Source organism: Barbus barbus (genome assembly GCF_936440315.1).
Source record: "Barbus barbus genome assembly, chromosome: 13".
NCBI classification, from domain to species: domain Eukaryota; kingdom Metazoa; phylum Chordata; class Actinopteri; order Cypriniformes; family Cyprinidae; genus Barbus; species Barbus barbus.
In genome coordinates, this window is record NC_136741.1 from 23,819,890 (window position 1) to 23,891,978 (window position 72,089).

At 35.9% G+C, this 72,089-nt stretch overlaps 1 protein-coding gene across 7 annotated transcripts; it reads left to right on the forward strand.

The window, feature by feature from the left end:
* Positions 1–7,274: 7,274 nt before the first annotated feature.
* On the forward strand, positions 7,275–56,584 carry rad18 (RAD18 E3 ubiquitin protein ligase). 7 transcript variants are annotated; one of them, XR_013784995.1, is made up of 13 exons: positions 7,275–7,455; positions 7,798–7,876; positions 7,997–8,058; positions 9,213–9,283; positions 16,699–17,039; positions 17,389–17,488; positions 23,063–23,244; positions 24,006–24,076; positions 24,287–24,347; positions 30,043–30,124; positions 35,197–35,335; positions 43,096–43,142; positions 52,773–53,022. XR_013784995.1 is itself a non-coding variant. In XM_079431958.1 (13 exons), the coding sequence occupies exons 1-12, from the start codon at positions 7,405–7,407 to the stop codon at positions 43,118–43,120; spliced, it is 1,305 nt and encodes a 434-aa protein (XP_079288084.1). In that variant the 5' UTR covers positions 7,275–7,404; the 3' UTR covers positions 43,121–43,142; positions 54,831–56,584. The 7 variants fall into 7 exon arrangements, 5 of the variants coding, with proteins under 5 accessions (XP_079288084.1, XP_079288083.1, XP_079288086.1 ...); XR_013784996.1 differs by having other exon boundaries at positions 30,002–30,158; positions 52,773–53,019; XM_079431958.1 differs by lacking the exon at positions 52,773–53,022 and adding an exon at positions 54,831–56,584 and having other exon boundaries at positions 30,002–30,124.
* The last annotated feature ends 15,505 nt before the right edge of the window (positions 56,585–72,089 follow it).

Below are 72,089 nucleotides of genomic sequence, written 5' to 3' on the forward strand. Positions count from 1 at the left end.
GACAAATTAGATGTAACTTAAGGAAGCATAGTTAAAACCATTTATATGCCTTCATATTTAATGTGCCTGAGCCATAGCGTTAGAGATGGACATCAGTGTCATATAGTCCACAAGAGAAAATAATAGTTGAATTTATAAAAAATAACCCCGTTCAAAAGCTTACATACACTTGATTCTTAATACTGTGTTGTTACCTGAACGATCCAAAGCTGTGGGGTTTTTTTGTTTAGTTGTTCATGAGTCCCTTGTTTGTCCTGAACAGTTAAATTGCCTGCTGTTCTTCAGAAAAATCCTTCAGGTCCCCCAAATTCTTTAGTTTTCCAGCATTTTTGTGTATTTGAACACTTTCCAACAATGACTGTATGATTTTGAGATCCTGAGATCCATCTTTCCACACTGAGGACAACTGAGGGACTCGTTTGCAACTATTACAGAAGGTTCAAACGCTCACTGATGCAAAGATCAATCTCAAAATCATACAGTCATTGTTGGAAAGGGTTCAAATACACAAAAATGCTGGAAAACCAAAGAATTTGTGGGACCTGAAGGATTTTTCTGAAGAACAGCAGGCAATTTAACTGTTCAGGACAAACAAGGGACTCATGAACAACAACAAAAAACTACAACAAAAAACACAGCTTTGGATCGTTCAGGTAACAACACAGTATTAAGAATCAAGTGTATGCAAACTTTTGAACGGGGTCATATTTATAAATTCAACTATTATTTTCTCTTGTGGACTATATGTAAAAATCATTTATGTGAAATATCTTATTCAGGTCAGTATTAAATAAACAATAACATGCATTTTGCATGATCCCTCTTATTTTGGTAAAATAATTAACATTTAGATACAGATTTTGAAAGGTGTATGTAAAGTTTTGACTTCAACTGTATTTTATCTCCTGTAGTGATCTTAAAACTGCTGTAATGCATGGTGCAGTTGTCAAAGACTAATGGTAGTGGAAATGGTTAATCAGATAAAGTAATATTTTTCAGTTTTGTATTTGTCCTTGTGTGTTCTTGACATAATGATTCTTTTACAACTGGCTCTTAATTCGGCAGGACTTTAATTGTTATCCTGTCAGGTTTGATCAGACCAGTGAGTGTGATCAAAACTGACAGGGTTCAAGTCCTATGTTTAGAAAGGGAAACAGAAATTAAACTGAGCATAGTGGAAAGCAGAGTTCACCAAAGTTTCTGTCTCACTTACACTAAATGAGTCTGTGTTGCATGTAAAAAAGAGAGTGAGATTAAGCATGTATATGTATAATAAGGAAGTAATCTGTGCATTAGCTGCACTGCAACCATTGAACAGGAAAAACAAATATACTTCAAAACTGTTTTCTTGCATTTATTTGCTTCTACTCAAATTTAAATGATAAAATTAAAATTGTGCCTGAAGCCTGTCATTCCAGAATTTTTCATTTCTTTTTTTGCAGGCCAATTATATAATGTATTTACTTTTTGCTTAAGGCCATTGTCCTTCTGGAAAATTAATCTTAAGTGATATCTCTGGCTGACTGAAACAGATTCTCCTCAAGGATTTGGATTTGGCTTTATCCATATTCCTCTTATTTCCATCTAATTTTCCAGTTTCTTAAAGCAAGTCTAAGACACAGGCGTAATGCTGCCACAACCGTTCTTGATAGATGATAGGGGAGGTGTTACTTTGTCAACACAGTGCTTAGCATTCAGGCCAAAGAGCACAAATTTAGTTTCATCACCTTCAAATGCTTCACATGGCTTCTAGATCACTGCAGCACTGACTTAATGTAGGCGTTTCTCAAAACTGGCTTTCTTTCAGCCACTTTCCCAGAGAGGTCAAGCAAATGAGTGTGGTGAAAAGATCGTTGATGTACAGTTTTTGCCATTTAATCCAAGAAGTGTTTTGCTGGCCTTTGGTCACCACTCTTACAACTATCCTGCCAGTTTGGTTGTCCAATTTGATGGAACAGCCTGACTGAAGGCTGGGTTATGTCATAAATTTACATTTTATTACATGGACTTAACAATGCTCCAAAAAAAGCATGATGGTTTTTTTGAGCATTGTCCAGATTTATTTGAAAGTTCCAAGGACAGCTCACTAGAGCAGATGCATTTACTCGGTCACGCGAGCACTAAACAGCGCTGTGAGATCCAGTGTGAAGCGCTTGAATTCAGAGAAGAACACTAATGACTCTGTGATAGTTTAACGTTTAAAGCCAAACAGGAGAAACATTGTGTGCAATGAGACAGTCAGAAGGCTTTTCAATCTACACATCGCCATTAGGCTATACCATGGATTTACTGTAGTAATAACACTCACTGCCCCATGGTATTGAGGCAGAAATCACATTTTATTACAGGAGTAATGGTATATAATTATAGTGTATGTATTTGTGATTAAGCTATAGCATGTGTGCATTTACACCATCCCAAGAGGTTTATCATGATTTAAATGTATGCTACTATGGGAGACCAATGCTTAATAAAAAAACCGAAAAAAAACTGAGGTTAATATAAAATATAAAACTGAGGTTGCTACAATTTTTACAGATGTTACTGATTTTAAAAATGAACAAAAATTTACCTTGCATTCTAACTCAAGCTACTATAATGTGCATTTCTAAGAGACAAAAAAGTGATATTATTATTATTATTAATATTATCGGACAACCCAAAGCTGTTTCTTGATTTGAAACAATATCACTCATTAGAACATGAGAAACTAAGAAATTAATTTTTTCTAGTTAGATATTTATTTTGTTAAGGAAAATTTATGGTCTGGTTTCTACAACTTTGTCTAACTGGCTTTAAACTTGAAAGAAACAAAGATTGACATTTATCGTGATAATTATCGATATCGTTTGATATGGAAATAATTACCTTGACAATTTTTTTGATATCGTGATCATATCGCCCAGCCCTATACATAACCAGCCAGTGTTCAAAACTATTGCCTTACTTTAGCCCGATTCACAACGGTTAGCGTATAATAATGTTTTCTAATCTGAGGTAGGGTTTTGTGGGAAATTCGATCATGGCACTGCGTCATTACCTCACGTCTGTAAACATAAAGAAGTTGTCCCGGCTACTAGGCTATCGCATGTAAGGATCCTGCAGATGGCGGATCGTTTGCCTTTTCTCACAGTAGTTAGAATAATTAAATGTATCATTTTGATGGCAGATTGTAATCCAGAAAGGTTTATGTGTTTATGAAACACATGTGAATGTAATTAAATTATATTCCAGTTTTAAATGTGCTTCTGATTACAGATAGCCTGTGATTACACAAGATTTGTATTTTAAAGAAAACCAGTTCGAAGGGAGCATAGTTTGATTTTTGGTTAAAATAATTTCTTAATTTGAAATTCGAATGGCATGACAATTAGATTAGACTGTACTATACTATACACTATACTTATACTTATAGTCACGCAATGCTTAATAATTTGAGAAAGTATAACAATAATAATAATTTGCATGGTTTGATGTGACATGAGCTAACCGATCGTTAGATTTAATCATCATTGGTAGCGCAATTTATTGTAATGCTTTTTTCCTCAGTTGGTCAGAACAAACGTGGCAGACTTATTACTTACTTGTTCAGATGACAATATACGGTGAAAATTCTTATTTGGGTCATATATTCCAAGATGTAGGCTAGAATCTGTGATCGTGAAGTACAGTAAACATCCACACCGGTGCGTGACTGATTGCCACACATTCACCTCAAAACATTAGGCTTATTCGACTTCATGTGGCGCCGCAAAGATCGGCAGCCGTCTGACAAAAGCAATGCATTCTGGTTAGAACATTTGTCTGACTTTAGGTGCGTTCGACTTCATGCAGCACTTAGCAGACCGATCGGCGGTTAGAAATTTAGTCCGACTTGAACCGGCGCCGACCACACGTCACTGTCACGTGTGGCATCAAAGTACCGCGATAGCGTTTCGAGAGCAGCCGGCTGACTCAGCCGGCGCAATTTCTCCAGAGCGACTGCGGGAGCGCTGATGACGACACAGCTGTTTCACGATTGGCCAAATTCACCACATGACAACAAGGACGTGTATTTCGGGTTTATTCTGACAACTTCAGTCCCACTAATGCTCATATACGGACTTTCAAAAAAATAAAAATAAATTAACTTTTCATGTCATCTTCATCTCGTAAATCATGTTTATTAAAAGATTACAATTATTTTTACTGCAATCACTTTTTTGTTAATTTGTTTATATAGGTTTTGTGCATAGGTTTATTTTGGACCTTTTTCATACAGACCCTTTACAGTATTAAGCTGCATAACCTATTTAGATAATTTTTTTATGGAATAAATCAAGTGTCAATCTTACAGACTTTTAATATAATGTGGTCATCATGGATTCTGATTGATACTAATTGTCTAGTTGCTGGGTTCATCCATCTTCACTTGCATGTGATTACTACCAACAACTCTGGCTGGATGCCAACTTAATACAACATTCAGATCACTTTCATAAGATGGTATAAATCATAATAGAAAGGCAAATAAATTGGGCTTATCCGTAGGCCTGTTCATGGTGTTCACGTATGTTCATGGTGTTTTGTCCTAATTCTTTTATCTGTAATGAAAACCACATTTAGTACATACAATTATTATCTTCATAGATTATTTTTATTAAGTTGCAGTAGCAAAAACACACATAATGAATCATACTGCACAAGTCAAATTTTCAATATGTTCTATTTATTTACTTAAAACTCGTTTCTGTCGTGATGACACCCTTTCAAAATATTACATACATCTTAAAGGTTTATTAAAACATAAACCAACATAGTAATAAAAAAAGAATCACTTCTAATGAAAATTGTTAAGTGTAATTGCATTGATTGGTTAGTATTAGAAATAACGAGTCACACTGGTGTTGGGTATGGTCCCATGTCCCTTTGGATATATAAAAATAATACTTATTACATTGAACCTTTACTCACTTTCGTTGCTCATTGTGCTCAATTTCATACAACAATAACGGCATTTCTATAGCTTCCAGTTAGTCTGCAATAAAGCAAGCAAACGCCACGTGATCTGCCATGACTGAGGTAGATGCAGCAAACTACGAGAGCCCCGTAGTGTCCGACTTGACGACTCCGTTTTCAACTCCGCCCCTGACTGCAAGCGGCTACTCTCGTTGACCACCGTCTGTAGCCGTGCTTCAAGTCGAACGCACCTTTTGATTGGCGCAGCTGCCACCATATGATCACATGTGCCATTAAAGTACCGAGAGAGCAAAACGAGACCAGCTGCCAAGGTCAGGCGCTGAAGCCTTGATGACGACACACTTTATTCTCATTGGTTAGATTCTGTGATGACAAGCACGAGTTTATTCTAACGATATTCCAATAATGCTCACAAATCTGTGTTTTTATAACGATATTCCAACAATGTATGTCACACATCCAAATCTAAAGTATACACTGGTGGACACACTCTGACGACCTGAGTACCCCATGATTTAATGATATCCACCTTGAGGACAAAATGGGCTTATTATTTTCTAAAAGGTTTTCATGTATCTTGGCAGTTAAGACTGCAGTCACACTTTGCTATCCATTACATTTTGCCCGTGTTCTGTGATCCACAAAAAGAGGCACCATTAGACATCTGAGAATATTGCCTTTCATGTTTAAGTGATTTGGAATGTGTAGCTGTATACTTACACTTGTCAGTCAGCCTCGTTTGTAATCATATTCATGCAAAATAAGCACCTGAACAGTGCAATTGAACCTCAAGGTAGCGTCAACATGTATTTTCATTTTCCATACTCTTGCACTTACTGTAGATTTGATGAGGATATATCGCTATCCAAGTAAACTCAGTGTGTAGCAAAAAGTGTTTGTTAGTGCATACTGTACGAAAACTTCTTAATTTTGTTATTAAGTAAAGAACAATATTCAGTTTAACAAATCAATGGGATCCTGTCCTTCTCATAAGTCTAAATATCACCCTAGTTTTCAGTCAAGTGACCGTCTCGAAGACCTGAAGGGCAAAATATCCATAGAACTGCTGCACAAGCAGCCCTTTAAAGATGAAAAACTATTTTTCATCTGTTTCCCAGCCACAAATATTTAGATCACCTCTCAAAAGAATAAAACAAAGGTATTTCCAGGTGGGCGTTCCAATAAGGATGTGACGTCACGTGAAGTGAGCGGTCATGCCCTCAAGTTTCTTTGCAATATTATTACTCTACAAATTCCCATTCACACGGAATGTCTTTATTTGGTATGTACTCTAACCTTTCAGCAAACATACACAGAACAGATTTACTTTATAAGCACTGCTTGTATTCACAGATACTTTTTATTTTCTTTATCCTTGACGTTCAGAGAAACAAGATAGAGGAACGATGTGTGTTATTCCAGAGTGTTTGAGGTGCATATTCATTCAGTCTCATACTTTCTTACACCTGGCTATGATCACTTATTCAGTTTAGTGGCACTCTGTGGGCTGTGGAGCATCACCTTCACTGTCACATGCCAAAATATTTATAATAGTGCAATTGTATTACTAAGTAAACATAGCATTATTAATCATCAATTATAAGGATTAATATTAGGATTAGAATATGGCCTTTTGACTTCTTCCAGTATTCCATAACATTAGCCATAATTCATTCTCTACTATTCTGTGAAATAAATCCACTTATTAAAGGATCATGATCAGGCCTGCATTACTAAACCACATCTAATTATTTATTACATTAATTATGACTGTATTTTTCTCTAAATGTTACAAATACAATTAGTTTGTATTTATATTAACATATAACATTTAGGAATTATTTGTTGTGAAATATTGGAATTTAAAAGCAATCATATAAGATGTATCATATTATATTTTAATTGAAGGATTCTACACTTTATTACGTTAATCTTTATTATTTTATTAAAATCTAACCTTAGCAATTATGCTTTCCTTAGTAAAATCATCATGGAAATCAATCTCAAAAAAAACATAATCATTAGGCTACCGCAGTTGTTTCTACAATAACACTCGTTAATGATGCTTGATGCTTTTTAAACAAACTAACAAACAAATGTCAAATTCTCTGAAAGATTCTTACAGTGTTTTGAAACTTCTAGCCTATAATAATTTATTTTGAATTTACAAAAGTAAAAAAAAAAATGTTTTGTATAACGCTACGATTTTGGCAGAAACTATGGTTACCCATGTTTTTTATTTTATTATAAACATTATATAAAAAGTCCCATGGTATTTTTTTTTTTGTAAATATTGTGTCATGCTCTTGTTACGTGTTTCAACCGGAAGTGACGCTATTGTAGGAAGTGTTTAGCAATGCGCGGGAGTGGATTGTTTCTAGAGTTCATATTAATTTTCATCTTTCATCTAAATCAAGATAATAGTAGCACAGGGATTTGCACAGAATGGCTCAGCTAAACGAAGTGGACTTACCGCCGAACCTGTCATGTCTGAAAGTACGTTCAGTTATTCAACTGCAAAGATTATCTTCTACCATTGTGTTATTTGCCGCTCACGTGTTGAAGTTTATATCTCGATTTCTAACGCATCTCACAATTTTTTGTTTTTTTAAGTTAAACGTCTTACTTCAGTTGTTGTTTTACTGAAATAAAACCCCAAATCTGTTCACGATGTCATTATGTTCTTGTTTTATGTCCACTGCTTTCCTGATATTGATCAGAATGAACTGCGTTGCAAGGGTTTATACAGTGTCACAGTGCCATATATATAATAGTCATAAATCTGGATATTCCCAGGTTCGTTGACATCAGATCTTGTTTATTTTTTGTCTGTGTCAGAGCATAGACACCCTCCTCCGTTGTCCCATCTGCTTTGAGTTTCTCAACATCACCATGATGACCCAGTGTTCTCATAACTGTAAGTATACTTCTGCAGTTCAGTTTCTAAACGTTTGATATGTATGATGTATTTACTGCCATAATTGCTTTCAGCAAAATACTAAGTCATTGCTTCTTTTTCTTTTTGCTGTTCCAACAGTTTGTTCTCTGTGCATACGGAAGTTTCTGATCTATAAGTTGTTGTGTCCTGTTTGTAACTTGGTGAGTCTCATGTCAAAATAATCTAAACATGACTGTCAAACCTTCCTGTCATACTCCAGTTAATCCTCCACTGGATTAGCCACAGGATGTTTACATTGAAATCTCTCTCTCCATATATATATATATATATATATATATATATATATATATATATATATATATATATATATATATATATATATATATATATATACAGTGAGGTCAATAAGTATTTGTTCACCCTGTGATTTTGTAAGTTCTCTTACTTAGAAATCATGGAGGGGTCTACAATTTTCAGCATAGGTGCATTTCCACTGTGAGAGACAGAATCTAAAAAAAAAAATCCGGAAATCACATTGTATGATTTTTTTAACAATTTATTTGTGAATTACTTTGTCAAATAAGTATTTGATCACTTGAGTCAAAATTTTTTAATATTTGGTACAGAAGCCTTTGTTAACAATTACAGAGGTCAAACGGTTCCTGTAGTTCTTCACCAGGTTTGCACACACTACAGGGTGATCAAATACTTATTGACCTCACTGTATATATATATATATGAAGGAATGAACAAAAACAGTACAATTGGTAATGTTGTGAAATATTATTACAATTTAATATTTTTTATTTTTTAATATATTTTAAGAGATAAACAGTGTTGCATGATCCTTAATTTTTTTTAATTGCTTAATAGTGCTCAATAATTTTTTTTTATCAATGTGTAATCATTTTATGCTGCTTAATATTTTTATGCAGAAAATAAAAAGTGAATACTCTTATTATAATACAGCCAGCATGCACCAAATTGATCAAACGTGACAGTAAATATATTTATAATGTTACAAAAAAATATATTTTAAGTAAATTGTTTAATGAGCTTGTTCTCTCAACATTAATGAAAAGATCCATTGTTAATCTTTAAGCACTAATAATAATTGCAAATCAGCGTATTAGAATTTAGAATATTTGTTTTTATTTTTTATTACTGTATTTTTGATCAAATTCATTTAGCCTTGGGAAGCATAAGAGAGCTCTTTCAGAAACATTTTAAAATCTTAATTATTATTAACTCCTGTCTTCTACATATAAACATTGCTGACTGTTATTGCAGTTTAATGAAGTCATTAGTTTGAGGGTTTAGGACACTTTCCATTAATCTTAATTTCTCTTTGCAGCCATCAACAGAACAGGACCTAAGGAACAACAGATTATTAGATGACTTAGTTCAGAGCTTCCAAGCAGCAAGGTAAAGTTTTTTTTTTTTCTGTTTTAAATATAACCATTTATTTCATACATTTATAAGGATGTGTTATACAGCATGTGTTCTGCAGATTCTGCAGCTTTGCATATTGCATTGTTTTGGGGAAAATATGGAATGCTGCAGAAGTTTTAAACATGGTAAAATATGTTTATACTGTAATCCAGTCACTTTGTGAATGAATAGTGATTAATTTCTGCAGGACTAAAGAGCTTTCTGAGGAGTTCTATGGCTGCAAATTAGGTGTGGGTCTGAATAGCAGTCTTATAGAAAGTCATTGGGGGTTAATTAGTGGGTAGTGATAAAATTGAACAGGAAAAATGTATTAATTCTAATTTAATGGAAAATACAGGTGAAGGTAGTTAGTTTTTGATAATGGGCAGAGTGAGAGGTCAAGTCATATTCAGCCAAAGGATTTTATCTCAAAAAGTAAAGGTTGAATCTGCTGCTTCTCTCGTTCTGCATACATGTGAAAAGCCTTGGTGGATACGACTAAATATACTATTTTTATAAAACTCATATAAATGTTGGTTATCTGATTAATACTGTTCTCATTTTTGTCTGTCTTTCTAACATTAAGATTCAGCTACAAAGTCCCAGACATTCTGATTGTCAATGAATGTTTTATCACAGGGTTTTGTTGGAGTTGACATCAAACATGTTTTTCGTGTGAATAATGTATCAACTTATGCTTCAGTTCTATTATGTGCATTTTTAAGCTATTGCTCTTTCAATGCTACATTTGTTCTTGTTCAGAGAGTGTGCAGCTGCAGTCCTGAAGAAGGCAGGTAGACGATAAACAACCATCCGATTGCACAGCGTTACTTTAAATCTGTTAACTTTAAAGTTTAAGATTGTTCTAACTTGCCTGAAGGTATCAGAAAATCAGCTAATTTATTAGAATTTTAAGAGATACAGTTGTTTCTTATTGTTCAACATCTCATGACAAACTGGAACATGTAACGTCCTAGCCTGCCATGAGATTGTGGATTTGCTTTAACAATCAAGTAGGATTTTATTTTCAATATTCGGGTCTATACCTTTGGCATACTTCACCTGCTGCAGGACTCAAGGAGCTGTTCTGCCTTGCTTCTCTTCAAGCAGTCTTAAGTTCTCAGACTGTAGACATACAGTTATATAAAGTCTTTAACTTAAAGTAATCAAGGAATGTTTTTTTTAAAAACATTATTTTACCTACTATCTTCCAACTTCTCCCCACACGTGTACCTCACATTGAATGTAAAAGTGCAAAGTAGTGAACAGCTAGAGCACTCAGTAGATTTTATTTGCGATATTGTTTTTTAATTCAGTCTCTCGAGGTGCCATCAATCTCCTCTGTATTGTGTGCCTGTGAGTGTTCCTAATATAGTTGGTTGGTAGAGTTTCAGATGGCCATCGGGATGAAGAGAGAGGTGCCTTATGGGACAGTGTTTTAATTTCCTGTTTTCCCTCAGTGATGATGTCAAAGGCATGTGTCATCTTTTAGGACAGGACATTGGGGACAGTTATAAAGGCCTTTAATATAGATATATGCTTTTATTTTTATTTGCATTTCTTTGGCTATTGTATCTTGGATAGAATATTGTTTGTGAATTGTGATTTATTACATTCATATATAGTATGTATATTTTAAGAATAAATGGAACAGTCATAGTTCAGGAGAACTGATATTTTGAATCTCATACTGTCTTGCACCAGCTGGGAAACTGTCACTGAGTGGAATGGGAATGCTAATGAATAGGTTTCTCCCGATATTATAGAGCTGCTTTGTCTCAATGAATGCAATTAGCCTTGTCTTTCCAGGTCTGATTATCGACGACTCTGAGCTACTGCTGTTGCAAGCTCACTGTCCTTCTCTTGCTGTTGGAAGAACAAAGAGCTTCCAAAGAGATCCAAGGTTTCTGAAATTTCAAACTTGGAAAGCCTGGTTTTTTTTTTATGTCTTTTGTAGGCTTTAAGATGTTGACCACAGTATTTTTTGCAGCTATAGCCTGCTTGAAAGCTACAGAAATTCATTTTTTTTTAAACTCCTAAATCGTATAATTGGTTTTAAGCTTAGAATGATATACTTTTCAATCATGGCTATTATTTCGTGAGGGGTTTTTTATGGTCTTGGCTGGGTAGATAGTTAAGCCTGTAGTTATAAGACTGCAGTTGATTTTTAAAAGCATTACTGAAGAAAGGCCCAAAAAATTAGAACAGTTTGTTATTCATTAGTTAAAGGCAGGGCTCTACAGTGCGTTTGCGACTGAAAACTACTGCGTGCGACTATGAAAAAATATTTAGGTGCACCGAGTGCGACTGACCCGATCAGCGTATTTGTGTTTGCTCTGAGTGAGCTCTAAAGGTTTCTAACGTACTTGCGTGTTTTTGCAGCGTTGAGTAATGTATCACAGACATATTCTCTCATTATAACAAAAAGAGTGTAAAATAAGAGATTGTAAGGAGCTTCGTTGATTATAATGGAGTTTTGTGAGATCGCGAACTAAGATGAGTGACAGCTTTTAATCAGAATCAGAATCAGAAAGAGCTTTATTGCCAAGTGTGTTTGCACACACAAGGAATTTGTCTTGGTGTTATGAGCTTCCAGTACAGAAAGTACAAACATAGTGCAGACAACATATAATTAAGTTGATAAAGAACACTAATGAAGAGAATATACAATAATTAAGAATAACAATAGTAATAAAAATAAAAATATACAGAAAAGAGACATGACCATAGACAGAACTGTGAATGTGCATGTGTCCTATGTACAGATGAAGGTTTGATGGGTTATTTACAGATGTACAGTACCGGGGTGTGTTATGTGTTGTTCAGGTGGGATACGGCCTGGGGGAAAAAGCTGTTCTTGTGTCTGGCTGTTCTGGTGCTCAGTGATCTGTAGCGCCGGCCAGAGGGCAACAGTACAAAGAGAGAGTGAGCTGGGTGTGAGGGGTCCAGAGTGACTTTCTTAGCCCTTTTCCTCACTCTGGAGGTGTAAAGTTCTTGGAGGCTGGGCAGAGGGGCACCGATAATCCTCTCAGCAGTCCTAACTGTCCGTTGTAGTCTTCTGATGTCTGTTTTGGTAGCTGAACCAAACCAAACAGTTATAGAAGAACATAGGACAGACTCGATGATTGCAGAGTAGAACTGTTTCAGCAGCTCCTGAGGCAGGTTGAACTTCCTTAGCTGGCGGAGGAAATACAGCCTCTGCTGGGCCTTTTTCGCAATAGAGTCAATGTGATTGTCCCACTTCAGGTCCTGGGAGATGGTGGTGCCCAGGAATCTGAATGACTCTACTGAAGTCACAGTGCTGTTCATGATGGTGAGTGGGGGGAGAGCAGGGGGGTTTCTCCTGAAGTCCACTATCATCTCCACAGTTTTGAGCGTGTTCAGCTCCAGGTTGTTAAGGTTGTTTTAATGATTATTAAGGGAGTTTGCAAATGTGATATTGATTTAATACAACAGTTCATTAAACAAGAAATTAATATTAAGTGACTTATATTGTCTGACTACAACACTATTGCCTTATTTTGCTCTATTTCAGCAACGAAAATAGTTTCAAACAAAGTCTCAGCCAAGCCGCTGCGCATCTCCATTCAAACACAGCGGTGCTTTGTTTATGAATGAACTGCGTTTTTAAACTAATCTAGTGAGTCAATGATTCAATGACACATAAAGACAGTCACGTTCTTCATTCCTCAATGAATCAGTTAAATGAATGATTCAGTGATAAAATCAGTGACATACCGCCACCTACTGGCAGTTTTAGTTTAATTTTTAACGTATCTTTTCAGTTATTTAAATCATTTAATATTTCTACATTCAAAATTATATATTTAAAACATTAACCTCAACATGAATTTATGAATTTAATTGCACTTATGCAACCTCTGAGCCTCATTAAACATCTGAAAATACACCTACAAGCCACTTGTGTGTTCTTCTGTGCCACCTCTGTAGTACAAATTTATTTCTTAAATACTGTTTCTTGAATATTTCTTGAAATTCTTAAATAATTTAATTTCATTGGTATCTTATTCTACTTCTTATTCTACTTGCTTTTATTCTGTTGTTTTAATTAGAAATGATAAAAAAGCTTATAAATATATATATATATATATATATATATATATATATATATATATATATATATATATATATATATATATATATATATATATATATAATTTATTTTTTTTTTTTTTAATTTGAAATAAGATACTTTTACATACTTTTAATAAAGTTAGAAAAATGCCATTACAAAGGTAAAAACAAAATTCCCTGTAAATCACTTTGAGTCAAATATCACCTCGTAATGGGAAGGCTCATTTTTGATCAGAATTTTTGATTATTGACTTGAAGGTGCTCCTAAATGTTTTAAATTATGAGCACAAGTGCTCCTAAAAAGAAAAGTAAGCGTAGAGCCCTGGTTAAAGGGATCATATAATTTTTCCTAATAATGATTTATTTTATTTTTGCATGAGGCCTGCTTATAATGTTAGTCAAGGCTTTTTCCTCCAAGCAGTCATGATTTAGTTAGTATATAATCATGACAATTCTACCCTCTGTCTGACCCTTTAAAGGGCATGTTTTATTTTTTACTTTTTTGCTGCTTTGTCTTTAAGACTTTTACATAAAGGCCCTTAATATGGGTGTTTGTGATATTTCTAGTAGATTTCAATTCAGTATGAACAAGTTCATTGCACATTATGATTGCATCTGTAGTTGTTTTCAAAAAATTGACTGGCCATTCTTTCTGCTACCAATAAAGTTTAGTACTTTCCGCTCCTTTAAACACTTTAGACTGCTCTGTTCTTGATTCACAATCTTTCTTGATATTTTCATTTACTCTCTACTGACTCTTGCAAATAACCTGCAAACACACATTTGTTTATTAATTTCAGACTCCAGAGTTATGTTGGGATGTAGATCAACCAAGTGACTTTTTAACAAGTCGTGGTGCTATTCTGTAAATAGAGCTTTGTGAGCACACAGATCTTCAACAGATCACTGGAGCTGTGTGAAGTCCCCTCATGCTTCAAATGCTCCACCATCATCCCCATCCCAAAGAAACCCAAGATTACAGGACTTAATGACTACAGACCTGTGGCTCTAAAGTCTGTGGTCATGAAGTCATTTGAAAAACTGGTTTTGGCTTATCTGAAGGACATCACTGTTCCCTTACTGGACCCCCTGCAGTTTGCCTACAGAGCAAACAGGTCTGTGGATGATGCTGTCAACATGGGACTGCATTACACACTGCAACACCTGGACAGACCAGGGACTTATGTGAGGATCCTTTTTGTGGACTTCATTTGGGAAAATTCTCATCCAGCACCTGCACCATCAGCACTGGAGCTCCTCAGGGCTGCGCTCTCTCCCCACTGTTCTTGTCCCTCTACACCAACGACTGCACCTCTAAAGACCCCTCTGTCAAGCTCCTGAAGTTTGCAGACGACACCACACTGATCGGCCTCATTCAGGACGGTGATGAGTCTGCTTACAGACAGGAGGTTAAGGAGCTGGCTGTCTGGTGCAGTCTTAACAACCTGGAGCTCAACACGCTCAAAACTGTGGAGATGATCGTGGACTTCAGGAGAAACCCCCCTGCTCTCCCCCCACTCACTATCATGAACAGCTCTGTGACTGCAGTGGAGTCATTCAGGTTCCTGGGCACCACAATTTCTCAGGACCTGAAGTGGGACATTCACATTGACTCTATTGTGAAAAAGGCCCAGCAGAGGTTGTACTTCCTTCGCCAGCTGAGGAAGTTCAATCTGCTATAGGACTTGCTGAAACAATTCTACTCTGCCATCATTGAATCCATCCTCTGCACTTTAATAAATGTCTGGTTCAGCTCAGCTACCAAATCTGACCTCAGAAGACTACAGAAGGTACTCCGGACTTTTGAGCGAATCATTGGTACAACCCTTCCCACTCTCCAAGAACTGTACTTATCCAGAGTGAGCAAAAGGGCTGGTAAAATCACTCTGGACCCCTCACATCCAGCACACTCCCTCTTTGAACTGTTGCCTTCTGGTCGACGCTACAGAGCTCTGAGCACCAGACATAGGAACAGTTTCTTCCCTCAGGCAATCCATCTCATGAACACTTGAACTCTTAACAATAAACATGAAACACACAACACGATCATACTTTTTATTTTACACACATACTTATTACATTTCAAATTTGCACCTAACATACCTATACATACTGAATTGTCTATTTTGTATATTGTATTTGTGCTATTTGGCACATTGTCCATTTTTGTATATTTGTACATTATTTATTTTAATTTTTAATCTGTGTCCTGTCCTGTTGCTGTCATTCTGTTGCACTGTGGAGCTACTGTCACTAAAACAAATTCCTCGTATGTGCAAACATACCTGGCAATAATGCTAATTCTGATTCTGATGTATTAAATTTCCCCTTTAACTTAACAAGAAGGATTGAGGCTTTTTTCCTTTTTTTCAGGGTATAATGGTTGAAGATGCTATTTTATATCTCTTTTTAGCTTTGGTCTGTTTGCCGCTAGATCTTTTCTAATGGCATTGACACATAAGGAAAAAAACTGACATCACCCTTTCAGATATTAATGTAGACCCAAAATGGTCACAGCCACATTAATACAGATTGGGGCACCTTGTTTCTTGTTCTTTTTTTTTAAGTGTTTAGTTTTACATGCATGTATGTGGACTAACGGTCAGACAAAGAGAAATAAAAGGTTTCAATATGGAAAGTAGCGTTTGCACACCTCATTGACTCCACTTTATGGCTCTGTAATGGGCTCATAGCCACTCTCTGCATTTGTTGGCTTTCCACATTTCTACTGGAATTGCGAAACCGACAGGTGCTTGCCTGCATTCAGTCTCTATCTCACTTCCTTTTATGTACTCTTATGTTCTCTTTCTCGCTCCTCTTGCCCTCCTGTCCTCCCCTTAAATTATTTTTCACGATTTCGTCTCTCACTCTCCCTCAGAAGGGAAGCAGAGATATTCGAAGGCTTACACATTGTATAGGGAAGCACAGTTTTGCTGTCAAAAACACTTTTGCTGACAAATTGTCACTTTAGTGGCTCACAGATGCTCAAACAACCTTTCTTTTTTGTCCTTGGCCCAGTTTATGTTCTTGAAGATTTTTTTGTCTTTTGATATTGCATATTGTATGTCCCTCACACACACACACACACACACCACATGGCCCAAAAGTATGTGGAAGCCCCTTTTATCCCTGCAGGTCTGCTGGCACAAAAACTCACACAAAAGAAATCTTTCTTGTGCATCAAATTAGTTTATTAGAATGATTTCTGAAAGTACATGTGACTGGACCAATGGCTGCTGAAAATTCAGCTTTGTCTTCACAGCACTAAACTAATTTTGAAAATATACTAAATACAATCTTTCTCATCTCACCAGGGAAAACTTGTGTCACTCAAATTTGGAATCGCCCCCTATTTCACCGGAAACCCCGGTTTTGATGATCAAAGGCAAAGCAGCAAGACAGAAGGGCCTCAGAAAGGACACAAACACCCTCAGTCATTTTTTCCAGAAGAAGACCCCTGTGACTCCCTCATCAGAGGCCCAAACAAGTCGTAAGCTTCACGTGCCAGTCAAATCAGAACCCATGGAGGTGTGTTTACAGCAGCTAAGTAACATCAAGCAAGAAAATGTGGAGGATCCATTGGGAATGGTGAAAGACGAAAAGTTGGATGTAACTGCTTTTCCTTCCACATCACACAATAAGCCACTGGATAAAGGTGATGTGCATGACATGCTATTTTGTTGAATTTATATTGTAAGAAATAAACACGTATAGTAGTTAAATGTTAAACGTAATTGGTTTGTCTATCAGTCTATTACATTGTTTATCCCTTAATGCATTGATAATGGGTTGTCCACTGATGCATTGATTTTTCTTCATAATAAGTGAATTAATTATATATATATATATATATATATATATATATATATATATATATATATATATATATATATATATTTATTTATTTATTTATTTATTTAGAGCGGTGACACCATTTTAAAAACATCTTTGTAATTTTGTGCTGGTTATAATAAGCAATAATTTGTTAATAATGTGTGTTGCAGTGGAATGCCCTGTCTGTGGAGTTGGTGTGCTCGAACAGCACATTAATAAACATCTGGATATGTGCTTGAGCAGAGATGATAAGAAGGAGGGATTGAGAAGGTATGGAGAAAATATGTCCCATAATGCAATATTACAGTGTGAAGTTTGACAGTGCAAATTATCTGATTGTTTAGAGGAAGCATGCTGTTAGTTGACCTGCTGTTCTTCAAAATCAGAATCCACTTTTTGTCAAGTTATTACTTGTTTATATTGTTTACATGCAGTAATTCAATAAATAAGAAATTAATACTGAACAAGTGATATTTCAGACACAAAATGGCTTTGTTTTTGATGAAAGTAGTTTCAAAAGAATCTAAACCAGGATCAAACATTCAATGTAGCAAATGCGGACTAAGAGAGTGATGTAAACGGCAAAACACTTCAAATATAATTTTCTGTTTCTCTTCTACCTTTCATCTCTAAGGTGATGGGAAAAAATTGTCTCTTTACAACTCCAGTCGTTTTTAACTAATAATCACATCTATGAGACTCTTCAATCAGGCTTTAAATCACTGCATAGTACTGAAACTGCCCTTGTAAGAGTTCTTAATGATATTCTAATGGCCACTGATTCTGGTGATTCTGTTATTTTAGTTATGCTGGACCTGTCTTCAGCCTTCGACACTGTTGATCATGCAATTCTCATCTCTCGCTTGGAGTCTTATGTGGGTCTGGGAGGGGCGGTATTAAATTGGTTAAAATCTTTCCTAACAAATAGAACTTTCTCAGTTAAAATAGGAAATTTAACTTCCTCTTTACGCAAGCTAACCTGTGGTGTACCTCAGGGGTCTGTTCTTGCACCTACTCTCTTTTCTCTCTATCTACTTCCCTTGGGGTCCATCTTTAGGAAACACGGCATTTCTTTCCATAGTTACGCTGATGATATGCAAATCTATCTGCCTCTGACCACGGAAAAAAAGCATGTTCTTAATAGTTTATCAGCGTGGCTGGATGACGTAAAATCATGGCTCTGAAAAAATTTCCTTTTCCTAAATTCAGATAAATCGGAAGTTATTGTTTTTGGCCCCTCTGAAACTAGAACACAAAACATACCTAATCTTGAGTTCTTAAATTTTGCTTTACATTTAAATTTAAAAAGTGCGAAATCTGGGTGTGGAAATCGACAACGGCTTGAAATTTGACAGACAAATCAGCTCTGTAGTGGGCTCTAGTTTTTTTTTTATCTTCGCTCTCTCTCTAAAATTAAAACCTTTCTTTCTAACGCCTCTTTAGAGGTTGCTATCCACGCCTTTATTACATCTCGGCTGGATTACTGCAACTCTCTATATTATGATGTTTCAAAGACTCAAATTTCCCATTTACAAGTCGTTCAAAATGCAGCAGCTAGATTCCTGAAGGGAAATTTTATCATGTTACACCCCTTCTGAGATCTCTACATCGGCTACCTGTTCAGTATAGAATTGAATATAAAATTTTTATTACTTGTCTATAAATCTTTAAATAATCTTGCACCATTTTATCTGACGGACTTACTCCACCCGTACACTCTTAGGTGAGGACTTAGATCGGGAAACAAATTCCTCCTTCAGATTCCCAGAACCTGCTTGGAAAAAAAAGGGGAAATAGAGCCTTTGAAGTGGCTTGCCCCACTCTGTGGAATAATCTCCCGACCCAAATTAAAATGGCTTCCACTTTATCTGAGTTTAAATCTGCTCTCAAAACTCATTTGTTTGTCTCGGCTTTTAACATGTAATTTATCCTGTTCTTATTGTCTCTAAATGATTATTGATTGTGTTTCTTTCTTGTGTATCTATATTGTAATTATTGTACAGCACTTTGTGTGCTTTAGAAATAAACGGAACTTGAAATATCTTGAAACACCATTTGTCCAATCAAATAAGTGGAGCATAACTAATGGCTATATATAATTAAATTCACTTTTCTTGAAAGTAGATTGTCCTAAAATCATGGCATTCAGCTTTTAATGTTGTCGTCTTTTCTAAAATCTTTGCAAAAATTATTGTATTGTTATTTGTTTATCTATTAATATTAATATGTTTATTATTATTATTATTTGTTTATTTCATTTATTTAAAAATAAAAAAATTAAGTCTACCAAGGGGTGGGTTTTAAATTTGTCCATCTGATTTTTGTTTTGTACTACTGTTCCACAAAATAAAACTCAATAAACAGTTGTTAACAAAAAGAAAGTAGATTGTCCAGATTGTGTGCGCAGATGTCTGACAATCTCAGCTTTCTTAGACCTGTATATTTTTCTACCTAATCAGGGACCCTTTACAATCATGTATTTAAAAAAAAAAAAAAAAATCTTATTCTTGGATGTCTAAGTTAGTTGAATGAAGTTTAACAAATGAACTGATTGTGGCTGAAACAACTTTTCTTGAATAGATTGTTTAAAAAATTGTTCTGTGGTGAATAATTATGGGCACTTGAAAAGTAGTTGAAGAGTACTCGTGGTTAAAGAATGGATTAGGTCCTTATTAAATAATGTTCCCTATAGATTATAGCTTGTCTTCATCCCTTCCCCCTTTACTGGGACTCCCCCTTTTCTCCTAGGGTTGCCACTAACGACTATTTTTATTTCGATTAATCTATCGACTGATTAATCTAAAGGATTAATTTCCCACAAAAAATCAACAATTTTACTTAAGAATATTTTATTAAACCAAATGAAATCCAAATTTCGATGAAATCCTTTTTTAAAGCAAAAGTAAAGTGCAACAGAGTGCAAGAAGTGTCCATCTCATAATCAAATCATTGAAATCAAAGTTCAGTATTATAGTGTAAGAATGACAACATATCCACGTGTTCTAGTAAAATTATAATCAAAAAACACTTTTTAAAGGAGTGTTTACCAGAAATATTATTTACCAGAATTTATTTAGGTGAACAATGTAATATTTGCATTTGAACAATGCAGTATTTCTGAAAAAAAAAAACCCTAACTATAAAATCAATTAATTGGAGATACTTTTGATTATTAAAATTTAATGGAACCATTAAAATGGAATCCAGAAAATAATGGAAAACAGAATTTGGTACAGATAAAACTGTAAAACTCAATTAATTAGACAGGCTTTTTGATTAATAAAATGTAATTTTACCATTAAAACATGAAAAATGGAAAAATGAAAATGGAAAAAACTGAATTTGCAAATAAAACGGATTTCATAGGGCCCTGCAATATATAAATTTTGTTGTGGTAATAAAAATAGATCTAAGTGAAAAATAGCTTTTAAAATGACTTAAAATACATGTATAATAGCAATGATGCAATGATAATTAGTTCAAATAAAGTATCAAAAGCAAGAAATCGTATGGTTTTATTGAACAAAACTGGTAAAATACATAATTTATTATAAACAATAGAGCTAATGTACATTACGTATTACAACAAAGGCCTGCAGGAGGCGCCAACGGCCTGACGATTGTTTTTACACATTACTGCGCGATCTAATCCTTGATTAATATTGTCCAAGCACCATTTAATTCAAATAATAAATATCAACTTAATCTTTCAAATTTGGCCATTTCTTTAGGACAGAAATGTTATAGCCACTGTAATTAAATGAATATGTGGACATCGCAATGTATTCTCCTGTGTTTGTGTGGATTTATAAATGATTTACCTTACAAATCTGATGAAATGGCGCACGTTGCGTTCCCAGATGAACGTTATAATAAACCCAAACTCACAACAACATGCAGAGATGGAGTTTGAGACGCTCCACACATGTAAATGATAACAGCTTCTGCGGAACTACCGTGAACGGAGCCGCTGTGTGACGCACGCACTTAACCTACACGCATGGAAATAATTAAAGGACATATACTGTGTGACCTGATTTATTTAATTAAATCATGGCGTTTGTGAATTCACAGTTATGCTTAATAATGATTTTTAAATGGGTTTAATATATCATGCAGCCTTTGAAAATAGTCTAATAATGTGTTTTATGGATTCTCGTCCGTGAAATGCGCCACTTCCGGTATTTTGCCAGTTAGTCGACGCGAACAAAATGAAGTCGACGATTTTTAAAATAGACTAGTCGACTAAAATCGACGAATCGCGACAGCACTATGAGGGACATTCTGAAGGGTTGACATTTTGATGTGTGTCTGATTGACAGCCAGGTTGATTTCATTTACTGGACAACTTGAGGGTAACGTGATTAATGAGGGCATTCATCAGCATTCCTGTGGCCTTAAGCCCATCCTGACATACTACTGCTACAGAGATGAATGGATTTTTCACCTTTAAATGCTTTTTGTTTAATAGTGTAGGGTCTGGTGCTTATACCTTAATATTAGGCAAAAGTAATAATTCACCCTCGTATCAAACCTTTATCCCTTTTTTTTCTTTTGTGGAATACAAAAGAAGAGATTTTGGGGGGCAAACTACATTAGACCCCATTTAGACTCATTTAGATTGAGAAGAAAAGAAAGTAATAGAGGTTTGGAATGGCACGAGGGTGAGCAAATTATGACATAATGTTTGGGTGAACTGTGCCTTCAACCACTACAGCTATTTAACTACTGCCTGAAGGCTGTTGTATCCAGTTTAATTGAAAAAATACCTGACCTGTTTATTAGACAGGACACTTCTTTCTTTAATTGTTTGTGACACATTTTATCAAGGTATAAATATTAAAAAAAGTAACGCATGATATGATCCTCTAAAGATCACAAAAGTTACCAAGTAAATGGAAATACAGCCAACTACCAGGATCATGCCATCCTAACAAACGGAGTAACCAGACAAGGACATCTCTCAGAGAATTGACCAGAAAACAAATTGCAGAGCTGTTTGTCTCCTATCTGAGAAATCCTGTCTCTTCACCACTTGAGATTCACCTCTGGGACAGTGTCTAGGAGAAAGCCTTTTCTGAGGCATTAAATCATGTAAAAGCTATGGGACAAAACCTCAAACAGTTTGGTAGTACCTTTTTGGTCTGAAAGTTCCTTGGCCTGAAAGAAAAGCACTATGTTTGTCAAAAAAATACAACGCAATACCAGGTAACACCTACTCTGCCACGGTGGCAGTGTTACGTTTGGGGGATTTCTTTTTCAGATGGTGCAACTGGAAAGTTTGTTGGCATCAAGGCCAAAATGGATTAAGCCGAATGCATGCAAATCCTTGAGGAGAACCTGTTTCAGTCAGCCAGAGATATGAGTTAGTGTTACTTTCCAGCGCACACAGTTGCACAAACTACACAGCAAAACTATGAAGTTATGGCGTTATAGTTAATATTCTAGAGACAGACTTGAATCCAATTGAAAATTTGTGCTATGACCTGAACAGTCACTCTCCATCTAATTTGCCAGACATACTGAGCATTTGTTATAAAGAATGGACTGAATTGGCACATTTAGGCTAATGGACTATATTACTTGGTGGAAGAACTATTATTAAAGGTACACTATGTAACTTGGTCCTCTAGCTTTTAATAATTAAAACTGCATGCGTCTTGCAGAAGAACATTGTGCATGAGGCTCTGTGTGAATTTGTGAATGTGGTTTGTGCAATGTACACTTTGAAATCTCAATGTTTTGCAAATTTATTTTAAATGACAATACATTTTTTTCTGTATAATTTAATTATTAATTTTTTCTATAAATGACCTTGGGACTTGTGTATGTGTTTTTTTTCAGCGGTGGAAGGCGAAAGGCGATGCCTAAGCTCTTGTACACTTTGATTACTGTTCCAAAGCTCAAGAAGATGCTTAAAGAATGTCACCTGTCCGCTCAAGGCAACAGAGAGCAGCTCGTGCGACGCCACCAGGATTTCACCCACATCTATAACGCACAGTGTGATGCACTCAACCCCAAATCAGGTATAAAGTCAGAGATCAATAACTGAATGAACAAATGAGTGAATAGATTGTGAGTCGGAAGACATGGCTTTATAGGCATTGAAAAACTGGTTTCATGTAAACGTGTGTTTCTGACATTAATGGCATGAATTATATGTTGCTGGTGAAAGAGAGTTTGCTGAACGCAGTTTCACTCTGACCAGTGACTGTAGGTGGTAGAATGTAATTTATATGCAGGAGTTACTCACCCTGTGGGGGACCCTGGCACATAGATGACAGGGCTAGTGGAAAAATACAGTAGTTTCATCCCTCAAGTTTTGTTTTGAGTTACTGCTTCCCTTCTCACTGCCCCTTTCAAAGCTGAATTTATCTCTTTTCATTGAGCCGTCAAAGGTTTTGCAGGAAACCTATTTTTCTTTCATTCACCTTACGTTACCATGGTTTCTGTTTAAAAGGTGGACTTGAGTGTGGATTGTTGCTTTTTTCCCATCACTACCCATGTGGTTCTGTTTTGTCATATTCAATGGCAGATTGAATTGATAAATTACAGTACTCAAACTGACTCCTATGCCACAAATTTTTGTAAAACCTGATGGTCATGTTATCCAGAATGATTTAAGAATGAGCAACTGCCTGCGTGCTTTAATAGAATATATAGGCTACTGTATGTATTGGTGAGATTTTTATGTATTTGGATATATTTATATGTTGGGCATTAAGTCGTCTTCAGAAACGTGGCTGTGTTTTATAGCTAATGTTTTTGCTTTTTCATTTGTTGACAGCTGAAGAAATTGCCAAAGAAGTTGAAAACAATGAGAGGTTAAAGAAACAAATGGAGAGTAAACGAAAGCCTGTATGTACTACTGTGGATTATCATTTCTAAAATATATGTAAATGTGCATATTATAATAATGTCTACATGTATGTCTATAATGTTACATTTGTTTATTTACAAAATAAATAATTTGATGTTTCAGCTTTTAAAAAGTGCATTCTTGTTGATACAACTATAGCTATTAGATTTATGCTTTGCTCTTTTTTTATAATGTTCTGCGTTTGACAGGTAATCATGACTACGAAGAATCAGACTACTGAAGAAATTGAGGAGTTGCACTCAGTGTACCGTAAGTCCTGGCTTATAAAAATTGACACTAAACTGACAAGAGCAACGGTCTCATTCTTCATTCAGAGGACGCGCTGTCCTTGCACTGTTGGAAAATAATATTTGAGTGATGTCATAGCAGGGTCAGGTTCATTCTCCTGCTTGTCCTGTGCATTATAAAATAAAATTATCTGTTTGATTTATGTACTGAACAACTTTACTATCTTCTACCTCAAGGTTGACTGAGCATATGCAAACTGTTAATATTTTTTGTAAATTATTAGGTGAAGATATTAGTTGTTGTTTTTTCCTCTGTGGCTCCAGCACACTATTTTTATAGCTTAGTCTTTTCAGCCAAGTAACAATAACTAAGTTATTCAAGGTGTAATAGGTATTATTTTTCAGGTTTAAGTTAGACCAGTCTACATTTTTATGTAACCGACTTAAAAGTTATGACCATTAAAAAATAAAATGACTACTTTGTAAAACTAGTCTAAGCCTTTTATGCAACAGGTCACAGTTCTGAGACTCAAACTCTCAATTATTTTATTATCAATTCAGAAGTCATAACTACTAAGTTATTTTAGTCTGAAAAAATTGCAAATTTCTTTTTTTTTTTTTTTCTTTTTTTAAGTTCTAATGCAAAAAAAATAAAAAAATTGAGGATTTGCGTTTGAATCACTGATATGACTTACATAAGCAATGGTTAGATTGACATTGTTTTTCTTTAAACAATCCAGAAAGTCAGGACTGAAAGAAAATCCTGCTGTTAATGTCTCATTAGGCTACATTGGAAACAATTTGGAATATTTGTCTACTGGCAGGCTCTCTTTAAAATATGTACCCAGTGAGCTGCTGTTATATGTTCTTGTAAGTAGTTTTTAGTGAAAAAAAAGAAAGTTAAATTACATTTAAAGAAGTGTTGTAGCTATGCTTCAGTGAGTTGCTGAGCAGAAAATGGCTGTAAGATTGAAGGTACAGCTGCGATCGTAATCATCAAAAATTCCTTTTCTGATTTGCTGCTTTAATGTAATGCCCATGTATCATCAGTGTGCTCTGCAAGGGCATTTGCAATTTCCGTTTCCACCTCATATATCAGATCCTCTTGTTCAGGTGCGGTTTGGACTCTATGCAGAACTGTGGTGCAGAGATTTCTAAACTGAATACAGATTTAGCTACGTCTTGAGTGGAGCTGCATGCTTTCGTTTTGAAGTTTTTTTTTCTCTCCTGACTTTTTCGATATGCATAATCTCTCTTCAGTTATCTTCAGTAGTTCTCAGCCAAAAAATGCTTTCCAGAAACCTTTGCCTTTTGTGAATCCAAGTTCACTAAGCAGCTAAGTGTGTGTGCATGAGGGAGTGAGGGAGGAAAATCCCTCAAGGGGTTGGAGGGGAAGGTGGTGATCAATACGACAATACCAACAGGGTCTCAAGATCGATCCTATACCTCATTAAATGTTCCAATCTGCCTTAGTGACCCGACTCAAAGCGCTTAGACCAAAAAATCTGACAATAGGCTCCAAGCTTTAAAGCTACCATCCACTGTTTGATGGACTGCCAAGAGGGCTTTTTTCTATGTCATCTTTAAGGGAATCAGCCGATTGCACAAATGAACAAGGTTGTAAGTCTTGTGGTGTTTTAAATTTTAATTTTATTACATACGCTTTCTATTATGTTGGTTCAAACCTGAATGACTTTCTTACTTTTGTATTACTGAATTACTTTTGTAATGACATGAGTGAGAAATGATAACAGAACTGTTGAACTGTTCCTTTAACATAAACCCATGAAATATCCTAAATTGAAGACGTTCAAGTAAACTGAATGTTCTTTGGTTGTTTCTGTTTATCCTCAAAGGTCCTAATGTTGTGCCCTGTTAACTTGAGCTCAAAGGTTTTGTCCCTAGTGCTCAAACCATGTTTCTATTTGACATGAACAGGTTACAGCTGCTGGTCCTAGTGGTGTCTCTGCCATAATAAAACCCACTTAACCTAACAACCTCCTCCCAAAGGCCAACATTAGAAACAAAGCCATTTAAGGTGGATTGGTGTAATTTTCGCCAAGTGAGAAAACGTTACTTGTCCATATTTGTCACGTAAAATTGACCTCGCAGCAAAAGATGAAAGGCACTGTGCGATTAGAACAGCCAGACTGTGATGTCAGAGACAGGATGTTGAAATATTGATGCGCAGCGCGGAGGGGATCTATAAATAGCGGCATGCCGTGATAAACTCTTGATTAATCATCAAAAGGGCTTGATGATTCACCAGCTTCATGGAGTGTCCGATGAATGGGGAATGACACGAGGTGAATAAGACACCCCAGAAATCTAGCTTTTCTATACATCAGGTTCATTCTAAATAATGAACCAAAGTGTCACTGTTGGCCATAGACCAATTCTATAAACAGAATATCATTGAAAATATTTCTTTACTGACCTGTTCATTTATTTATTCATTCATTTATTTTTAGTGGCTGTCGTAAAAGTTTGTCAATCATTTGTAGAAAAAAATCAGCATCTGGTGAAGTATAAATGGTTGTATACCATTTTGGTATAAATAATGAACAACTCTTCTGTGTTTTTGTTTAATATTATATTTTTATTAATTTAACCACTAATTAACTATAGTTAATTTTCCATTGTCAACATTTTAGTTTTGTTCAGTCAAATCCTGATTGACCACAATGACATTCTTAATATTTGCAAATTGGACTATTACAGTTTTCCCTTGCATTTATGTTCATTCTTAATTTTCTTTATAGCACTAGGGAAACTTTATTTAAATTGAGAATTCTTTTCATGTCCTTTGCCCTCGGATTTCACAACGACCTGAAGGAAATTGTTTCTCTTGAAACTCACTCTCTTGATTGTTTAAAAATAGCATTTTACCTTTCATATAATCATTTCAACCCAACCGTCTCCAAGTCTGTCAGAAATGAGGAAATGAAAATAAACAGAGCAGTGATCTGTTTTCTTGTACATGCGTTTGTAATTTTGGCACATATGTGTTGCGTTGAGAGGTTTATTTTGTTGAATGATTTTGATTCAGAGTCTTAGTTTAGTCTGTACACCTATAATATTGTTTATAGGTGTGTGTTCTGCAAGTCATTGGATTTGTAATCTTTTTTCTTTATTGTATGTGTTTGTATAGATACAAAAATGTATCTATGCTTAACTCAAGAGCTTGTTGGTTAACTGGCCATTATCAGATTTGATATGGCTTTTGTCCACAGTAAATAACTTTAGTCTTCCACGAAGAAGCCTCAGATTTCCCAAGTGTTCTGAGTATGACGCAGTATGACTTGAGAAAGAAAAGGAATATTTAGACATTGAAGTCTTGTAACACTTCACCACCCACTTCTTAGTGATAGTTTCAAGATTCCTGTAATGTTCTTTTTGTTCTGTCACAACGTGTTCATATTTTAATGTAGACTGTAACCGAACAGGAAAACCATAAGACCTGCTGTGGAAAAAAAACATTATTTTTTTTTTTTGCATCCAATGGGGTCTGAAATAACAGGAGAATGTGCTTCTAAAATGCTTCTTCAGGGCTTTTTAGTTGTTATCCTAACAGATTCTTCTGTTTATAGCAAGAATGAATAAGTTCAAGAACTTGTCTCTTGTTTGATATCACTGTGTTTTTTTTATATATAATAGTGTTTCAATTTATAATAGTGTTGGCTCTGGAAGAAGGGCCTGATTTCATTGTTTTCTGAGTCTCTTCAGCATCAGAATGACTTGTACAAGAAGAGACGCAGATCAGATACAGCTGGTGGGTGGCATGGCTTAGGTTAACTTAAAGCTGTTTTTATTGGGATCTGCAGTTTAGATGGATAGATACTTGTATCAATTCCATGAAGGAAACTGCGGTGCAGCAGCAGTTAATCAACACAGCACGGCACAGGATCATTCAAAACTATGCATGTGCACCTAATATATTAAACATTCAGGATACTCAAACAATTTGAAACATTCTTTTTAAAAATGTCAAAATTAAAGATTTGAATTGATATTTCTTGTTCCGTTTAGCATTTTACTTAATGATTCTGGTCCCTAAATTATTCCCTTAGATTTTTTTTCCTTTCTAATTTTAAAGGAATAAATAAAGGAGTTGATTAGATATGATTTCAATTTGTAGGTTGATCCCAAAGACTAATTCACCGTGTGTTCTCTGGGGAATTTGGAATGTATTTGTTTATATAGCTGTGTTCTGTTTGCAGTGTTTTGATTCTGAAACTTTGCCCACATAAAAAGGCAGTAATTGCTCCAACAGTTGACTACAGTCAACAAGTCAGATTATTCCTGAGATTAAGTTCCCTATTTAGCACTTCTGCGATTAGCCAGCAGTGTTTTGTGAAAAATGACGCTAAATGGGATTTCTAATTGAATTGCCAAAATGGACTTTCAGCTGTTGTAGTAGGAAGTATGAGAACAGATATCAGGCTACCTTGCCACAAAACCCATTACTAATGCACACCATGTACAATTGAGATTAGAATCCATGCGTTCTAATGTTTTCAGTGAGTAACAACTGTGTGGTTGAGTTAAGATAACACTATATTAATAATGTTGCTCAGTGTGCTGTTTTAATGAAGCCTTAAGGCTAAACGGCCCCTGCTGGACAAATTTGCTGTATGTGAAATTAAGTAAAATTAATGTTGTGTGAAAATTGTTTTCTTTTAAGCATTACTTTCATTAAACCTTCGGTGTGCCTGCTTACTAAAAACAAAGGTGACTTGATTTTCTACACATGTATGTTTATGGAAAACATTCAATAAGCTGTTCACTTGATTTTACAAACATGATCCATGAACAAAATGCGAAAACGGTCCATTCAGCCCTTAAGGCTATTCAGTTATAATAGAAACAGGATTCATATGCTGTATCGCAAACAGATATCAGGGTCTGCGTGGTGTGTTTCTGTGATAGTGAGCTGTGGTGGATATCTCTGTATTTGTTCTCCTGCAGGTCTTCAGTCATCTTCATTTCAGCTGATCTCTTCTTGGGCTTTTGGCTGATGTGATTTTAAAAGCAGGCCATATGACCTTTCATCTGCTTTTGTTGGTTTTCGCCACTACATTTATCATGGTCTGCCTTGCTATGCCAGTGTTTTCAGACAGAGTCACTGTTATTTTCCGTTGCAGGATTCATTCTCTGTTAGAAGTGAAAGCTAAGACTGAAATATAATCCTCTATCATTTTCGGTACAAGATGCATTCAGATTTTCCTTTTATGGTTTTTTTATTTTTTATTTATTAATTTATTTTGACATTATGCAATAATTTATTATCCAGACATGACTGTTGTATAATGCAGGTTTTGGTATTATTTACAGGAATATTCCAGGTTAAAAAGGTTAAATAAAGTCATCATGAAAAAAGTTATCATGAAATCATAATTGACTTTATTTACTTGACTTACGGTGCACGTTCCTGATTCAAGAGTGCACATTATTGCAAAAGGGGAAAAAAAATTCTAATTAATCTTTCATTAAAATCTAATAATATACTCTGCCTCCTAAAACTTTCCTTGAGGCATTCAGGTCTGCTATAGAACGCCCATTTTTCAAGATTCAGTATTTATTATAAGAAGCGCTTTTATTTCTTAATTTCTTTATACTTATGGAAGAAGTGCAGTTGAACACTTTACTTCTCTGCCTTTTGATTATTTTTCTTAGGGAAGCAGCACAGTAGCGAATATTCCCATTTGATTGCCCAGGTCAGAGGTCGTCTGGAGACGTCCAAGAGAGCACCGATCAAACAGGAAGAGGAGAAGTCTAAAGAGGAAACAGACTCCAAAGGTCCCCTTGTCTTCTGTTTCTCTTCAGATTGCATGTAAAGATGTTACATAAAACTTATTTCCACATATATGTGTTAATGTGTGTATATATATATATATATATATATATATATATATATATATATATATATAGACACACATATATACATATATATACACACATATATATATATGTGTATATATGTGTGTGTGTGTGTATGTGTATATATATGTGTATATATATATATATATTTCCTGTTTGAACATCGGTTAAAATTGATTGACATTTTTTTTTTTTTTAATTTAGAAATTGCATATAATCACACATTTGAATAGTTGACATTTAATTAGGTTGTAGAATTTCCTATAATCTCCAAGTGTTTTCATAATGCTGACAGTGTTGGAAATGGTTCCTAACACAGTGGTGCTAGAAAGACTAAATTCTTAAGAATGTGCTGTAAATTTAACCTACATTCAGAATTTTTTCCACATTTATTTACTAATATCATCCAGAAGTCATTCTCTTGGTTTGGTGGGAGTATGTGAACCTCTACAATTATCAGTTCATTTAAAGTAGTAGGGTGTTAAAATTAGGGCTGTCGCGATTCGTCGATTTTAGTCGACTAGTCTATTTTAAAAATCGTCGACTTCATTTTGCTCGCGTCGACTAACCGGCAAAATATCGAAAGTGGCGCATTTCACGGACGAGAATCCATAAAACACATTATTAGACTATTTTCCAAGGCTGCATGATTAAACCCATTTAAAAATCATAATTAAGCATAATTGTGAATTCACAAACGCTATGATTTAATTAAATAATTATATGCAATGCAGTTCTAACACTTTAATTATTTCCATGCGTGTGTTATCAATTACATGTGTGGAGCGTCTCAAACTCCATCTTTGCATGTTGTTGTGAGTTTGGGTTTATTATAACGTTCATCTGGGAACGCATCGTGCGCCATTTCATCAGATTTGTAAGGTAAATCATTTATAAATCTACGCAAACACAGGATAATACATCGCGGTTTCAAAATAAAAGCTTAAATCATCACTCTGGGTTTACACGTTTTGATGTCCACATATTCATTTAATTACAGTGGCTATAGCATTTCTGTCCTAAAGAAATGGTGCTTGGTCAATATTAATCAAGGATTAGATCGCGCAGTAATGTGTAAAAACAATCGTCAGGCCGTTGGCGCCTCCTGCAGGCCTTTGTTGTAATACGTAATGTACATTAGCTCTATTGTTTATAATACATTATTGTTCATTAGTTTTGTTCAATAAAGCCATACGATACTTTATTTGAACTAATTATTATTGCATCATTGCTATTATATATGTATTTTAAGTCATTTTAAAAGCTATTGTTCACTTGCATCTATTTTTATTACAACAAAAAAAAATTATTATAACTATAGGGCCCTATGAAATCCGTTTTATTTCCAAATTAATTTTTTTCCATTTTCTTTTTTCTATACTCTGTTTTAATGGTTAAATTAAATTTTATTAATCAAAAAGCCTGTCTAATTAATTGAGTTTTACAGTTTTATTTGTACCAAATTCTGTTTTCCTTTATTTTCTGGATTCCATTTGAATGGTTCCATTAAATTTTAATAATCAGAAGCATCTCCAATTAATTGAGTTTTATATATTTTAAGTATTTTTTATTTATTTTTTTCAGAAATACTGCACATTTACAATTTTCACCTAAATACAATTCTGGTAAATAATATTTCTGCTAAATATTCCTTTTAAAAGTGTTTTTTGATTATAATTGTATTATTATTACTAGACTAGAACACGTGGATATGTTGTCATTCTTACACTATAATACTGAACTTTGATTTCAGTGACTTGATTGAGATGTACACTAGCTTCTTGCACTCTATGTTGCACTTTACTTTTGCTTTTAAAAAAAAAAGGATTTAATAGAAATTTGGATTTCATTTGATTTAATAAAATATTCTTAAGTAAAATTGTTTATTTTTTGTGGGAAATTAGTTGTTTAGATTAATTGATAAATTAGTCGATAGATTAATCAAAATAAAAATAGTCGTTAGTGGCTGCCATAGTTAAAATTACATAAAACGCAGGTGTGAATTTGTGAGTTGCTGTGGAAGCTGAGTCTATCACGGAAACACACAGAATGGTGTGCATGGCAGGATAACAAGGAGAAAGCCGCTGCTTTCCAAGACGACAATGCTGTCCGTCTAAAAGTTTCCAAAGACTCCATGGATGAGCCAGAAGACTGTTGGCTAAATGATTTGTGGACTGTAAACAGATCTTTTGGTTTCAATGAGAAGTGTTACATTTGGCAGTAAAGGACTTGCATTCAATAAGAAATTTTATCTCAACTGTGAATCACGATGATGACAGTATAATGATTAGGGGCTGCTTTGCGGCTTCTGAATTACAACCTTTGATGGAACTATAAATTCTGCATTGTACCAAAAAGTTTGGCACGGGAATGTCAAGACGTCAGTCTGTAGACTGACACCTTGTGTTAAGGAATCCCAATGTCAAGCTGAAGACATTTCACCAATCTAACATTCAGGACTGATCCAAAGTTTTTGGAAACATTTGGTTGCATTATTGCTTTTCTGAAAGCAAAGGTTCACATACTTTTCAACAAAGAGGTTCATTCTTAGACCATTTTACTTGATAAAGAAGTGAAAATATGCAATGTTTTGTGTTATTTGTTTTAATTAAACTATCAAGTTTTAGGACTTAAATGTTGAGGAAATGGATGCAGAAATAAAGGAGCTTATCTACCACCACTGTAGTGACAGTTACTATATACAGCATATTTCATTCTCACACACAAACACGAAGCATAAGTACTTTTGTGCGCCACTTCAACAATTGCAGTAAATAAGGGCATGTAGACCCCTTAACCTGCTCTGATGATAAGGCACCAGTCTCATGCTGTTATCAGCAAAGCATATGTGGACTTCAAAGTCAATAAGCAGTTAGCAGTGTAAAAATATTCAACATGGCTGTCTAGGTTGGTTATCTCTTTGTCAGTCAGTGGCGTCACAATTGGTTTAGTTGCAATTGATTTTGGAATTGTCAGTTCTCTAGTAATGGTTATGTGTAAAGAGATTTCAACGGTATGGTGATCAATACAAAAATAATACCCTTTTCAACACTCTGTAAATGTTCACATTTTATATTGTTTCTATATAGTGTTTCTATAGATAGATAGATATAGATATAGAAGTCATGGCCAAAAATATCGGCACCCTTGCTAAATATGATCAAAGAAGGCTGTGAAAATGAATCTGCATTGTTAATCCTTTTGATCTTTTATTTAAAAAATTCACAAAAATCTAACCTTTCATTGGATAATGAGAATTTAAAATGGGGGGAAATATCATTATGAAATGTTTTTTATTAATATACATTGGCCACAATTAACAGCACCCTTTTATTCAATACTTTTTGAAACCTCCATTTGCCAGTTTAACAGCTCTAAATTTTCTCCTATAATGCCTGATGAGGTTAGAGAACACCTGACAAGATCAGAGACCATTCCTTCATCCAGAATCTCTCCAGGCCCTTTAGATTCCCAGCTCCGTGTTGGCGTTTATTCTCTTCAGTTCACCCCACTCCTTTTCTACAGGGTTCAGGCCAGAGGACTGGAATGGCTATAGCTTGGTTTTGTGCTCAGTGACCCATTTTTGTGTTGTTTTTGAGGTTTGTGTTTGGATAATTGTACAGTTGGAAGATCCAAACATGGCCCATTATAAAATTTCTACCAGAGTCAGTCACTTGTTTATTTTTGTTCATCTGTTGGTATTTGATAGAATTCATGATGCCATGTGACGAAACAAGATGTCCAGGACCTCCAGCAGAAATATAGGCCCACAACATCAAAAATACAGCAGTATATTTCATTGTACACACAGGGTATTTTTTATCCCTGTGTTCATCAAACCCATCTTGAGTGTTTGCTGCTAAAATCAAATTTTTTTGGTTCATCTGACCATAGAAGACAGTCCCATTTGAAGTTCCAGTCGTGTCTGATAACTGAATATGCTGGAGTTTGTTTTTGGATGAGCTAGGAGAAGGTTTTCTGACCCGAGACTCAACTATTTTCTGCAATTCTCCAGCTGTGGTCCTTGGAGAGTCTTTAGCCACTCAAACTCTCCTCCTCACCGTGCATTAGGATGATATAGGCACATTGATTGGAAATTCTTAATTATTGCCCTGATGGTGGAAATGGTCATTTTCACTGGTCTAGCTCTTTTCTTAAAGCCACTTCACTAACTTGTGAAGCTCAATTATCTTTTGCTGCACATCAGAAATATATTCTTTTTGTTTTTTACTCATTGTGATGGATGATTAAGGGAATTCTGGGTTTTGTTTTCCCTTCTATTTATATTTCTGTGAAACAGGAAGCCATGGCTGGATAATTTCATGTTCATAATCACCCTGGAGTGCTCAAAATTGTAAATATGAATGGGAATATACTTCAGAGATATTTTACTCATAAGAATTTCTAGGGGTGCCAATAATTGTGTCCAACATGTATTTGAGAAAAACATTTATTTCATAATGATATTTACCCCCATTTTAAATTCTTATTATCCAATGAAAGGTTAGATTTTTGTGATTTAAAAAAAAAAAAAGATCCAAAAGGATTAACAATGCAGATTAATTTTCACAGCCGCCTTTGATCATATTTTTGGCCATGACTGTGTGTGTGTGTATATATATATATATATATATATATATATATATATATATATATATATATATATATATATATATATATATATATATATATATATATATATATATATATATATATATATATATATGTATGTAGCACAGTTAGTGTTAGTATGACTCTTGCTGTGACACGTTCTATGTTTTATTTTTGGGAAAAAATACCAGCCCAATGGTAATGTTTTTTCAACTCACCAAGACCCATTTTTATTTTATGCCCTCACTGCATATAAAATATACAAGAAAATATTAGAAAGAAAATAAAACTTATTGTCAAGGGGTCTTTCCACAAGGTTGTATTCTGTTGGTGTATTCCTAACCATATTTTTCCTTCTTCCATGTCGTTCCATGTAACAGGTTCACCAAACAGCATTCAGAACACTCCCCAGCCTCTCATTTCTGCCATGCTGAAAGTAAAAAGTGAAGAGATGGACGGAGTAATTGAGCTTTCATCAAGATCATCAAGCCCTACAATCAGTGAAGTGTCAGTCAGCAGGTACTTCTGTCTGAAAGCAAACCATTTCTACCCTCGTATTTGGAATAATTTTAGGTGGTCGATACTTAGAGAGAGTTCATCCAAATTGAAAATTCTGTCAATTACAAACCTGTATGACATTCTTTCTCCTGCAGAACACAAAAGAGGATATTGAAGAATATTAGTAACTAAACGGTAGTAAACATTGACATTTGCATGGCCAAAAAAATAACTGAGACATTTTTCAATACGTATTTATGTATTATTTTTATGTTTTACAATTACATGAGGGTGAGCATAAGGCATGTGAGGCCATACTAAATAGCTGAGCTTTTTGTCTACCAATGACTTTTAGCTGAATACAGTATGGCATAGAGTGATTTATTGCTTTTTTTTTTTATGAAAAGGTTTTATAAGCAAAATTGTTTAATAAGATACAGTCCCTGCCATGTAAATCTGCATTTAAGACCAGCAGTTTAATAATAATAAAAAAAAAAACATTGACAAGCATTCACTGTACCCTGACTTTGAAACATTTTGTAAATGCATGCATTTTGAAGTCATGTGTTTGCTAATTAACTTTCATGTGGAGAGGTTTTGTGGGGAAGATCTGTCAGTATAGATAGTCATTCATCATAACACAGTATTTATTATTCAGGGCAAGTTAAATCAGAGAAGTTTAAGATTTTTTTTTTTTTTAAGTAGTTAAGATGTTGTCTTTTCATATTTCGTTTTGTTATACTTAGAATCCATTAGGTGAATGTCTAAATGTGGTCTTGATAACAAGTATGCATTTCATTTAGCCACAAAACATCGAATATATCCTTGGACTTGCTTTGATTTGTCTTGGATTATGTGATGAAATTAATACCATTCGACCACAAACGCTTTCAAACCCTAACCTGAGGGCAATGTTCCTCCCTGACATTCTTTCTCTAGTCCACTTCAAATACTGCATACGTCCATCTCTAGTATTAAATATCTCTGTTATTGGAATCTTGTGATTGAGGACACGTTCAGGTGTGGAAACACTGTAAATCATTTCCAGTGCCCCCTCAATGCTCTGTTCCTGACTGTCTTTCACAGTTTTTCATTGGCTCACTTCCTCTCTCAGAGCAGATGAGCCAATTTCCTGCTGTTTTTAAAGCAATATTGACAGGTCTTTTGCTCTGCAATCATTCTGTGAGCCGTTTAGGTCAAAGTGTGGGATGTTATCTTTGGCAGAAAGGAACCTGTCAGTCACTGAGGAAACAGATTCAGAGAATTTTTCATTATTCACATACTTTGATATTTTGGTGATTGGGAGCTCCTTATTGTTTTTCTCATTAGGATCTCTTCAGAGTCATTTCGTTTCTATTGTTGGGTTCATTGCATTAGCTTTGCTTTTTTGAAAACAGCTTCTGTCCAAGACAAACACAAAAATAATTTGAGCTCACAATAAAATTAGCAGCATAAAGGGCTATGCTGTCAATCAAATACAAATACTGTATGTATTAAATGTGTTGAATATTCAGGGGATGAAATCATAAAGTATTGGAAAAAAAGTACTTACCCTATGAAAGCTTTAATGTAATCAGTGGCTGTTGTCCAGTTATAAATTGGTCATGCAATTTGGAGCCTAGCTGTGGCACATTTCAGAATTTAAAAAAAGGCTTTTTGAGGCAAATCAATTTGGCATTACCTTGAAAATGTTTTTTTAGATGCTATCAAGGCTGCCAGTAACACCCTTAGTACTTCTGATCCTGAAATGTACCATTTCTGAATCCACTTAAAATAGCGATACTACTGATAAACATAAACATGGACAAGAAGAAACATCAACAATTAGAGACAGTTTTACATATTTTTTCCAATGTTTATTGTGCCCCACTTTTTTACATTTACTTACAACCGACTGTCCTTACATAAATGGCAAGCCAAGTTCCTTCAGTGTTTTCAATGTCCATTAAGGAAGCATTTTGAAATGTCGTCCTTTGTGTCCCTCAAAATGCTTTTTACACTTTGTATGCGAGCAGCTGCTGGGCGTCGCAGAACAATACCCTGGCTGTAATATTTGTTTTTCACATCCATTTTTAATGGTGTTATATTTTGGTCCAGTTTTGTATTTTGTTTTGACGCCAGTATTAAATTCTCCTGAGAGCTGTCACCAAGAGTCATGTTATTAATCATAATGCAAGACTGTGGAATTTAGTTTTAGGTGAAAATGATGTGTAGAATGTGTGATGAAGTTCATCAAACGGGGTCTTTTCATTATCAGTGTGTTTGTGTTGATGGAAAATGTAGACGATGAGCTAATAACTTTTAACCAGATTTCATAAGAATATTCATGCCCGGTCACGCTGATCTTAAGACTGAAGAAAGTCATTGAGGGAATTGCAAAAATGTAACCTTTGTGAAGAGTTTACGAATTCACTTGAATAACCTTTGCCATTTTAAAACTGAAAAATGAGTCACGTACTCACTTGTTTACTTTCTCAAGTGTCGCCCTCATTGCTTGGCTCTACATGGCGGCCTTTGTAAGGACAGCATTTATATGTGTAGATTATTGTGAAAAGATGTTATGTGCACAGGCCAGCTTGGCTCAGGGGCACTATAATTTGATGTATTTGTTTGATTAATTTGTAGAAGGCCTCCAGTAACAGATGTTCCTCATTGTCTTTTGAAAGTGGGTGGACCGTTTTAACAAGGTGAATGATAATGATATATGCATTTTCATTTGCACCGTATTCGTTGGCTTGCCAGACAAATCTATACATTTATGTATATAAATACAGTGGTGTGAAAAAGTGTTGGCCCCCTTCCTGATTTTTTATTTTTTTGCATGTCTGTCACACTTTAATGTTTCAGATCATCAAACAAATTTAAATATTAATCAAAGATAACACAAGTAAACACAACATGCAGTTTTTGAATGAAGTTTTTTATTATGAGAAGAAAACAAAATCCAAACCCACATGGCCCTGTGTGAAAAAGTGCTTGCCCCGTAAACCTAATAACTGGTTGGGTCACCCTTAGCAGCAACAACTGCAATCAAGCGTTTGCGATAACTTGCAACGAGTCTGTTACAGCGCTGTGGAGGAATTTTTTGAAAAAACACTTTTTCACACAGGGCCATGTGGGTTTGGATTTTGTTTTCCCTTCATAAAAAAAAAAACCTTCAGTTAAAAACTGCATGTTGTTTACTTGTGTTATCTTTGATTAATATTTACATTTGTTTGATGATCTGAAACATTAAAGTGTGACAAACATGCAAAAAAATAAAAAATCTGGAAGGGGGCCAACACTTTTTCACACCACTGTATATGTCATCTTGCTGTTTTTCCAGCTAGTGCCTGATTGAGGTCTGAAAAAAAAATTGTAGATTTGTTGCGCACTACTGTACATCTTGATGATGAAATTCACTGTCAAAAGAGTTTAAAGGTTAAGGTAAATTTTAGCAATGCAGTAAACCCCCAACGTTGGCAGCTCCACTAGTCAGAGCAACAAATCAGAGCTGATAAGATCTATTACAGGCTCACAACTGCAGCTCATACTGGAGTCTTGGGATGGATGGTGTTCTGCTTTGGTACTCTGGGTAATTAACTGATACTAGAAGCTTATTCGCATAGATGATATCTTGTATTCTTGGGATTAGTTTGTATATGCTTATTAAAATATTGCAGACCATGAACTGCATATTTTTTAAGATACTGTACTTGTCATTAGAACTTTACATACTGACATTGTTTTTGTAAAAATTAGATTGAAATTATTTGTTTACGCCTAGAGCTCTATTCTAGGGTATGTCCTTGTTAAATCTTACAGATGAAGTCTTACTCCTAAAATGATTTAGGATAGGATAAGAGAGTGTATTTTTTTTTTTTTTTTTTGGTTGTTTTGTTTCTGATTATTGTCAGGGAAAGTCTGAAATCCCAGCTTCATACTGTAGGTTGATTTGATCTGCTTTGTGGCGTTTATTCACCCAGAAGTTATGTATTTGAGTGCTTTTGTTGAACCGTTACATTGAGGTGATTCACAGGTGTAGAACCAATCAGAATGCTGGAGGTAGGAAGAGGTTTTGAAGTATTTCTTCCTTGAAGTTTCAGTGGTAACATGACCTCTGTGTGTCCTGTGAATCAGCAGGAAAATGCCACTTTACCATTTCTGTGGTCTTTAAATGTTTTAAGAGGAGCTGTGTGACTCCAGGTGCATACAATGAACCAAACATATTTCTGTTTTGCAATTTAATAATATTTTTGTTTAATAATCATGTTATAAACATAGCAGTTTCAGTGAAAAGTAAAAAAAAAAAAAAACAGTTTCAGGACTGTTTTGGTATTTGATTTGGTCCCTTCTCTTGCTTTGATAAGAGCAGTGAATCTGTGGAAGCAAGAAATCTTAACTTTTTTTTTCATACAGGAGTTTGTATTTGATCAGTTTTTTGTCCTGTCTTTTTTCTCTCTTGTAAATTATGTGCAGATTAATCTTAGCTCTTCTGTCTCTGCTTGATCCCTGAATTTAAAACAAACTTGAGTTTAAACAGTGACAATGTATTACATCCCGTTCTTCTTATTCAGGGAAGAAACAGATGCGTTTGGCTGCCTTGTTGTGGTTTTGTATTATGAATGTTTAATGCATGTGGCTTCTTCTCTTTTTCTTGTTTTCTCTCTTCCTCTAAATCATCTTGGACCTTCTGTGTGACTAAACAGCTCAATTCAGTCCTTGAATGTTCACAGCTTTAATATTAAAGCTGCTTGAGGTGGCAATTAAACTCATCTTTATAAAGATTGCAATTAATAATCATTATGTATAAGGATGGTTAATAGAAGACAGCTTTTTAGATGTTCCTAAAAGCTGCTATACTACTAAAATGGCTTTGTACAAATTTTAAGAAATGTTCTTTTGAGTTAGCTACCTCTTCAGTAACCCCCAACACACACCAAAACTTAATTCTACTGAATTACTACTTGTGTGTTCAGATGGTAGAGCCAGTTTTAATATGCTGTCAGTAATTGAACAGCAGTAGTATATGGTTAAATGGCCCATATATCATTGACATTAGTTATTGATGTCATTACTGTTATTCTATATATATATATACCAGCTTTTATGTTTAGCTGTCTTGTATAATTAACCTCTTAAACCAAGATAATGAATACATACTGTCTTCTCCAGCGAATCAGAATGAGCTTTATTGGCCAAGTATGTTTACACATACAAGGAATTTGTTGTTGTGACAGAAGCTCCACAGTGCAACAGAAAGACAGCGACAGGACACAGATAATAAAAGAATGATATACAAATATCCAAATAGGCAATGTACAAAACAGCAAAAACACAATATATAATATAGACAACTATGTATGTACAGGTCAAGTATGTGCAAATTAGAAATGAGAAAATACATTTAGTCATTTGGCAGATGCTTTTATCCAAAGCGACTTACAATTGGGGAATAAAATTAAATAAGTGAGTGTGGTGAATGGATAATGTATTATAGTTGTGTGTTCCACTTTTATTGTTGAGTGTTCATGAGATGGATTGCCTGAGGGAAGAAACTGTTCCTGTGTCTGGTCGTTCTGCTGCTCAGAGCTCTGTAGCGTCGACCAGACGGTAACAGTTCAAAGAGGGAGTGTGCTGGATGTGAGGGGTCCAGAATGATTTTACCAGCCCTTTTGCTTACTCTGGATAGGTACAGCTCTTGGAGAGTGGGGAGGGTTGTATCAAAGATTCGCTCAGCAGTACGGACTACCCTCCGTAGTCTTCTGAGGTCAGATTTGGTAGCTGAGCTGAACCAGACAGTTATTGAAGTGCAGAGGATGGATTCAATGATGGCGGAGTAGAACTGTTTCAGTAAGTCCTGTGGCAGGTTGGATTTCCTCAGCTGGCGAAGAAAGTACAACCTCTGCTGGGTCTTTCTGACAATAGAGTCTATGTGAATATCCCACTTCAGGTCCTGAGAGATGATGGTGCCTAGGAATCTGAATGACTCCACTGCAGTCACAGTGCTGTTCATGATGGTGAGTGGGGGGAGAGCAGGGGGGTTTCTCCTGAACTCATCCAGACTCGTCAACGTCCTGGATGAGGCCGATCAGTGTGGTGTCGTCTGCAAACTTCAGGAGCTTGACAGAGGGGTCTTTAGAGGTGCAGTCGTTGGTGTAGAGGGAGAAGAGCAGTGGGGAGAGTACGCAGCCCTGAGGAGCTCCAGTGCTGATGGTACGAGTGCTGGATGTGAATTTACCAAGCTTTACTAACTGCTGTCTGACTGTCAGGAAGCTGCTGATCCACTGACAGACAGAGGTGGGGACGGAGAGCTGGGTTAGTTTATTCTGAAAGGTTTCCGTGATGATGGTATTAAAAGCGGAGAGGTGTTCAGGGCGGGTGTGGGGTGATTTTTCAAAACGACAATAAAACAAGTCGTCTGCCAGTTGTTGATTCTCCAGAGTGCTGGGGGATGGTGTCTTGTAACTGGTGATATCCTTCATACCTTTCCAGACTGAAGCAGGATCACTGGAAGATAATTTTTTTCCTTAGCTTGTCAGAATAATTCTTCTTTGCCACTCTGATCTCCTTTTCCAGTGTGCCTGTTTGTACAAGACTTTATCCCCCTTTCTGTAAGCATCTTCTTTGGCCTGACGGAGCTGTCTGAGTTTTGCAGTGAACCATGGTTTGTCATTGTTGTAGATTAGATGAGTCCTGTTAGGAATGTATACACTACCAATTAAAAGTTTTGATACACCTACGCACCTACATACGTCTTCCGTTTTTTTTTTTAATTGAAATGTTGTAAAAAAAAGTTGCCACAAATTAACATATAACAAGATAATGTTCAGTGAGGTTTGCCTGTGGATAGCTCAGAACTGAAACCTTCAGAGTGAAGCCTGCCGCCAAACATAAAGTTCAGGACCTCTACAATATTCTGACATCGAACAGAGTGGTCCTGACTGAAATACTTTCAGTTCCCACTTTGTTTTTTGTGTATTGTTTTTGTATCCTCAAAATTAAAGTCAGAGATGACTGGGGGCTTGATTACTGTTTTTATAGTAATGTTTTTTTTTTCCCTCTTCATTTCCAACTTCCTCCTGTGCAACCAATTCCCTAATTTCATCACTCTCCCCTTTCCATCACTGCCTCCAGCTTCACAATTTCCGCACTTCCTACATGGCAGGTGGCTGGCTTATTGTGTCCCCATTGCTTTTCATCAGTAGAGACCAGTTCTGTAATCATTTCTCAAGCTGAGCTGGACCCAAAGCACCAGTGTGGCAGTGACAGGGCCTTGTGTCTTGACTTAAATTATCGTCCCTTGTGTCTCAAAATTCTGCCTAGGTCTGCAGAATCACAGTATTGCTGCTCTGTGTATATGTGTGAAGCAGTAAAATGCCATACTATTGCATGGTGCAGAGATCATGTAACATCATGCTTGTTGGAAATTAGCCTAGGACTGTTCTTGGTATGTTTCTCTTCATTACTTTATGTATTCAAGTGGGCCGTGTATAATAATAAAATATGGCCATTTTCTAATTTCAGTCAAAACTAAAAATCCAGTCATATGATGAATGAATCTGAATTTATATATCCCCTTTTGAGAGGGAACTATAAATCCTATTAATTAATTCCTACTGGTTTGAGCAATGCATTATGCCACATTTTTGTGTAACATAATGACAAAAATGTTCCCCACAAGGCGATCAATAATGTATTTGACTTTTTTTTTTTTTTTTTTTTTTTATATATAATGGGAGAGATGGCCCATGCTGAATTTTTAAAAATATTTTTAATATGTTTTTCTCTGTTTATTTCAGCTCCATCTCAGATATTTTCTGTTGAAGACATGGTAGCAGCTACTCAAGTAAGTAGTTCTTCACAAGCAACAAAATTACATACACATTTCACACATCACATACACAATTACAAAATGTTAAATCAAAAATCATAATATCTGACACTTGTAATTAACAGTTATAGTCATGTTTATAATGTTGCTTTTATTTCATTTTGTTTGAATGATTTATGACTGTTAATTTAATTCACAATTCATCTTTGCATGTAATTTCCATTCATTTCTCTTCAAATATATATATATTTTTAGTGCTGTCAAATGATTAATCACGATTAATCACATCCAAAATAAAAGTTTTGGTTTACATAATATGTGTATACTGTGTATATTTATTATGCATATATAAATACACACACATTGTATATATTTAAAATATTTACATGTATATACATGTTTATATTCTTTATTATATATAAATATATTTAATATATAAACATAACATTTTTCTTAAATATATAGTAATAATATAATAAATATATAATAAATCAATATACACAGTATATACACACATATTATGTAAACAAACTTATTTTGGATGGGATTAATTGCGATTAATCATTTGACAGCACTACTTTTTTCTTTTTTTTTTTTTTTGGATAGTGTGGCATATTTTATTAATACTTTTATTCAGCAAAGATGAATTACATTGTTCAAAAGTGACGGCGAAGATATTTATGATGTTACAAAAGATTTGTTTAAATGCTGTTCATTTTAGGCTCATTCCAAGAAATGTTATACCAAAGCAGCATATTATAGTGAATTCTGATGGATTATATGAAATTTAATGTAAGTAATGGCTGCTGTGAATTCAGTTTGCCGTCACATGAATTAATCAAATGCATTGAAAAAGGAAAGTTATTTTAAATGTAATCATTCATACTATTTACAGTATAGTGGAAAAACAAAATAGTGAAGTGTGGCCAAGTATGGTGACCCATACTCAGAATTTGCAACTATAGCCAATGCACTATAAACATCCAAGTGCACACACACAGTAGTGAACACACACACACCCGGAGCAGTGGGCAGCCTTATTGCTGTGGTGCCCGGGGAGCAGTTGGGGGTTCGGTGCCTTGCCCAAGGGTCTCACCTCAGTCGTGGTATTGAAGGTGGAGAGAATGTTGGTTATTCACTCCCCCCACCTACAATCCCTGCCGGACCTGAGACTCAAACTCGCGACCTTCGGGTTACAAGTCCGACTCTCTATCCATTAGGGCACGACTGCCTAGCTGTAATACAAGTTGGTCTGTTGGTTAATGTTAACTTGATGAATATTCTGCATTGGCGATAGTTGCAGGCATTTATGTTATCCAGTACTGATGTTAATTTTTTTGCTACTTTCAGCAATAAACATGCGGTCTATTCTTTGACAGGATTTTGTCCCACAAAAATCCCTGCATCCACAGTCATCTAATAAAGGCTTAGTCTCGCGAGTTGTTGTTGTTGGCATGGGTTGTATCCCCATAGTTCCAGCACATCTGGAGTGCGTAAGGCCTTCTTTCAGCGAGGGATTGCTCTTCTTTGATAGAGTAGTGCCCCCCCCCCCCCCCCCCCCCCCCCCCCCCCCGCTATGAGCCACTCACTGGGGGATAAGACTCTCAGGCAGTAGCTGTTCTTTTTCCAGTTCAGTTTTTGTGTAGAGACAAGATATTCCCACCCGTTACCCTATATCTTGCCTTGAGGATCCACCTCTAGCTTTATAAATGTGGTATGGAAAATTGTACTCGTGGGATAGTATTATGCCAGATGTGATATTAAGACTGTTGTCATGATGAGATAAAAATCTGTTGAAAGAAACTGTTCACTGTTGAAAGAAATTCTTCAGCCTAATTATTGAAACCAGTGCTCTTGGATTTAAAGAATCTCTATTAGCTTTAATCCATATAGACGTCACCTAATGAAATGTCAGTAAATCGTAGTTTGTCTTTAAATCCAGTTTTCATATGACTATAATTTACAAAGGCTTAGCAAACTTTTGTACTGGAATTGAACCAACATCTGACCACATGCGTTGGTTATGGTGAGAGATGCTGTCAGAACTTTGTACTATTATAGTCAGGTTTTGATTTTTATTTATTTTTTAATGAATGAAACGGAGGACATTTAACAAGCAACCTTTCTATTTAAAATTAAGTTTGATCAATATTAAATTTGTACTGGAGATCATACTGGTTGTGAAGCTTATCAACATGCGTGTTAAAAAAAAAAATGCTTGCTTACAGGAAACAAGAACATTTGAAAGGCTTTTATCTGATGTTCTCTTTCATAATCATGAGGTTTGCCCTATTTTGGTTGAGATGAGGTACTTTAGAAAAGTCAATTGCTTGCAGTATGTCCATTTTACATATCTAGTCATAGTTAAATGAACACAACACTTTGGCTTGTCTTTGTACTGAGTGTGGACAAATGTTGTATAACTGTTCCAGTAACATTAAAAAAGAACTTGCATTTCAAACACACATCACATACTTTTGAATTGATATCTATCTGATTGGTGCCTGACATGAGCAATAGCATAAATGGTGCTTGATTAATGTCCCGGAGTCTCTTTCAGAAACTTTCCTGTTTTAGCCAGAACAAAACTGTCATCTTGCTGGTGAAGTGAATTCTCACCACTCTGTCATCTTACTGAAGTAGACCAGGGCTGAAGCCCATTTCACATACTTCTATTAAGTACCGAAAATATGTATTGCACTGGTGATAATAAAATTCTTCATAAAATGGCATCTGAGAACCGTTCAAACCAGTCAGATTAGATTTATTTGAGGGATTTTGGCCAATATTATTACAAAATGCATGCTTAGAAAGTCTTCTGTAAATAATATGTGATTTGGGCACCTTTGACATACTGTTTTCAGATTTGGGCCAAATAAGCAGTTGACCTATGCAGGTTTGTGAATATTTCAATGTAGTTAATTTACTTGCTGTTTACCAAACATATTTGACGACAAATATTTACTTTTCAAGTTGTTTGAACATAAATGTGTGTTGGAAGTGCGTGTACACATCCATCCTATAATGATAAAAATCCACCCTTTGATTTTAAAATCCTCTTTCTCAAATCAGGCTGTTCTGAGAGCCCTGTCAGAATGACGTAGTTCTGTACAGACCACGCCCACGATCATTGATTGACAAGACCGTCTTACCTTAGACCTTAGACCAGACGTCCTGTTTTTCCCGGGTTAGTTAGTGAAGTTAGTGAAGGCGTGATAGGCGGAATCGCGCTGATAGAAGTGCTCTCTCTGTCGCACGCTCAGGGGCGGTGTTTCCATATGGCAGAGTATGGCAGTCGCCATACCCTAGCCCAGTCATGTGTGCCTGAAAATTATCCAAACTCTCTATTTCGTTATTACTGTTTTAAATCACTGCTATTGATCTTCCTTATGTCTGTTTGAGGGTTTTACAAATATTTAACCAATGAAAAGCATTCAGAAGAGCTCGTCACTAAACTTTGTAACGCTATGGATCCTCAAACTGTCAGCGAAACCTCGTATAACTGCCCTGCCTCAGAATGAAATGCTGCGCAGCCTGGAGACGGATCTTGGCTTGTTCGCAATGCAAGGGTAAATAATAAGTAACTGATGTTTGAATAAGTACAGCGTTTTCTTCACTAAAACACTGTCTGTAAAGGCTAATGTTTTTTGTCTGTTTGAAGAGCAGAGAAGAGTCTTAGCTTTTGCCGTATAGTTGTAACCAATATACTTTTGTACGTTTTAAATATCCTGTGCAAGTGTGCGCATATAGCGCTTCATCTATATAATGAGATTTTGGCCAAGTGTATTAAACGACATGAAAAACTAAGCACCCATATAGCTACAATAACCTGTAAGTTGATAAAAACGTATAATGCGATGCACTTCAGATGCTGCCATTCGCTGGTCAAAAACACTGTTAACTCCATTTGAGCTTGATTTTCATAAAATGTTAAGTGCAAGTGTCTGATAAAGCTACATACTCTGACGATGCACTGTTTAATTGTTAAAAGAGAAACACTTATTCCTTTTCTATATTTTCTTCCTATATTTCAGTGCTTAGTAATGTGCCATGGTATTTTTTTATCAAAACTGTAACCCCGACCCCACCCCTTTCAATTTACTCCACTGCCATACCCCCTATGGTTTTGTGAAACGCCGCCACTGCGCACGCTCCACTTCTTCAGTTCTCAAATGCAGCGCGCGATCAGTTCTCAGCGCTCAAATACACACACAGCAGTCCAAATGTCTATCGTGTAGAGTCAGTCTACCGTAAATACAGTCAGTTATGGCTTAAGTGAGCGTAAATACGTGGGTGAAAACTGAATGTGTGTCAGTATTACATGCATACCTTCCGTCTTAAATGGACAGCATTCCTAATTATGTGTCATCAATGTTAACCAACAAAAGATGTTAAATAAATGTATACTTAAGTAAACCTACTGTACCTTGAATCCTTGATTCAAATTTCTCATAAGCTTAATTGATTTGGTCTAAAGAGAGAAGGATTGATGACTATTTTTGTTTGAATACTACATAAAAAATAGCTACCAAAACTTGACAAACTATGAAAGACTCAAATTACTAAAATGTGACTAAGACTAGTAAGCATTTTCGTCTCAAGATAAAGACTAAGACTAAATCAAAAATGCCTGCCAAAATTAACACTGCTAAAAAGCTAATTTTTTTGATTCATTTGATCATAGAAGCCAGTCCCATTTGAAGTTCCAGTCGTGTCTGACAACTGAATATGCAGGAGATTTTATTTTTGGATGAGTGAGGAGAATTTTTCTTGAAACCCTCCTGAACAACACGTGGTGATGTAGGGACTGTTTGACAATTTTTTTTTTTGTAAGGTTTTCTGACCCCGAAACTCAACCTTTCTTTACTCTTCTCCAGCTATGGTCCATGGAGAGTCTTTGGCCACTCAAATTCCTCCTCCTCACTGTGCGTTAGGACGATATAGACACATGTCCTCTTCCAGGCAGATTCATAACATTTTCTGTTGATTGGAAATTCTTAATTATTGCCCTGATGGTGGAAATGGAAATTTGTGAAGCTCGATTATCTTTTGCTGCACATCAGAAAAACATTCTTTGGTTTTTCTCATTGTGATGGATGATTAAGGGAATTTGGACTTTGCTTTCCCTCCTATTTATACTTCTGTGAAACAGGAATCCATGGCTGGATAATTTCATGTTCATAATCCCCCTGGAGTGCTCAAAATTGTAAATATGAATGGGAATATACTTCAGAGATATTTTACTTATAAGAATTTCTAGGGGTACCAATAATTGTGTCCAATGTGTATTTGAGAAAAACATTTATTTCATAATGAGATTTTCCCCCATTTTCAATTGTTTTAGTTCAATGAAAGGTTAGATTTTTATTTTATTTTTAAATAAAAGATCAAAAGGATTAATAATGCAGGTTTATTTTCAGAGCCTTCTTTGATCATATTTACCAAGGGTGCCAATAATTCTGCCCACGACTGTATGTAACTTAATGATCCTTAGTCAGAATTTATCAATTGTAACCTGTAGCATATTCTTACAATAAAGAACCTATTTTTCGTTCCTTCAGAATATAAGAATCTAGCTTTAACTTTGAAGCTAGTATGAAAGACTTGCGCATCATGGTCTCAGCTGTTTCAATTTTCTCTTAGAAGTGAAATGTTATCTCATAGCTGTTTCTTACAGACTGTTCCCAAACACAGGAATGTTCAAAAATTTTAAAATTGCATTTCCAGAATAGATCAGCCTTTTAACTCCCTCCTCATTGTTTATGAAACACAAAAATCCCTCCACTCAATCTCTGTTTGGTTAAACCTTCATCAAGACATACGGCTGCCTTTGTGTCCCAGGCGATGTCATTTGTTCTCCTTTTGAACTGGCTGCTTTGGGAGCCATAAGCAAGCGCTCAGTGTCACTCACTGTTTTTCCAGCACTTTGTGTGATTTATGAACCAGGGGACTGAAAGGGCTGATTTGTTTGTTTTTCTCATTAAGCGTATGGATCAAATGTTTCCTATGAATAAAATATTCTTCTATGGCTCTTAGAAGGCTTATCTACAGGCCTTCAGCTCCTGCTTAATTGTCATACAATAAATCTGTTCAAAGGCATAAAGAAGGGAGGAAGCATGTGGAAGGAAAACATTGCTGGTTTATTTGAGTAGCACCAAATCCCACACACATTCTCCTCTCAACGTGCCAATTTCCATAGCTCAGGGGTCTTCGACCTTTTTTTCAGGCCAAGGACCCCCCATGGTGGGTAGAGAAATTAGAGCAGGAGCCATATTGTGTTGCATTTTAAGCTTGGCCTTTAAAAAGCCATAATATGCATTTAGTTACATAATCATGTATTGACACCATCTATGGAAGCCCGTTTCCACCATTAAATAAAAAAAAATGGTAATTGCGACTGTCACAGTTCTGACTTTTTCTCACAATTGGGGTTTTCTCAGAATTCAGTGAAATAAACTCGCAATTGCGAGTTATAGAGTCAAATTGTGAGAAATAAAGTCAAAATTGCGAGTTATAAAGTGGCCTTGTACCATCAGTTTTCACATCATTCACTTACAACCAACATTGCACTTTGTAATCTTCAATGTGGACGTATGCAGCATTCATTCTCATTACTTTTTATGCACTATTCCATCCCTTACAGAGTAATACTTATCTGAAGAGCAGTGGCTGTGATATTTATATATGTACATTGATATGAAATCTGTCCATATTTGCAGTTCCTTTTGACAGTGAAGGTCCTTGTCATGCATTGGATTGCATTTAAGCTATGAAGCCATCTTAAAGCTCCTCCATTTCAGATGAGGCGAATCAATTTGTTCCATTTGTTAAGAGCTGATCTGGAAGATATTAGGATCATTGGATATTTGGATAAGCCGTTGCAAATGTCTTGCTAGTAATCCAGAGTCATAAGCCAGAACCTGCAAAGGAACCAATGCATTTTCAGCGTTCTCTGCTGATTTGTTAAGCTTATCCTGGGGGCTGCCTTATGGCGTCTTTAGCTAGTATAACGAAAACATCTGTTTCAGGCCTCTTAGAGCCTTACAGAAGCCCATGTTTGTGAGATGTTTGCTTCATCTGTCATTAAGCACTGGGTGATCTGCCAGAAAAGATCTCTTTCACAGTTTGAATTCAGGCAGTATCCATCATCTCTGGATGATTGCCTCGCCTTTGCACCCATTCCAATTTATCATTTAGATTATACACTATACTGCCAAAAGTATTGATGTACTATTGAAGTATTCTAATGAACAGGTTTGACTACTTTAGTCATTTCCATGAGTACGAATCTTAATGTTTAAGCATATAATGATATTCTAGGGAATTGTGTGCTTCTAATTTTATAGCAACAGTTTGGACAGGACCCTTTTCTAGTCTAACATGACCGTATAAGGCAAGGTTCAAAAAGAAATGATTGATTCAGTCAGTGTGGAAGAACTTGACTGGTCTGCATAAAGCAAAGTCCTAATCCCAGCTGAACACCTGGGTACAGTCATTTTAGACACTTTCAAAACTGTTGCAACAGAGATGGAAATACAAGTTTTAAATACGTTAATTATGCTTCCATCTTTGTTGCCATAGTTTTGGAAGTGCCTTCTTCTGTTCTAAAGAAGGGGGTGCCCCAATACTTTTTTCCATATAGTGTATGTACAAATCATTGGTGTTTGGTGGTTTTCAGCTCAAGGTCTGCATTTAAAGTCACACCAGAGGTGTTGAGTAGTAGGGAAACTGGAGCTGGGATGCAAACCCTGATCAGATGACCACATGGCTATCAGCTCTTACATTTGACTACCTTTTTAAATCTTTATAATGCAGCATGCATAATCCATCGTAAGGCCAATAACACATTGATTAAATAATGTGCTTGTGTAATTATTTACGCATTACTTGGCTTAAATTTCACAGCCTTTAAAATGAGAATTTATATTATACACTTGTGTGAATGTAACAATGTAATGTTCTTGTAATTTTAATGTGGAAGTGTCAAGGAGATTTAAGGAGATGTTTTTTTTTTTTTTCTCCAGAAAATGAGTTCAAATAAAGTGGATAATTGATGGTCCCCCTTGCAATATTGCTGCAGATCCCTATTGAAGATAGTTTCTTTTTTTTTTTATTGTGATAGAATTTGTTACACATTGTTTGTATTTCACTTTGAACTAGTTTCAGCATTAAATAGTTTCTGGTTAAAGGATGAAATTCTGTTTGGATAACAGTGTGGATTCAAGTATGTTTTGGTTTTCACTTTCACTCCACATTTGGATTTCAGTTCTAAAGTGCCCCTCAAAATTCCTTTGTTCTGTTATAGGAAAAAAAGAATAGTGTTTCTGAGTTTTCAAAGTATGTGTTATCTAAGATGATCTGATCTTATGGAAAAGAATAGGATATTGTGCAGACAAGACATGATAACCAGAAAGGACAAAGAGAAATGGGCAAAGAAACTTCATTTCCAGTAACTGTGACACTGCACATACCAACTTGAAACGAATGCAGACGAGTCCCTCTAAATGATAAAAGCATGTCCTTGAAAAACAGAGGAATTACAGTCCTCAGAAATTCTGGTCACACTGAAATTGGACTTCATCCATGATTTTGTTGGCGAAAGTGCATTTGTCTGCAGACTCAGAGGGAGCTTCTGACTGTTAGGCCTCACGGCAACAGCAGTCAGTGATTTAAATTAACATTTGCCAAGCATGCAATGCGTGTAAAACCAAAACAATATTTTTAGAGTTACGTGTAGAGTTATGTTTTTTTTTTCTTTACTTGGGTAACATAGCTGAGTGCTGAATGCAGGCAACACTAGTTTGTGTAAAAATTGGAAATGTAATATTCACTTTTCTGCCATGTCATAGTGTCCAAATGTACTTCATAAGTATCTAAGTTTCAAGCAGGTACATTTTTTGTGTTAACAGGGTTGTGTACAAAATGTATCCTAAAATGAATTTACATCATATTGAACTGCAAACAGTTTACTCATGGTGTTCATTTTCTTAAGTAGAATAATGTAATTATCTCTGTTTCAAGCAGTCAAGCAGACAGAGAAATGGTGAGACACGTCTGAATGATTTTAGAAAGCAATATAAAGTTGTAGCGTGGGTGTTGTATTTTGATGTGTATTACAAATACACGCTTCACAGCAAAACAAGAAAAACCTTAACACAAATTGAAGACAAACTGGCTAAATTAACGAGGGGCTCAGTGAATGATTGTCTGAGTGTGATATCCGGAGAGAAAATGGCTTTAGTCTATTGCATTTTATTTTTTGCAGGCTTCACAATCTCTGTTTACACCATGCTGCTGTTCAAATTATGAATTTAGTTATTCAATCATCATTAGTCTTAGTGCTGTTGTTTTTCCCTACATGTGTCTGTTTTAAAAATGATAATAAAAAGGCTTCCATAGGGGAAAAAATGGATGCAGTTTGTGTAATGTGTCGTGACATGCAACTTAAAGCGTAAAAGAGTTTTTACAGTCTGCATTATTCTTCATAATGATTATGCAGTAAAAGTCCATTCAGGAGCGAGATCAGTACCGCAGCTGTTTCGTAACACTCGTTTTAGTTTGATTATCTCTTTATGCTCGATTTAACCTGTGCTTTGCTGTAGTGCCAAATGGACCCATTTCAACCATGTGAAATTCTCTCTCTAGACACAGCGAGTGAGTTCTCCTCTCCAGAAGTCCAGAGAAGCCTGTTACGGAGAGAAGTCTCCATTCCCATAGGGAAGATGTTTGAAGACCCTGTGAAGAGACAATTATGTAACAAGAGTATCAGTTTCTAGGTTTTTCTGAGCTTAATGCGTGGTCTAAATGTCTAAACTAAGTTTCCAAAATATTATGTACTATATATTTTGTATCATTTCATTGATTTCTCCAATAAAACAGAAAAAAAGGTTTCATTGAATGCGTGTAATTCACTCATAATTTCATATGGAGCTTATGTACTCAACTGTAGTTGATCAACTGTTGCAGTACTCCACAGAAGTATGTGGTTTGAAATCTGCCATCTTTGCTCGTGAGTGACTAATTACATTGGAGTTGGAAGAAAAGGACATCAGGAGATCACAGTCCCCGATCCTTCACTGGCAACTATCCTGTGGCATTAAAGGAAGCAGATTGGTAAATTTTGTCTGTTTTCAAAAAACATGTTTGTGATAAGTTTGTAGTGATGGCATCTCCCAGCAAGGACTAGCAGGGTCTGTAAAACCTTGACTGCTTTTGAACTGTTCCCAATTGTGCTGTCAAGAGTAATACATAGTGAGGGTTTCCTGTGCTCAAGATTTCTGATGCTCATCCAAGCAGATAAACGAACTGAAGCATGCACATGCACTGTAAACAATCTTTGCGTCTAAGTCCTGTCGCATCTTTCTTGTATCAGAGCTCCACTGTACACAATTCTCTTAATGATTGCATGATTAAAAACATTCTTTCGGTGGGATTACTTGTCAAAGCTAAAGCTGCACTTCACATTAAAGTGTTAAAAAAAAAATCACAGACCAGTCAGTTATAAGCTTCAGGACTTCAGTACAGTAAAATGTATGATGTGTAAGATTATACAGGTACATCTAAAAAAAATAAAAATTGAATATCGTGAAAAAAGTCAATATTTTTTGTCACTCGTTTCAGAAAGTGAAACCCATATATTATATAGATTCATTACACATAGAGTGAAATATTTCAAGCCTTTATTTCTTGAAATTTTGATGATTATGGCTTACAGATAATGAAAACCCAAAATTCAGTGTCTCAGAAAATTAGAATATTACATAAGATCAATAAAAACAGGGATATTTTAAACAGAAAGTCAGGCTTCTGAAAAGTATGTTCATTTCTATGCACTCAATACTTGGTTGGGCCTCCTTTTGCATGAATTACTGCATCAATGCGGCGTGGCATGGAGGCAATCAGCCTGTGGCACTGCTCAGGTGTAATGGAAGCCCAGGTTGCTTTGATTGCGGCCTTCAGGTCATCTGCATTGTTGGGTCTGGTGTCTCTCATCTTCCTCTTGACAATAATCTTCCTCATCTTCCTTTCACTTCCTGCTTTCACATCCTTGAAGAAATGCGAAACTACTACTCTGTCCACATGTCCACATCCCTAGTCTCAAATTTTTTGTTCCTATGGCAATGCTCAATACCATAGTGTTCATGTGCAGCTTTGTTACTGATGACCGCAAAATAAATACTTAATCACTACTTTATTTCACCTCTATATGTTCTTGCAAAATATTTAAGAACAAAGAAAGCCCACCACTGGCTATAATACCATTTAAATAAATGTCAGTAAATGACATTTCCAACAGTGTAAATGTGAGAGGCTTAGGAGACTGGAACAAAAAACTGCACCATTTGTAACCCTTTAATGGAATTAGTAGAAATTCTTTGCATTGGACACACATTTATGTAAAAGGAAAATACAGTAGCAGTGACTCACTGCAGATGTAGCAGTAACGGTTCAAGGCCCCTATTCGTTCATTCTGCTGGTTGATTTCTTGTGCATTTTTTTGAACTTACACTCTGGTCCTTGACATTTTTCTTACCGCATTTCTGAGAGTGATTCTGCATAATATACTGTATTGTAACTCCCTCTCCTTTTCTAGGGGACGGCAGGTGTGACGTTTAATTTGCCTGTCATTTGTAATCATTGGTCAAGTGTTCACAATAAGCTGCTTTTAAATTGATTTTGTGTTTGTTTGAATGTGCATTGTAGGGGCAAGATAATTCAATCTACTCAAGGTCTAAGGAAAAACAACATGGAGGAGAAGGGATGATGGGTAATAAAGAGTGGTTGTGTGTGCGGACGATAAGGTAACTGAAAACAATGCAAATACAGTTGAAAAAAGTGACATGACAGACTGACTGCTGCTTCACAATTGCTTATTGTTCACAAATGTATAAAAGATGTTTACATGCAGTCCGCAAGACAAAATAATAGCTGAATTTATAAAAGAGTTTATGTGTGATTCTTAATTATGTTTCATTACCTTTTTTTCCTCTTCTTCCTCTGATGGTTGTTCATGAGCATGTTGTTTTTCCTGTTTTTAAGAAAAATCCTCCAGGTCCTGCTAATTCTTTGGTTTTCCAGCATCTTTTGCATATTTGAATTCTTTCCAACAGTGACTGTAGGATTTTGAGATCCATCTATTTGCAATGACAACGATTGAAGGAATCATACGCAACTATTACAAAAGGTTCAAACATTTGCTGATGTTCAAGAAGAAAACAATGCATTAAGATCTGGGGGTGAAAACTTTTGATAAGGATGAAGATGTGTGCATTTTTCTTGTTTTGTTTAAATGAGACCTATTATGCCCCTGTTTACATTATATAATATAAGTCTCGATTGTCCCCAGAATGTGTTTGTGAGGCTTCAGCTCAAAATACCCCACAGATCATTTATTATATAATTTTGAAAATGCCAATTTTGAATGGAAGCAGAAACAGGCTGTTTTCGTGCATGTCTCTTTAAATGCAAATGAGCTGCTGCTCCCCGCCCCATTTACAGAATAGGGCAGTGCCTTTATAGATCGTACCTCAGATACTCTGCTAAAAACATCTGCATGGTTTTGATTATCATGTCTATTGTGCTGAAATCATGCGTTGTATTCCACATTAGCTTGCAGAGAAAGGCTTACCAAAAAAATGTAATGGGTTGATCTTTTTCACATTTTCTGGGTCGGTACATGCACCAGAGACCCGATTATAGTACCGAAACACGGAAAAAGTTGAATTTTCATGATATGTCACCTTTTAAATATATTTTTTCATTTAGTACTGCCCTTCAGAAGCTATACAGAAGATACTTGCCTACATGTTTCCCAGAAAAGAAAATAAGTACATACATAAGGACAGTGGGCATTGTCTCCGTTCTCACTTTCTTGCTTATTCTTTTCCTTTCCTATCTAATATTATTCCTGTGCTGTGTTTTTTCTCCTACAAAATGCTATTCTTCCAGCTTTCCCCTCCTTCATCACTCTATATCTTTGTCTTGTCTGACTGCAACCATCTTTCACTTTCCCACGTGTCTTGTATCTCTTTACCCTATATTATCTATGTCTCCCTGCTCCTCTGTCTCAGGCTGGAAAGCTCCTGTGCTTGTCATCCATAGTCATAACACCTCGGTCTCTGGGTTTGGAAAGGCACTCAAGCAAGCAGGAGGCTTATCATCAGAGCCAAGAACCAAAAGGTATGTGCACACACAGACCCTCCCACAAATCCTTCTGAAAATACTGTTCTCTCACACACACAGCTTTACATAGCAACAGAACAAACATACAGATTGCAAATGGACTTGTTTATTTATTATTGTTTTTAGCAAAATCATAAAGAAATTCATTATTTTGATATTCTTTTCTTTGTCAATCAGGTTTATTTAAAAAACCTATGCTCTTAAATGTATGCTTTTAATGGGCTTTTGTTTGTTTTTGCTGCACTATGCAAAATAAATAGTCCAACAAATCACAGACCATCTTGACCTTGCATCTTGAATTGATATAAACTCACAATTCTGAGAATGAAGTCCGAATTGCTTGGTATAAAAATCATAATTATGGGATACAAACTCACAATGGTGAAAAACTCAATTACCTTTTTTTTTTTTTATTATAATTATTCAGAGGCGGAAACGGTCTTCCATAAATGGGGTTCTTCAAAACATAATAATAATGAAAAATTAAGTTAGGATGCTTAAGAAATTGTTCTAAGAACTACAGGAACTGATCATTATTATTTATTCCATTTTCCAAACCACTTATCCTATAGTGTTGCAGAGTTGTTTTAGCCTTTTATTTTTTTTTAGTTAGTTATAGGTAGTTAGTTATGCATTTATTTTGTGCAGTTTGTTTTTGCTGGGTTCAGACCGACTTTAAAAAAACATAATAAAAATGAATTCTCATCACATTTTAGAAAGGTGCATGACTGTGGTAAAACAGAGAGTTGAATAAAAAGTTAATTTATAAATATATATCATTTTTACATATTCATCATTGGAGACCCCAAATACAAAGAGAAACCATAAGGTCCATATAGCTTCTTAGAAAAAAACAAAACAAAACATTAGCATTGGGATGATACTCAAGGAACTGGCCTAATCTTACAAGAACTGATTTTTTTTTTTTCTGAACATTTATTTATTAATTGATTGATGAATTTATACATCTATTCTCTCAATAGGTTCTCCTATAGGGTCACAAGAATGCTGGATCATTTTATATATGTTTAGTTAGTTATCTGCTATGTGTCAGACTGCCTGTAAGCAACAACATAATTCAAATGAATTATGGTCACATTTCAGAAAAGTGCATGATTTTTTTGGTAAAATAGATAAATAAGAGGTTAATTTCTATTCATATTTTAATTTTATATATTCATCATCGGAGCCCCAAATATAAGCAGAAGTAAAAGTCTCACAAGACAAGTATATAAAGACTGATGATCAGAATGAGACGAGCTCAACCCATGAATGCAGATGCACAAATCTTGTGATATGGAGTGAAGTAGGCAATACTGCAGTGTTCATCCCATATTTATGATGTTTTCTGTGCCATGCGAGTCTGACCAGTGCAGGTTGATATTTAGGGAGCATGAGCAACATGACCAATCGATGATAAAACAAAGCTGACCAATTTGCTGTGATCCCCGAGGTGCTCCGCTCTCTCCAATGCAGTACATTGCTTAGTGATCCTCTGGACCAGGGCCAGAGGTTGTCTTCCACGGATTTTTGCGCATATGCCCATCCCCTTCCCTATTTACCTCATCTTCATGCAGCGTTCTCACTCACGCAGACTCCCCCAAATGTGAAGCTCATTGATCTTGGCCGCATCGGAATTAAAACCCTTAAGCCTGAGCACGGCGCTATGACTGGGCAGTTTATTGCGCAAAAGATGCTGCCAGATATCCCACTGTGAGCACGGAAACATGTCCCAGTACAACTCTGCTCCACTAACAATGTGTCTGTCCATTCTCTGTTCACTTCTGCTTCCAATCCATTCCCACCAAGGGACACAAACAAGCCAGTCATGACCTCTTCGTAATTCCAAGTAACACTGCCAAGAAGACTCTGTGATTTTCAGAGAATAGCATAGCAAACAAAAATGAGATGTGAAATGAAAACTTATCTTAGAAATCATAGCAAGAGATAGGATAATTAAGTTGCACTCTACATCACAATAGCTCTTAGCAGCTGTGGTGAATAACGTTTATTCCATGGCTCACATCATTACATCTGTTGCACACTGCTGGTGTCGGTGCACATGTGTTTTCTTTCTTGCCACCAAGAACCTGTTCAGAATAAGTAAGTAATCATTCCAAATGGAAACTAATTTTCAGTGTTCGGCCGTCACATAACATGATTGCATGTTTAAAGTCGACATGAAATGGTGTTTGCAAACTCGTTTTACTTCAATAATGTGATGTATTTGTATTAGGAATTGACTGGATTGTGAATGAAGCCAGATCTGAAGTAGACTGACTACTCAGCTGTTCTGAAAATCTGAGCTACCCACTCAGGATGACCTATCAGTAGTTTAAATATAATAATTAAAAATTACCAAATGGGTATTATACACTTCATAAGGAAGACCTGTACCACTATATCTTGTGATTAACAGAAAAAATCTTGGGCAGAAAATATTTGTCAGGATGTGCTGCCTTCATGAGTTCTTTGTATTGAAGGACTAATCCACTTCCATTTTTTAAAAACCAATATTTGAAGCTTTAGTGCAGTTCATCATTGCATGCATCTCAATGTATCCCAATGGTAATGCCACTTTTTTTTTTCAAATCTATTGTTTTTTTTTTTTGACCACCTATTGAATTAACTCGGATTTATTAGTAACACTTAGAACTAGTTTGAAGTACTGAAACTGTCATTTCAGTATTTCAACTGTCATTTTAACAACAGTTTTACATAATTTCTTAATTTGTGTGCATTTTTAAATAAATTAGTGTTCATTGTTTATTCATAGGCCATATATACATACGTTAACATGAATTTCTATACAAAATGTTGGGGTATTTTAATAATTTTTATTTTATTTTTTTTGGAAGAAATACCCAGCAGGTATACATTAATTTGATCAAAAGTGATAGTAAAGGATTTTACGTTGTTACTATATATATATATATATATATATATATATATATATATTAAATACTGTTCTTTTGAACATTCAATTCATCAAAAAATTCTGAAAAAAAGCATTAAAAAATTTAAACAGCACATCCCTTTTCAACTGTGATAAGAAATGTTTCTTGAACAGCAAATCAGCATATAAGAATGATATTTGAAGGTTCATGTGACATTGAAAACAGGAGTAATGATGCTGAAATTTTAGCTGTCAGACGAATGTGTTACATTTAAAAAATAATACAAATGTTATTTTGAATTGTTATACTTCACAGTTTTTAATTTTTTTTCTGATCAAATAAATGCAGCCTTGGCGGGCAGAAAAGAGAAAAAAAATCAATCTTACTGAGCCCAGACCTTTCAATGGTGATCTATGCTGAAATTAGCTGTAAAAGTATTATTTATCATTAGCTCATGATATCTATTAACATATTAACAAATTAAAAGTAAACTTGTCCGAGCAAATTTTGATTAGAAATTACAAAGACAATTTTTTTTGGTCTTTGGAATAATGTGCATTTATTAATCATACGTATAACCATGATGTGTGTACATTTTGATCTCGTATCGGCTTTAAACTTTTCTTCACATTCTACCATGCAAATTACTGTCGGATCCAAGTGACCTTTTGATCAAATAACCAACGCATTTTCAAATCATTCCCTCCTGCGAGTGACCAAACTATTGAAAATGTTCTAAAGATCTGAAGATGGTGTAATCCTTTCAAAGCTGCGTCTGAATTAGTTCTGTGCTGAAGGTGCTTAATTAATAGTAAGTGTCGCTATGGTGCCGGGGATAATACTGCCGTATTTGTTGTGACTCTAAGTCCCGTTTTGTCTGCCAGACCTTGTTGGGGAAAGGTCACAATCATTAGATGAGGCTGACTCATGTCCTGTGTGTAGAGAAGGACTGCAGAGGCTCTCCAGCTTACGCAAGTCTGTTCCCTTTGTGTGCTTGAGGAGAGAGATGGAGAGTGGGTATACTGCAGATTCATTACAGAGTGGAAGAGTATCAGTGGGGATGTGTGGGAATAGGATCTAAAGTATGGTTTAGTGTTAGGCACAGGCCCTGCACAGGATGCAATTTTCAAAGTTAAACTACTTTTAAATTGATATTGTGTCCTAAAAATGTAGCAATGGTGAGGTGAGGCAGACTGACAACCTTAATTGTAAAATGCATTTGCTGTGAACTGTAGGTCATTGGTAGAGGCTTATGATATTTAATACATGTGTAATACATCAATATATAGGTTTAACATAAAAAGTGAACTTTCAAAAACAATTATTTCAAAAGTTTTAAATTTTTTTACATGTATTTTATGTTTTTGAAAAACGTTTCTTATACTCATCAAGACTGTATTCGATTTAATCAAAAATACAGTAAAAACTCACAAAAAACAGTGAAATATTATTATAATTTAAAAGAGCGATTTTCAATTTGAATATATTTTAAAATGATTTTTTTTTTTTCTTGTGATGGCAAAGCTGAATTATTCCAGGCTTTAGTATAACATGATGATCCATCAAAAACCATTCATATCAGTATCAATATCACATCCATATAAATTATTATTGACACACAATCAATAACAGTGGTTCTTATTATTTACAATGTTGAGAAGTTTTTTGCAGATTTATTCCAGGGGTGTCAAAAGCCGGTCACAGTGAATGCTCACCATATTGAAGATCCCATTCCCGCCAATAGATGGCATGGTTCATTGTACTCATGTAGGAAGGGGGAGGTTGGTGATCTGTTTAATTTCTGGTTGAGCATTGTTAAGTATTAATAATTATTTCAGTTTGTTTTGTTCCAAATTTTTTGGTGTTTCACATTATTATAACAGTTTACCTTTTTGTTACTGTTGAAGCACATTTATTTGACTTTCTTAAGTTTCGTTATTACCTTTAATTATCAAATGGTTTAGCCCAAGTAGTAGTGGCTTAGTCTTTTAAGATGGCCTCTCAGCTTTGTTGGTGAACTTGTAGGCTGTGTCCAAATTCAGGGTCTGCATCCTGCTTAGGATCCTTCCTACCCGGTTGAAGGAGGAGGGATCCTCCGACGTCCGCAAAACCCGGAAGTTGGTGTTTGTGAATTTGGACAGCCTACCCTTCTTTCAGTTCCCTCCCTTACCCGTTGGTCATATCCTGTCGCCTAGCAACCGTGACAGCGCCAAGCAAGAAGCGGGAAAATGGACAAACAAAGAGTTATTCTCCTCATTTTAATTCTTTTGGAAGAAATAAAGCAATTAAATGAATTAAATACTTTCTTTGCTCGTTGTCGGAGAGTTTTTTATATCAGACTACAAGACAGTCACATCCAGGTAAGCCATTATAGCCTATTTTTATTTGTTTTTAAGTATTCTACTAATTTCTCCTACAAATTCATTGAGCCGAAGCATAAACTTTAGCTTGTTTTGTCAGAGAAACTCCTCTCCCACTCCGCTACCGCTCGCTTCGTCCGCCATTACGCTCTGCCGAAAAGAATTATGGGATAGGTAGGACGGGAAAGGATCCACCACACCCATCCTTCCAATTCGGGGAAAAGGAGGACGTATTTGTGGGCCGCATTTGAAGGATCCTACGAATTTGGACAGCCTTCGTCGCGGCGCTGTGACGTAACATCCTTCAAATGAGTACTCCGAAGGATGCAGACCCTGAATTTGGACACAGCCCTAGAGTGAGTTGTGGGATGGTTTTGGAGTGGAATTGCTGTCTTTTGGGTCAATTTGTTTGACACAGCCAAATGTTTTTTTTTTTTTTTTTTTGGTGTGTGTTTTTGAACTTTCATTGTAAATACCTTTGACACCCCAGTGGGAAACCTTCAATTTTGCATCCTGGGAATAAACATTATGAACTTTTGACTCCATTGCCACGTCACCTCATTTTTACGCCTTCATCTGCTGGTACATTTGGCGCGGTGGTGTTTATGCTGTTCAAAACATCTCTGGGGCCCTTTTTTTCTGCAGTTGACACACCACTGGCTCCCTCACAAGAATTATAAAAAGTATAAATCTAAATCAAATCAGCAACATATCAATCACAGTACTGACTGAAACACTTTCTGTGCATGGAAGCTATTACAACTGAAACAAGGGATTTTCTAAGTGGGCTCAAGTGTGGACAAAACATAATAGGCTCTTTAATTAGCTTGTCAGGATTATAATCACATGGAGAGTTGAATAATGAGTATAAATTAAAGGATTTGAATCGGTCAGTGTGAACATGTTGAAGGAATGTGAGAGGGAATGGACTGGAATGATGAGAGGGTTTCTGTGAATGCTTCCTACTTTGGCGACTGATGAATAATGGATTGCGGGTGAAGGAGAATGTCAGGTGTTGTGTAGTTTGATTATAAACCAAGCGTTTCCTCTAAAATGCTAGTGCGTGATCCTGTTTTTCATTAATTTGATGTTTTTATCAGAGAGGATCAAGCGGATGATGTAAATAATTATTCATGATTAATTTACCACATTGTTCCAGTTCCAGACAAAATAATAGGCTTAATGTGAGTTTGGCAGATAAAGGTATCAAAATGTAAAATGGGGGTTCCTCAAGAAAAGGACTATATCATCAATAGTGATCCTTGCCATCTTGCCACAAGTGAAGAAACAAAATCAAGCTAGTGTGATCTGAATTATTCACATTTTATGGTTGATTTTAATACCTCTTGCTGTTTTAACCTATAGGCTTGTATTGTTTATAAAGGTTTTTGGATAAGTGACTTAATCTCTTACACAAGTAAATAATCAGTTGATCAAAGTGCCTGGAAATGATTTGATTTTTATTGTAAATACTATGTCAGTTTCATTCAAGAAATATGATAATGCCCAAGCTGAAATCAATATAGCTAATAAAATTAGTTTTTGTGTGTTATTTTCTGCCTAAATTACATTTCTCCTCAAGTCGGTTTTAACACTCAAGGAACAATAACTAACAACTAGTAGCAATGAGAGTAATAATAATAATAAAAGAATTGTAATTAGAGCAGCTGTGCGTGGGACAGGTTAAAATTGAGGTCAGTGAGTTGTTTTTTCTGTTTTCTCACCCTGAGGAGGAGAGCAGAATTTATGTAAATAGCGATATCAACAGCAATCATGGGTACAGAGGAGGAACAGAACCATGAGTTAATTAGCCCATAAAATACTAAGCTCATTATCTGAAAGACATTCCCACGTCTTATTCCGCTTTATCATGGGCTCTTGTGAATAGAGCTTAAATAGGGTTATTTAATGATTTAATGATCACATAATCAGCAATGGTCACCAAAGTTTGAAACAACACTGAAGTTGGGTATTTTTTCTATTTTTATGTTCACTGTTTAGCTTTTCAACAGTCTATTTTTAACATGTATATCTTCATTAACACAAGATAAGCTCTAGTGTGAGTCTAAACATAATTATATTTTTAAAATGATCGATTTTTTAAATATTTTTCAATGTCTGTTTTTAAAGAATAATCACACAAACAATATGCATCTAAGACCTTGATGCAAATAAATATAAGCACAAAAGCAGTACAAAAAATAAAATAAATACATCAATTTATTGTTATTTATTGTAATTTATTGTAACATTTATTGTTAAATAATTCAGTAAAATGTTATATTAACAATATATAAATATAATAAGATATGCCAGTATTGTTCATTTAAATGTAAATTTGTAATAAAGGGGTAAAAAAAAAAAAAAAAAAATCCAACTTTAACAGAGATACTTAATATTGTATTCTTGTTTTGGTTTTGTGTTCATTTTTCAGAAGATTAAACAATAACCTGACGAGTCACCGGTAGAAGCCCAAGCCCCTTATAATATAATAAAATAAAGAAGATATGAGGTTTTATTGTCTCTTAAAGTAGATGTACATTTGCTTCACTCAAGAATTTTGAACCACTCAATATCTGTCAGTCATTGTTGATCAAGCGCTGTATTGAAATTCCTGAAATGAAACCTTCCCTGTGCTGATTCATCCTTCATTTTCAAGGTTTTAAAAGTGGAATATATGTATAGTTTCAGGTACCGGCACTCGGAAATTGGGCTTCCCTTTCCGGCTATAATGATTGAACTGTCTGTGCTTTGGCAAGTTTCTCTTGAGTAAAAGCAACTCAGAAATGACTTTTTCCACTGTTGCTTTTAGTTATTGCCCAGCCATGCAATGGACCATGTTTAGTGAAGGGCCTGAACCAGAAGAGAACCAGATTGATTACTCTGATTTTCTCCCACTGCAATCTCATGGGCGGAAAGGTGAGTATGCTCCCATGATGCATTGCCTCTCATGCGTATGTAACTCCCACAGAGCTCTGCTCCCTCTCATGTATCTCACAGGAGTGACATTTTCAAATAAAAAGTCAACACTGGACTACACAATCCCTGTAGTCAAGCATATATTTTTAGAAAGATTAATATTGCTTCAATGAAGCATATAATTTAAAATTTATGAGAATTATCATATGATAATGATTAATACATGATACATGCTAAAGTGATGCTGATACATACTACAGGTTCTTTTCAAAAAATTAGCATATTGTGATAAAGTTCATTATTTTCTGTAATGTACTGATAAACATTAGACTTTCATATATTTTAGATTCATTACAACACAACTGAAGTAGTTCAAGCCTTTTATTGTTTTAATATTGATGATTTTGGCATACAGCTCATGAAAACCCAAAATTCCTATCTCAAAAAAATTAGCATATCATGAAAAGGTTCTCTAAACGAGCTATTAACCTAATCATCTGAATCAACTAATTAACTCTAAACACCTGCAAAAGATTCCTGAGGCTTTTAAAAACTCCCAGCCTGCTTCATTACTCAAAACCGCAATCATGGGTAAGACTGCCGACCTGACTGCTGTCCAGAAGGCCATCATTGACACCCTCAAGCAAGAGGGTAAGACACAGAAAGAAATTTCTGAACGAATAGGCTGTTCCCAGAGTGCTGTATCAAGGCACCTCAGTGGGAAGTCTGTGGGAAGGAAAAAGTGTGGCAGAAAACGCAGCACAACGAGAAGAGGTGACCGGACCCTGAAGAAGATTGTGGAGAAGGACCGATTCCAGACCTTGGGGGACCTGCGGAAGCAGTGGACTGAGTCTGGAGTAGAAACATCCAGAGCCACCGTGTACAGGCGTGTGCAGGAAATGGGCTACAGGTGCCGCATTCCCCAGGTCAAGCCACTTTTGAACCAGAAACAGCGGCAGAAGCGCCTGACCTGGGCTACAGAGAAGCAGCACTGGACTGTTGCTCAGTGGTCCAAAGTACTTTTTTCGGATGAAAGCAAATTTTGCATGTCATTCGGAAATCAAGGTGCCAGAGTCTGGAGGAAGACTGGGGAGAGGGAAATGCCAAAATGCCTGAAGTCCAGTGTCAAGTACCCACAGTCAGTGATGGTCTGGGGTGCCATGTCAGCTGCTGGTGTTGGTCCACTGTGTTTTATCAAGGGCAGGGTCAATGCAGCTAGCTATCAGGAGATTTTGGAGCACTTCATGCTTCCATCTGCTGAAAAGCTTTATGGAGATGAAGATTTCATTTTTCAGCACGACCTGGCACCTGCTCACAGTGCCAAAACCACTGGTAAATGGTTTACTGACCATGGTATTACTGTGCTCAATTGGCCTGCCAACTCTCCTGACCTGAACCCCATAGAGAATCTGTGGGATATTGTGAAGAGAAAGTTGAGAGACGCAAGACCCAACACTCTGGATGAGCTTAAGGCCGCTATCGAAGCATCCTGGGCCTCCATAACACCTCAGCAGTGCCACAGGCTGATTGCCTCCATGCCACGCCGCATTGAAGCAGTCATTTCTGCAAAAGGATTCCCGACCAAGTATTGAGTGCATAACTGAACATTATTATTTGAAGGTTGACTTTTTTTGTATTAAAAACACTTTTCTTTTATTGGTCGGATGAAATATGCTAATTTTTTGAGATAGGAATTTTGGGTTTTCATGAGCTGTATGCCAAAATCATCAATATTAAAACAATAAAAGGCTTGAACTACTTCAGTTGTGTTGTAATGAATCTAAAATATATGAAAGTCTAATGTTTATCAGTACATTACAGAAAATAATGAACTTTATCACAATATGCTAATTTTTTTAAAAGGACCTGTATCTCCGTGTTGCTGTCCTGAAAGTAAGCATATATTATTAAGAGCTGCAGCCAACAACCTTGTTTTACTTTCTTATAAAAAAAAGAAACAGCACTTGACTTCCTATAGTCTATTGTCAATAACTCATAAACCTCCCACCTTGTTTTTACAACTGATTCCTTATTGAAGAGCTGTCTATCGTCAAATTTACTTTTCATTTTTACACCTGAATGGCGCTGATAAGTGTATAGCGAAGCCTTGTGACAGCAGATGGCTATATGTTTGAAGCTCTTGATTAGCTCATAAAGGCATAAATTGAAGCAAACAGCAGCTGATGATGAACAAGAGGTCCAGGATGAGCCATGCAACCGAGGTGATTCGCTCGTTCACAACAACACACAGCTGCTGAAAATACTAGAATCTGAAGACATCAAATGAGGTATTAAAGTTTTAAAATGTATTGAGTAATCAAATAGTCCAGTATTCTTGGTTTTATTACACTCTTAGGGTGTATTCACACCAGGAAAGTCCGCTACACTGTTATAAAAAAAAAAGAAAAGAAAAGAAAAAGTTGAGCAAACTTAAATATTTAAGGCAACCAGCTTCAGCAGATTTTTGAGTTCTCTCAACTTTTTGTTGCATAAACTTAAAACAAGAAGTTGAGAAAACTGCTAAAAAGAAAAATCTGCTACAGCTGGTTGCCTTGACTTAAAAAGTTTAAGGAAACCAGCTTCAGCAGATTTTTGAGTTTTCTCAACGTTGTTGTTTTAAGTTTATACAACAAAAAGTTGAGAGAGCTCAAAAATCTCATAAAATAAGTTGAGAGAACTTAAAAATCTGCTGAAGCTGGTTGCCTTAAATGTTTCTTTTTTATGCTGTGTAGTTCACTTGCTTTGGTCTAGACCAAATACGATGTTGATTATTTTAGTTTGGTGCGGTTCACTTTCACACCGCCCTTTTTGCAAGTGAACCAGAAACTGTAAACAAAACCACACGTGTGCTTAATGTCATTCATTCATTGGTTCATCCATTCAACCGTACCAGAGTTAGTTTGGAAGCGGACCGAGACCACCTCTTCAGCTGGGTCTCGGTACGGTTGTTTGGTACAACCCTGAGTGCGATTGCTGTATTCACACCTGCCCAAGTGGGGAAACGAACTTGAGTTTGATTCAATCGAACCAAACAATACAGGTGTGAATACACCCTTAATAATAAAGGTTCTTTATTGGCATTAATGGTTCCATGACAGATGCTTAAAATCCATGGAAACTTTCCATTGCATAAAAGCTTATTTAAGTGGAAAAAACGTTGCCTGGTCTCACGAGTCTTGATTTCTGCTGTGACATTCAGATGGTAGGGTCAGAATTTGGCGTAAAGAACATGAAAGTATGGATCCATCGTGCCTTGTCTGAACGGTTCAGGCTGCTGGTGGTGTAATGGTGTGGGGGATATTTTCTTGGCACACTTTGGGCCCTTTAGTACCAATTGAGCATCGTTTAAACGCCACAGACTACCTGAGTATTGTTGCTGACCATGTCCATCCCTTTATGTCTACAGTGTACCCATCGTCTGATGGCTACTTCCAGCAGGATAATGCACCATGTCACAAAGCTCAAATCATCTCAGACTGGTTTCTTGAACATGACAATGAGTTCACTTTACTCAAATGGCCTCCACAGTCACCAGATCTCAATCCAATAGAGCACCTTTGGGATGTGGTGGAACGGGAGATTAGCATCATGGATGTGCAACTGACAAATCTGCAGCAACTGCTTGAAGCTATCATGTCAATATGGACCAAAATCTCTGAGGAATGTTTCCAACACCTTGTTGAATCTATGCCACGAAGAATTAAGGCAGTTCTGAAGGCAAAAGGGGGTTCAACCCGGTACTAGCAAGGTGTACCTAATAAAGTGGCCAGTGAGTGTATATAAAATAGAAACCTTTGTAACATTATACATGCTTTACTGTCACTTTTGATCAATTTTAATAAATCCTTGTTGAACACAGGAATACAAGTAAATGTACTTTAATTTAATGTTTTGAAAATCAATTTTTAAAACAAACTTACTGGCCCCAAACTTTTGAACGGTAGTGTATTTATTTATCATGAACATTTATTAATTCATTTTTTTTATAATTTTTTTTTTTTTTGTTTGTCAGGTTTCCTCTTTATGATGTAGCAAATAATCTGTGAACTTCATGCAGTTCATGATTTATGACTGTGCTGTTTCTCAGGAACCCCTCTGTTCATCTTTATGATCAATATAAAGATTCCAGAATAACATGAATTTCTTTTCACAGGATGATGGGTGAACTTCAGACTACCTCAGCTATTCTAACCGCTTCGTCAAACCAACAGAGTTCCCGGGAAAATTAGATGTGATTTTCTGCAGTGCAACATACTGAGAGCTAGTGTGGAAATACACACACATTTTAATACCACAGGGGAAGTGGGGTGCAACCTCTATTTAACACATGGAAAAAAAATTCGACGTAGAGGAGGGAAAGTGTGAAGGAAAAATTGAAAGTGAGAGAGAAAGCGCGTCTTACATACAGAGAAATCCTTCAAAGCGTAATGGATAAACCTCTTCTTCTACCTCCCCACTGTACGAAAGTCTCTGAACACACTGCGTTCCAAGTTGTTTACCTTTAGTCTGTGTAATTCCAAATCCATTCGGGAGGAGAGGTGCGCAGCTGGCTTTCACTGATCTTGATTCTTTCTTGTGTTCTACGTGCTTTACAGTCCCATGGGGGAATTTCAGGGAGCTGTTAAATTTGTGAGAGCCCTTTGATCCATGAGATTTCATTCAGATTCTTAATTTTTACATTAATTTCAAATTAGTACTCTGCTATTTAATTTATAAACAATGCAAATATCAGCAGAAGTGAGCAGTTGCAGTAGAGTTGATTGATGACATTTTTAATACTGTGCCTATGGAGAGTTTATTGCCTTGTGAATAGGTTCATTTGGATTTTTAATGCCTTTTTAATGCAACATTGCTTGCTATTTCTATTGAGACCAATTCTTTAGCTAAAAACTATGTTGAACATGAAGGATTATATCACTGCGAGTGACAGATTTTCTGTTTGTAATCTGTCTGTTCGTTCAGATGAGCAGATGTGAGCCGCTCTCCCTCAATCTGCAGCTTGATTTCAGGATCTCATAGGAGCCTTTCAGCTCATGCTGGTTCCGACTTGGCAGTGTGTTGAGGCCAAGCACACACTCAATGCAAAGCTAATCAGAATCCCAGCATAAGGCTCATTTATGAATCAAATCATTTTTTAGCACTTTCAGAGGATTTCTGCATGCATATGCTGGACGTTGATTTGTCAAGTTGAGCGTGAAGCCTGAATAATGCTTTCTGATTAATCACGCTTGTCTGGAGAAGCTCTATGACTTCCTGAATGTGTAATTACAGGCACTTGTGTCTAATTGACAAGCCTTTTTCAAAATTAAATATATTATCTTTTGGCTTAATGTCTATTTATTTGCATATGAAAATATTTTGATGGAAAAACAAAGAACACAATTGCAATTGATTTCAAAAAGGCCAATCACCGGAACTTTTACAAACTTTAGGAACTTCCTTTCAGTCATTCCTTTGGACAAAGCTTTGAAGCCGAGGTGAGTTGTGTCACTTCTTACACCACTTCTTAAATATTTTACACCACGTTATATTGTGAAAATATGAGTTATTAAACCTTGTGGCACAGCTTGCCCCATGTTAGGGGGTACATAAAGTGGAGATTTGTATTCCTGAATAAATTAGCTTTGACATAAAATTCATTTTATTTGCCAATTTAGAAGTTTTACTGTTTTAGAACTTTAAAGTTGATTTTCTCAATATTTAGATTTTTTTTTGCACCCTCAGATTCCAGATGTTCAAATAATTGTATCTCTGCCAAATATTGTCATATCCTAACAAACCAGAAATCAGTGGAAATTTTATTTTTTTCATCTTTCAAATGATGTACAGGTCCTTTTCAAAAAATTAGCATATTGTGATAAAGTTCATTATTTTCTGTAATGTACTGATAAACATTAGACTTTCATATATTTTAGATTCATTACAACACAACTGAAGTAGTTCAAGCCTTTTATTGTTTTAATATTGATGATTTTGGCATACAGCTCATGAAAAACCAAAATTCCTATCTCAAAAAATTAGCATATTTCATCCGACCAATAAAAGAAAAGTGTTTTTAATACAAAAAAAGTCAACCTTCAAATAATTATGTTCAGTTATGCACTCAATACTTGGTCGGGAATCCTTTTGCAGAAATGACTGCTTCAATGCGGCGTGGCATGGAGGCAATCAGCCTGTGGCACTGCTGAGGTGTTATGGAGGCCCAGGATGCTTCGATAGCGGCCTTAAGCTCATCCAGAGTGTTGGGTCTTGCGTCTCTCAACTTTCTCTTCACAATATCCCACAGATTCTCTATGGGGTTCAGGTCAGGAGAGTTGGCAGGCCAATTGAGCACAGTAATACCATGGTTAGTAAACCATTTACCAGTGGTTTTGGCACTGTGAGCAGGTGCCAGGTCGTGCTGAAAAATGAAATCTTCATCTCCATAAAGCTTTTCAGCAGATGGAAGCATGAAGTGCTCCAAAATCTCCTGATAGCTAGCTGCATTGACCCTGCCCTTGATAAAACACAGTGGACCAACACCAGCAGCTGACATGGCACCCCAGACCATCACTGACTGTGGGTACTTGACACTGGACTTCAGGCATTTTGGCATTTCCCTCTCCCCAGTCTTCCTCCAGACTCTGGCACCTTGATTTCCGAATGACATGCAAAATTTGCTTTCATCCGAAAAAAGTACTTTGGACCACTGAGCAACAGTCCAGTGCTGCTTCTCTGTTCAAAAGTGGCTTGACCTGGGGAATGCGGCACCTGTAGCCCATTTCCTGCACACGCCTGTACACGGTGGCTCTGGATGTTTCTACTCCAGACTCAGTCCACTGCTTCCGCAGGTCCCCCAAGGTCTGGAATCGGTCCTTCTCCACAATCTTCCTCAGGGTCCGGTCACCTCTTCTCGTTGTGCTGCGGTTTCTGCCACACTTTTTCCTTCCCACAGACTTCCCACTGAGGTGCCTTGATACAGCACTCTGGGAACAGCCTATTCGTTCAGAAATTTCTTTCTGTGTCTTACCCTCTTGCTTGAGGGTGTCAATGATGGCCTTCTGGACAGCAGTCAGGTCGGCAGTCTTACCCATGATTGCGGTTTTGAGTAATGAAGCAGGCTGGGAGTTTTTAAAAGCCTCAGGAATCTTTTGCAGGTGTTTAGAGTTAATTAGTTGATTCAGATGATTAGGTTAATAGCTCGTTTAGAGAACCTTTTCATGATATGCTAATTTTTTGAGATAGGAATTTTGGGTTTTCATGAGCTGTATGCCAAAATCATCAATATTAAAACAATAAAAGGCTTGAACTACTTCAGTTGTGTTGTAATGAATCTAAAATATATGAAAGTCTAATGTTTATCAGTACATTACAGAAAATAATGAACTTTATCACAATATGCTAATTTTTTGAAAAGGACCTGTATAAATCTCATTTTCAAAAAATGGACCCTTATGACTTGGTTCTGTGATCCATGGTCACATATGGTCACATTTCAAAAGCTCTGCACAGTTTGGTGGATTCATTTATTAATTTGTAGTTTTTTAGAATCTAGCAGAATCTAGGACAGTAACCTCAAAGCTTCACAGTTTACAAATATCCTCACGATTACATAAGCATATGAT

Bases quoted from the DNA above. Each gene is read 5' to 3' on its own strand.
- rad18 (XM_079431958.1), top strand. From the start codon at position 7,405: ATGGCTCAGCTAAACGAAGTGGACTTACCGCCGAACCTGTCATGTCTG. The intron at 9,284-16,698 runs GTAAAGTTTTTT...TCATCTCACCAG, and splicing joins CAGAGCTTCCAAGCAGCAAG to GGAAAACTTGTGTCACTCAA. The intron at 23,245-24,005 runs GTATAAAGTCAG...ATTTGTTGACAG, and splicing joins TGCACTCAACCCCAAATCAG to CTGAAGAAATTGCCAAAGAA.